This window comes from Seriola dumerili, unplaced genomic scaffold (assembly GCF_002260705.1).
Source record: "Seriola dumerili isolate Sdu_G_001 unplaced genomic scaffold, Sdu_1.0 BDQW01000138.1, whole genome shotgun sequence".
Classification (NCBI taxonomy): domain Eukaryota; kingdom Metazoa; phylum Chordata; class Actinopteri; order Carangiformes; family Carangidae; genus Seriola; species Seriola dumerili.
In genome coordinates, this window is record NW_019174393.1 from 19,654,139 (window position 1) to 19,726,227 (window position 72,089).

At 40.3% G+C, this 72,089-nt stretch overlaps 2 protein-coding genes across 2 annotated transcripts; one reads left to right on the forward strand and one right to left on the reverse strand.

Moving 5' to 3' along the window:
* The first annotated feature begins 13,670 nt into the window (after positions 1–13,670).
* On the forward strand, positions 13,671–41,490 carry mkln1 (muskelin 1). The gene is made up of 18 exons (XM_022748985.1): positions 13,671–13,752; positions 14,770–14,839; positions 17,027–17,169; positions 18,656–18,744; positions 18,851–18,960; positions 23,894–24,086; positions 24,239–24,355; positions 24,595–24,660; positions 26,550–26,662; positions 26,962–27,174; positions 28,298–28,519; positions 28,683–28,812; positions 31,264–31,411; positions 32,038–32,152; positions 33,175–33,314; positions 34,281–34,383; positions 34,590–34,644; positions 36,357–41,490. The coding sequence occupies exons 1-18, from the start codon at positions 13,673–13,675 to the stop codon at positions 36,476–36,478; spliced, it is 2,229 nt and encodes a 742-aa protein (XP_022604706.1). The 5' UTR covers positions 13,671–13,672; the 3' UTR covers positions 36,479–41,490.
* Positions 41,491–43,394: 1,904 nt separating this feature from the next.
* podxl (podocalyxin like) lies at positions 43,395–50,310 on the reverse strand. Its single transcript, XM_022748986.1, has 7 exons — positions 50,022–50,310; positions 48,707–48,912; positions 48,554–48,577; positions 46,088–46,220; positions 45,947–45,990; positions 45,702–45,824; positions 43,395–44,169 (listed from the first exon to the last, which is right to left on the reverse strand). The coding sequence occupies exons 1-7, from the start codon at positions 50,272–50,274 to the stop codon at positions 43,975–43,977; spliced, it is 978 nt and encodes a 325-aa protein (XP_022604707.1). The 5' UTR covers positions 50,275–50,310; the 3' UTR covers positions 43,395–43,974.
* Between the last annotated feature and the right edge of the window lie 21,779 nt (positions 50,311–72,089).

A 72,089-nucleotide genomic window follows, 5' to 3' on the forward strand; every position in this document is an offset into this window, starting at 1 on the left:
ACGTAGACTTTGTCTCTCTTTATACTACGTCACCAGACTTTCCCTTTGCTCCTGTCATCATTACTACGACCACTAGATGTCGCCTAGCAACAAAACCTAACTTTGGGTCATAATAATCTGCTGCACAGACGACCTCCTTCTTTAGAGGAGGACAGTCTCGGCTTGGGGCATGGCTGAGAGTGGTGACTGGTTTGTTGTGACATCACAAAGTTACAGAAGTACTGATAGCTTGTTTTAAAGTTAAATCTTCTTACATTAACAATGGGTGAAATAACTACGTGTAATGTGAACGATATCTCTCGTAAAAACAAACTTAAAAAGTGGTCACATGACTGCAGTTCTCCTCAGCTCTACGGTGAATTTTAGCTTCTTTTAGCTCATTCACAGTGTTGGGCTCGTTACTCAAAATATACAGTATTACTCAGTAGTCGTTACTCTTTTCAAAAGTAAAGTTATTACTTTAGTTATTACTCCCTTCCCATAGTAATTCATTACCCTACTATAAATATAATATTTTTACCGAAATTTTATTAGTAATTTGTTACACTCCTCGTTACAGTTACTGTATGCATTATTAGTAACTAGTTACTGCCCACAGATGAACAGCTAACAGAAGCCACTGTCCATGACCTTCCTACCAGACTCAGTCAGAGAGCAGCTGGTCAACACAGTGGAGTATTTAGCAGCTAAACAGGAGCTGGCGGAAACCAAACACAGAGCTAAAAGAGAGGGACCACTGGACTGAGACTCATCACGGTTCCAGAAACATGACTCCAAATGAATGCTAATGCTGTCAGACAGCTGTTGCTAATGTTCACAATATCAACTTTATGAGGTGATAACGTCAGTGTTGTGTTTGCTGCCCCCAAGCGGCAGAAACAATCTATTTATGTAGGTTAATTAATCTAGTCAGTTAGTGTCTTCAAACGTCTTGTTATGTCCGACCATCTGTCCAAACCACCTGGTGGCCACCTACTGACTTTCAATGTAATAAAACAGAGAGGAGCAGGACAGCTGGAACACGTTTTGCATTTCTGCTTGATAATTGATTTTAAAGACCAAAGTGATTATCAGGATTGTTGCTCTGACAATACTGATTAACTAACTGATTGATTGACTAATAATCTCAATGGTTTAGTGTGGAATGGTAAATGTTTGTGGGTTTTGTAGGTTAAATATTATAAGTGCACATGTATCATCACCTGAGGAAGGATGAACAATAAGATCAGTGTGATTATCACATGATTCATAAGTGCATCAAAAGCAAAAACTCTGTTCTCTTGATTCCTATAAAACTGAAGGTTGATATGAAGGTGATTAAAAGGATGTGTGAATATAAACTGCAGGTAGATGCATTAATAAGGAAAACAATAACAACAAATAGTTGACTACACTTTCCTCATAGTGTCATATTCAATAGCACATGCTGTGAATGGATATCATAAAGAAACTCCGGGTTTAATGACTTTCCTCTACACTACACATCCTTTTCCTCCAGTTCCTCCAGTTGGCCCTGTCTGAGAGTCAGTGTCAGCCTCCACTGCTGCTGAGCGTCTCCGGAAGAGCCGCTTACATTTAACACAGTGAATTATTTCCCCTCACTGCTTCACTGCTAGAGACCGAAACTGCAGCCAAAATTAGCTGTCAAATACACGCACAGATGTGACTGCCCTGTTATGAATCAGCAAAATATTGACTGGTGTGTGTGTGTGTGTGTGTGTGTGTGTGTGTGTGTGTGTGTACAGCCACGGCAGTAGGCAGGTGGGTTTCCAAACATCCCACAGAAAAACTGCTAGTTAAAGACTTCCCAGATAGCAAATTGAAACCTCTTTCCCAACATATGCCTGGGTCCTCGTCCGTGTCTGGCCCATATGAGTCCACAATTGGGCAGAGTCCAGTACTGACTGACAGCCGCAAATTCTTCAGTGTGTGCGTGACAGAACCGGTCCAGATGTGGAGGTAACATCTTAAAATCATGCTATATATGGGCCAGATTTGGGCCATGGAACCAGGTGTATACTGGGCCAAAAGAAAACAAGCATGTGAGCCAAGTATGGGTCAGAACTATTTTGCTATCTGGGTTCAGCCTCATAAATTCTGTTCACAGCCAGAGTTCACCGCCACAGTTCATGAACCTTTAATCCAACATTATTGCCCATGAAGTCAGGGAACTGATTCACAATTTAAATCTATACTTTATTATTAAAAATATTTTTTTGTGATAGGAATCAAATGGAATAAGTGTGTCAGACTTACTCGTCGGGACTGATCCAATGAACTTGCTGTAGATGTCACGTACAATCATAAACAGCTCCGCTTGTTCTTGTGGACGCAGCATCAGGTTGAGCTTGGTAAAGAGGGGCGGGATCTTCCCAGTGAAGGCTGGAGCGCCGCGCTGAACATCAACACACTGTCTGCAAGCTCCACAGCGAGGCCTTATTCTGACTTGTTTACTTCAACTTCAAATTTTGTGTGCGCAACAACACGTGGAATGCGGACACTGTCGAACAGAGCGCAAGAAAACGCACATGGCACATGATGGGAATCTGCCCTGCAGGAATCCTGCGGTCCCTCCGACAAACACACTTTTCCAACAGCGGCGAGACGCGAGTCCTCATTAGAATATAGCACACTACCAAGCGCGCAAACGCACCTGCGGCAGCAACACAGAGCCGATCCCACATCAGCCGAGCTACATGAGAGAGAACTTCTCTCGCGCTGGACGACGCTCCTCTTCTGCTCCGGGACCAGGCGACATCTTCCTCCTCTTTTAAAGTGCGTGTCATAGCTGGCAGGTGCAACTGCGAATAGAGAGGTCCCGTCCGATGAAGCGCAGTGAGTCCGACTCGGCCCGCCCCGGCCAGGATCGGACGGGCTCGGCTCAGCCCCTCTGTTCCTCTCCCCGCAGGGCTGCTGCTTGTTGTTGAATGACTGCGTACGTTTTGGCCCATTCTCCATCCGCCAAGAGCTCCCCGCACTTCGGCTCTCTGCTCCTGCCCTTTCATTATATCATGTCCATGTGACACGCTCAGGCCTCTGTCAGTGGAAACTTAAAGGGACCTCCCACGTGATGGCGCTTCTGCGCGCTCACAGCGGCAAGTGCGCGTCCCGGTGAAATGAGATGCTGCGCCCCTTAATCATCAGGCCGTGAACACAGAGACTGTGCTGCCGTGTTTTTCCCAGAATGATGACGATTTTTAATGGAAGTGGTTATGATGATAGTACGGAGCCCTTAAGGGCCACGGGGGGGGGGGGGGTGCAGGTTACTCATACACAAATGTGCGCAATTTACACTATCCAACATATCTTAACACAGCGTGATATAGGCTGTTTATGTGTTTATGTACTGACTTCTGGATAACATATGCGCTCATTGCGCTGGCACGGAACACTGTGCGCGTGTTTTCTGAGAGTGGGCGCGTATTTTTCAGTGCGCGCATTTATTATAAGACCCAAGGAGCCACCTCAATAAAACCTCAAGCCTCCTCCGAATGGCTGCCTGCCATTTCTACTTCCATGAAGTTTTGACTTTCTCCAAGGAGCTGATGGTCCACTGTGACGCTGCCTATCGGAGTCTACAGGTGGATGTCGCGCATGCGCCATTATGCCAAGCTCCTGAAAACCGTAGAGACAAACTCGTCAAATTCACTGAAATAGAAACCACCGCAACTTCCAGAATAAAATGTAACCTCGTCACCTTTATTTGATGCACTTAACTTCTCTGTCTGCTAATGAAAGCTACTATACTTCGCTTTACAATCTACAAAATGCAATGACTTGCTCACTGACAATATACGACTGACTTCTCTTTGAAATTCAAGACTCATATGAGAATAGGCTACTTGTTTTGAAGAGGTGAAACCGGAAGTAGGTGTTAAAAATTACGGTCCTCACGCGTTTCAGGTGCCTGCCACTGAAACAACTTCCGGGCGCACTGTAAAATACGCCACACCACAGTCAGAAAAAAACACGCACACAGCGCTCCGTGTCATATGTATCCAGAAGTCAGTAGCTACATCAACACACACACAAGCCTGTATCACGCCTTGTTAAGATAGTGGGGTGTGTAAAGTGTGTATATACGTGTTTTTAGTGTGTATGTGAAGTTTTCATTGTGTATGTGGTTAATTTGATGTGTATGTGCACACTTTCATGGTGTTTCACCCAAATCCCTCTCTCATAAATAAGCCTACTTTCTCTCATACGAAAGTTTCTGGTGAGCACGCAAAACTCGCGTGAAAAGGTTTTTTTTCATGTCCCCTTAGGGGCTCCATATGATAGTGATGAAGATGATGATAGTGATGAAGATAATGATAGTTTTAGTTTTACTGGTGTTCTGATAGTGATGAAGATGGTGATGAAGATGAAAATAGTAGTGTGTTATTCATGCTGATGCCTGATGAAGATGATTATAGTGATGAAGATGATGATAGTAATGAAGATGGTGATGAAGATAGTAGTGGTGTTACTGGTGTTGGTGAAAGTGATTAAGATGATTATAGTGATGAGGATGATAACAGAAGTGCAGTTACTGTGTTAATGACTGATGATGATAGTAATGAAGATGATGAGAGTGATGAAAATGTAATGATGGTTTATGATGGTGTAACTGGTGTTGGTGGTAGTGACAAAGATGATAATAGTGATAAAGATGATGACAGTGATATAGTGATGAAGATGATGAGAGTGATGAAGATGAAGATGGTGATAAAGATGACGAGAGTGATGAAGATGATGAAAGTGATGAAGATAATGTTAGTGATGAAGATGAAGATAGTGATAAAGATGATGAGAATGATGAAGGTGATGTTGGTGATGAATGCTGGTAATATAGTGATGAAGATGAGGTTAGTGATGAAGATGAAGATAGTGATAAAGATGATGAGAGTGATGAAGATGATGTTGGTGATGAATGCTGGTAATATAGTGATGAAGATGAGGTTAGTGATGAAAATGATGATAGTAGTGGTGATGTTAGTGATGAAGATGATGTTAGTGATGAAGATGAGGCTGGTAATGCCACTTCTTCCATCATTTATTCCTGTCACAGTGAAGTCAGGCTATATGTGACATCACCACAGGGTGACTAAGACTGTGGAGAACAGCTGATCTCAGATCAGGCAGTTGCTGGCAGGTGGCTTTAAGATCCTCTCACTGTTTATGATGCTATAGACACAACCAAGATTATTCATGGATTCAATTAACAGATACTGCCTGTGTTTATTGCAGTATTACATTTACAGTCACACTTTACTTTAATAAACATGATTTTCTGCCACATAAAAGTATTGCTTTTTGTGCTAAAAACCATTTAATACTTTGAAAACCAGCAAGTGTATATTTATATATATATATACTGTATATTGTATAAAAATTTAAGTACCAGAGTGTTACACTAAGACAAAATGTCAAGAGTCCACTCTAAGTAAACAGCATCACATGCCAGAAAAAAATGGATACTACCATGATTATTAAATGCTATTTAAAGGGGCTTTATTATGCTCAAGTAAATTGTGTTTAATTAGCACTGAATCATAAGAGAAGTTATGTAAAGGCACTTTTCATATAGAGCAGATCTACACACAACATAGAGAATGTCTGTGTCAATTTTGGTAGCATTCAAGTTAAGTCTTGCTGAGATACTGATATAAATTGATTTTGTATATATGACGAACTTCTTAATTGACCATGCAGTGAAGCAAACTTCAGTGGACGTGCTGAAAGGACGTACAGGTCATTTATTTTGACTGTTTGAAATTTGGAAGGTGAAATGCGAAGAAATTAAAATTTTTGTCACTTGTGATTATTTCCAAGACATGCAACACTTCTTGTTTTGAATGGAACCTACAGGAAGTTGCATATATATTGGGTCATCAAAATTCTAACTTTTGATCAGGAGTGAATAGATTCTACTTGCAAAGTTTGGTGCAGATCAAGAGGAGTTCAAAGAAGTAAGTTTCACAGTTTTCGAAAACAAATTATAGTTCAGCTATTTAGCAAATTTAGGAAACACATGTATGTAACGTTTTTAAACATGTGGTGCACAATGTGGCAGGTACCGGCGAAAATGTGTACCATTCTACCCTGAACATTTCACTTACTGGCTTTTGTCAATACAAGAACTAAAAAACAATGTGTACACTAAATTCAAAATGGCCAAGTCCTGTTATGTTTAGTGTATTGCGAGTATTTGTAGATCTAAATATGATATACATGCCTACCAGTTTTCACATATTTAGGTGAAACTAGGGCTACTTCATTGGAATTTTCTAGGGGGCGCCCTGAAACCATATTGCCAAAACCATGCCAAAGACCCACATCAGATATTACATGATGCCAGAGTTTTCGAGCACCCCTAAAATGAAAATTGATGAAATCCAAAATGGCTGACTTCCTGTAGAGCAAAAAAAACCCCAAAAAAACAAAATATGTATTATGTCCAGAATAATGAGTGCAATGATCCCACTGAGTTTCAGTGACTTTATCCCATCATGGCCCTGTTTTGGGGGGCACTATGGAGACCATGGGGAATGCCCAAGCCCAAACAATACAGAACTTTACAATTTTTTCCAGTTATGACATGTGTGCCAAATTTTGAGTTTTTGAGCATCCCAAGCATTTATTCTTTCAGCATATTACTACTACTAATAATAATGATAATGACAGTGTATAAAAATCTTAAGAATAAATACATTAATGAGATCATAAAACATAAGAACTCGAATTAAAAGACATTTTATAAAAATTTGTTTTTAAAAGAGTTTTTAAATAATACAATATAATCTAAAGATCCAAAGGAAATTTTCTACAAGATGCAATTTGATTTGCTCCTGGCTGCAGCAGAGGATGAACCACTACCAGCCAAAAACCCAAGCTCAACTGGGAAGACAACACGTGAGGCGTTTCAGATGGCGTTTCGATGATGAAGTAGCTAAATATCTCAGCACCTGAGTCCCCCGACTCTCCAACAACCCTGACCAAGGTAGTGTGCTTCAATGGTGGAAGTTCATCACAGAGCACCTCCCTGTGCTCTTTAAGCTTGCACAGGCAAGAGAGGGCATTTAGTGTCTGTGGGTGCATCTTGGAAAAGAGATGCACAAGACTTGGACTGCAGTCAGTGAGCAACATTCTTCCTCCACAGCAATATAGGCCAAGTGAGTCATTAGTTTCATTCATTCGTTTCATTTATTTTATGTTATAGTGTTATAAAGGCCATTCATATGTCTCTTTTTGCTGTTTGATAATTACATAAACAGTTACGATGTCTGAGTTGTTGCGCATAGGTTATGTTTGAATTTTTTTCTTTTTAAGAAAACACCCTGAGGCATCTGACTGTTCAGCTAAAATATTCAAAGCAGCAACTCATTATTTGAAACTGGTCACTTTTAATATGGTCATATGACAATGTTACATTACATAAAGGACAAAAAATAAGGACAAGCATAATAGTTTTCAGGTTGTAGCCTTTATGGGTAGTGGTGTGTATTGTGTTTTAGCATGTTAGCTATATTGCTGTGTTAGCTGCAATTTTAAAGTACTAGCAGAAATTTGGTCATTAGGTTTACAGGTAACACGCCATGAACTTGCTTGCCTCTAGTCAATATTTTTATATTAACCTTAATGTTCAAGTGGTGAACAACTTAGGTAGCTCTTCACTTCCTCTCAGCTGTATAAAGCTTTTTGGCTGGAGCCCAACAGTGGGGCCAGCCTTATAAATGCGAATGTCGCTGACTGCCTGAGTGGCTGAGTGATCATATATCCACCATTGGTCAACTGAATACCACATGACTGAGTCAGAATTTCCCTATTGGCCATTGCTCTATTAAAATGAACTGGCACAAACAGTTTCTATTAGGGTGGCGTTTACAGCCTGCAGTGTTGCCAACTTGGCTCATTTGAGGCGAACCACACAGCTAAGTGCCCGTTATTTCCCTCAGGAGTTGGTAGAGACCAAAAAAGGAGCTAAAAGAGAGGAAGCACTTGACAGAAACAGGCATCAGGTGGCACATGACAAGTGAATACTAATGTTGAAAATAAGCCACTGCTGTACAGCGTTGCACTGTCCCCAAGTGGCCAGAAAATAAAATACTGCAGGTTTAAGTGTTGGACAAGCTGACCAAGTTGTGGTGTAAAAATCAAGAAAGTAATTAGGAATCATTCTCAGCTGAAGATCCAATAGCATTAGAAATATTTCACTATGATTCATATAGATTCAATATATGTCAGGTACTAATACAAATTAAATTTATCTGGATCAGAGTTTTGGACTTCATAATGGGATGTAACCCCTTTCGCCTGCGTTACTCAATAGTAAAACCATTCTCACTTAGTGGGTTTAAATTCATACATGAAACTTGACCAGCGTCCTTCAAGTTGCAGTAAGTGGAAATAAGGCTCTGCCAAAACTTGGACGTGTGCTTAGAAAAAAACACCATTATGATTCACTTCACATCATCAAGCCCGGAAGAGGTCCACTTTAATTAATCAAAACCTAACACGTTTACCAAGATTTTACAAAAATATCACATTTAAAATAAGACTTGCTGGGTAGCTACAGGCTATACTTTCAACTTCTTCACTATAATGTCTATTTTTCATTTAGAGTATTGTTGTATCCTGAAACCACAACTGTTCAGTTTCTTGAATCCTATTGCTTCCAAAACAAATCATTTCTCATTTTCTTGAGATTAATATAATAATTTCTTTTAAAATGTCTGAAATAAGAGAAACTGCAATTATCATATTTGTAAAAGACAAATCTAGTTTACAAGCAGAACATATGTTAGACAATAAGGAAAAAGAGCCCACTTCTAATTCAAACCTTGCATGCTGTCACACTGCCATAAGGTTAAAAACACATACATAAAGCAAATAATGGAGCAGTGTGATAGAGAGTCTCAATGGCAGTCAGGATCGTGTGAACATACCAGAGGTTTGGGGGTCTCTGAGGCTCACTGACCCCCTGTGGCTTGAATTAGTGTGGAGTACAACTCTCACCATAAAAGACACCTCTCCTCTCCCTGCCTTAGGTTTTCTGCTATCTGCTCCTCTGAACAAGTGACAGCTAAAAGTGTCTTCTGCAAAAACCCACTGAGAAGGTGTGAAACAGCCATCCATCATCTCGTTGTTTATTATACAAACAGGCTTTAGATTATTAGGCAGAAACACATTTTCATAATCAAGTCAAGTCAGTTTTTATAGGTGTAGCACTAAATCACAACAGAAGTAATCTCAGGGCACTTTTCATACATAGCAGGTCTATACTCTATAATATTAGTTACAGAAAACCCAACAATTCCCACCAGGAGCAGCACATGAGGAAAAACTTCCTTTAAAGAGGCAGAAACCTGGATCAGAACCTGGGTGGGCGGCTTTTAGAAAGTTTACAGTAATCTTGTCGGCAGAACAACATAGACTGCACTACATTTAGTGTGTTTAGCCAGTTCATTGAGGCCATCCGGGTAGAGTGGTAACAGGTACAAAGCCTGAAATAGTAAAAGAATAAGGAGCTAACTGACTGAGGGGTAAAGATGAGTGTTTGAAGCTCTCCATGGAGTCAGACAGTGTGATGTCAGCAGGGAGGTTGTTCCAAAGGAATGGGGTCCATTTGGTATACTGTGGTGAAATTTTCTGTATTTAGTTAAAATTCTTGCTGCAGCATTCTGAACCAATTGATGACTTTTAAATCCAGTATGTGCCAGTGAAATTAACGCGTGAATTAAGATTTGAGCAACTGTAATGGACAGGAAAGAATTTTAGTTTACTTGATCAAACTGGTGTCTATGTTGGGCCGGGCCACTGACCAGCATCTCAGTTTTTATCTGAATTTGGGAGCAGGAAATTTCGAGATATCCAGCTTTTCACTAGCCCTTTTACTTGCATAGAGCTGAGTATCATCTGCGTAGTGAAAATTAATTTTATGACTGTGAATGAAGCCTCTTCAACACTCAAAAAAACCACTAACACCAGCCAACACCTGCTTACATCTTTTGTTGACAATGTAAAAGGGTACAATCGGCATTCACTCACAGGTAAAATGACTCAGCAGTAGTTGGTGGTATTTTCCCTTTTTCTCTTTCAGAGCACAGACACTGTAACACACCTGTCACCTGTCCAGCACAGTGCTGTTAAAGCAGAAATAACATGGCTACACCTTCCTCTGAGAGTGAGCTGCAGCCCTGAAATAAGTTAAAATAAGTAAAAACACACAATCACTGACTGAAGCGCTTCATATGGAGGCTACAACACTTATTGAAGCATCATCCTGGGGATGAGACAGGGCTGATCCATTTTACCAGTCTGCATGGCAGCTAGCAGCTCACTGTTTGAATCTGTGACTGTCTGTGTGTGTGCGCTCTGTAAGTGCATGTGTTGATATTGCTCCCTGCAGTAATGTGTCTCCTCTCAGTTCAAACAAACAGGCAAACTCGTGTGGCAGTGTGAGAGGACTCAATTGCCTTTTTAGCGTGTTTACCTGTGTTGAAAAAGCCTGCTTATTATTACTAATTTTAGTATACAAGGGGTATAATTTGACCAAGAGATGAAATATAATGAGAAACTAGAATCACCTCCTCGTGGTTGTCTGCCTCCTTCACTCAGAGCATTTGTGTGAAATATTGTCATAACTGCTGTGAAGCCTTGAGTTATGGATAAAAAGTGTTTGTGAGGTCACAAAGACCTTAACCTTTGAACAACAAAGTTTAATGTGTTGTTGATCTTGAGTCCAAGTGAATGTTTGAACCTATGGTTTGAACCAAATACGAAGGGATTCCCTTTGAGGAGTTCTGGAGATATTGTGTTCACAAGGCCAAAATCATTCTTTGTGAGGTCACTGTGACCTTTGACCTTTAGCCAACAACATCCAATCAGTTTGTCCTTAAATACAAGTGAATGTTTTTACATAATTTGAAGAAATTCCCTCAAGGCATTATGGAGATATTATGTTCACAAGGCCAAAACTGTATTTTGTGAGGTCACCACAACCATGACCTTTGACCTTTGACCACCAAAATGTAAGCAGTTTGTCATTGAGTCCAAGTGAATGTTTGGACCAAATTTGAAGAAGTTCCGTCAAGGTGTTACTGCGATATCGTGTCCACGAGAATGGGAAGGATGTACATACATATGGATGACAGACAATCCAAAAACAATATGCCTCTGGCTCTGACTGTCGTGGGCGCTGAAGCATAAAAAATCAGAGGGCCCTGAGGTAATTCATATTTCACATCAGAATTAGCTTATATAGTATTATTATAGGAGACACACTGTGTTCTTGATAAGGATAAGTTGGGCTTTAACCAGGTGAGTGCCAAGCCAGACATGATGAGTTTGTTTTCCAATCAGTCTAGGAGAATACAATGATCTGGTATCAAAAGATGCACTGAGGTTCCAGTAAGACAGGCACAGGGGTGGAATCTGAATCCATAGAGATCAGAAGATCATTTATTATGTTAGTACGTGCTGTTACGGAAAAGATTCAAAAAGATTATTGTTTGACAAGGAGCCCAAAGCTGCTGAGACACAACTCTGTCAGGAGCTTTAGAAAAGGTTTGAGTCTGGCTGATAGTTATCTAGTGACCCTGGATCAAGATGTGGTTTCTTAAGTAAAAGTTTAACCACAGCAGTTTTAAAACTAGTTGGAAAGTGCAAGAACTCAGTGATAAATTAACAATATTTAGCAGTGAAGGTCCCAAAACTGGCCAGAGGTCAAGAGATACAATCTCAAAATCAGTTTGTATCTAATCTATTCTAATCTCTATTTTATTGCAGAAAAATTGAAAATACTGTAGATATTGCGGTAAAGAGTGAGCAGCTCAGAAACGCTGCTTCTGAGTGAGGTGTCAAAACAGAAATTCCAGGATTGTGTTTATTGTTACTGATTAACTCAGAGAAATATGCTGCTGTAGCAGTGGAGAGAGCATGCTTGTATTTCAAAACACACTTGTACCACTGGAGGTACAGAGCTTTTCAATTTTATCAGTTCATTTCTATTGATTATTTAATCTTGTTCACAAATGATCATGTATAACCTGCAAAACATTATCAGATGACTACCAGTTAGTTATCAGAGCCCAAAGGTTTATACCAAAAACTCAGTTTCATTTCTAATTGAATTTCTCCACAAGGTCTATTTATTAGCTGTTTTAAAGCTTTCGCTCTTATCACGTGATCTTCCTCATCTAATGGAGATCATGTTATATGATTAAAAGCTCCAGTTTCTACATGGTTGTTGTGATAAAACTGTTGTGTCAACTACTGTATCCAAGGTTAAGAATTAACTTTCCATCTCAACACACACGCACACACACACACACACATCAAAATAAGGGACCTCAGCACACCATTCATAGCACAATTAATAGTGAGCAAACAAGTGCATACCACCCTGTGTACAAATCTACAAATTTAAATACATAAATCTGGTCTTTATTTGTAGGCATCAAATCATTCAATGGTCTTTTTGCCATAAAATGTTTTGTGTCACAGAAGGCTTAATGTCCTTGCTCCTAAAATCATAAAATTCCAGGCCTGACTGTCTTAACGTGCTGTTTGTCTGCTGTTGTTTTCCCAGGGCCCTCAAAACCCCCAAGGTTCACTGTATGGCAACTGTTCATTTGATTATTTGTGACTTTTTATGGAAGTATGGGAAAAGAAATTAAAGAACAATATAAACTAACATGATAACAAGGGCCCAGCAGCCCATTTTGCCCCATTTTTGGCTCATGAAAGCTGATTGATGGTCAATGTCACACAGAGGTCTGTGGGTGCTAAGTACCAGGATATAATTTTTCAAGCTGTAAGCATCACACCAATACAAAACAATGAGAGCGCTAAATAAAACGTGTCTTGTTAAGTATGTAACTTGAGTATTAGGGTCACATTGATCATTTTGAGAATAAGATGATATTTGTATACAATATATCATATCTCATATAATTATGAGAATAAAGTAGTAATTTCAGGTTTCCTGTTGTTTTGGAGGGTAAAATTTCAGAAGCTTCAAAATGAGGAATGTGGTGCATCTTGTGAAGTTCTAGTTTAGCAGAGGTTTCACAATTAAGGAGATACTTCATCTTTTGGCTCATTAGCATCATAATCATCATCATCATCATCATCATGACATTGAAAAGATTGTGAAGAAACTGAGTCTATTCTACTGTTAGACAAACAAACAGCAGCTGCCAGAAGCAGCTCAGGCTGACACTGACTCTCCTTTGACCTGTTTTCATGAAAATTATACTTTTTTTCTCTCGAAATTTTACATTCACTTGTACTATTATGACTTTATTCGTGTAATATTACATTATTCTCGAAATATCATTCGTTTTTTTCTCGTGATATTACAGCTTCTTTTCTCGAAATATTATGACTATTTTTTTCCCGTAAAAATAATGACCTTATTCTCGAAATTTCAGATTTTTTTCCTCCTAATTGTGGCCCTAAAACTCCTTCGTAGAAAGATCTGTGGGTGGTAAGTACCTGGATGTAATCTTTCAAAGCTGTAAGCATCACACCAATACAAAATAACGAGAACACTGGCTTGGTAAGTGCTGTATGTTAACTTGCTATCTGCAGAGATATAATCCTTAGAGAACAGGGTGTACTGTCTCTTTAAGGCCGTCACTGCTCACTCTGTGCTAGCCTCCCGTTGCTTGTTATTTTCTGCAACAAGATGGCTGTCGTTCCTGAGAGCAGAGTCCTGACTTTCAGCGTTTTTAAATGGAGTTCGTACTCCTCTACATATTTACCAGAGTGAGTAGTGCACACAGTAGCTGGCCCAGCGTATGCATTAGGTTATGTGGGTACAGCTGGTCTTTCATCTCTACAGTGCACCAGTGTTTGTTCCAGCCGGCTGACGGGCCTAGCTCGTCTGTGATCCTAGCCAGCTAGCTTTAGCTTCGTCAGGAGCGACAGGGGCGTTTGGTTTGGATACTTAGCCACCCGACAATCATGTTGCTTATAGCTCATTGAAGCGTTTGTGGTAGCTAACAGTAGCTTGTGAATGATTGTATATCCGACTATATAATGTTTTGATATAAATTTAAAACTTGTAGTGAGTCCCCTGTGTCATTTAGATAATGCAATAAATGGAATTTGTTTCTTGTGCGCTGTTCCTCGATTTTAGCTGCTTTGTTTACCTTAATTTTTATTTTCTTCTCTTGTGGATAGTTTGTGTTGGAACATTAATTCTCACTACTTCATACTGAAACTAATTCAGCAAACTGCATGATACTTCAGACTACTGGGTGGTTAAAACAGCAAACAGAATTCGGTTCTGTAATGTGCAGACCGATACCGTAGTGGATTGATAACGAACGTCCACCCAAGCTAACTGGGCTACACAGCTAAAACAGGTAACTAGCTGCTGTTATCTAACCACTGAGCTCAGCTTTAGCAACAGTGGCTAATCAGTTACCTGAAACTGCGTTTGAGAAACCAACTGTCACACTTCATGCTAGGCATACACATGTTGAAACACCGACATGTTATCATTTACAAGCGAAATCGGCCATAGTTTTAGAATATTCCCATGTTGCTAGTTTAATACTAAGATCCGGTTTAGCTATGTTAGTTAGCTAACTACAACAGCCTTCTAGTGTCGTTATTGTAATAATTGAACTGACTCATTGGACCTCATAAACAGCATTATTGTTATATGATTCCTTTATATATACATACACACAGCCCTGTTTATTCTGAACTGTGATGCCTGTATTATGACTAACAGAGATGCTGTAAATAACCTTTTCTCTCTGTGTGTTTTTTTAGGAATATCTTGGTGGACAAACCTAATGATCAGTCTTCCAGGTGGTCTTCTGAGAGCAACTACCCTCCACAGGTATGTCCACTGCTGCACAGATGCACCGTTTCCTCATATGACTTCACTGTGTCAGATGGATCTCCACATGGAACAGCACTCTGACAGGATTGCTGCCTGTGCATTTAGTTATGCAGGCAGTAATGAATGTCAGATACCAGAGATAAAGTTGGAGGACACATGCATTAGGAGATGTAGGAATTATGGACTGAGTGCTCTGTACAGAGAGACAGAGAGGTTGATGGGAGACCAAATTGTGAAGACAGAAGAGTTTGTGTGTTTTATTATTCTACAGGCAATATATAATAGAACTTACTATTAATTCATGAAGTGTTTTTTTTAAAAACTTTTATTAGGAAAAGCAATGCTGATAATATTTTGACAGTTTCCCCATTTTCCTGGTTTCCTCTCAAGATCTTATTGGCCCTTTTTATATCTTAACACCACAAGGACTGTTATAAATTGTGTGCAGAGAAAATTGTACCCGTTTGAGGCTTTCCCTGTTTTCTACTATGAGAGCTAGATCCAGCAGTCAACAGGTCTGAACTCTCTGCGCTCTTTGAACCATGAGAAGAACTTTTCACATTATATCTCTTGAACTCATTAAAATAACAAATCTTAGGGATTTGGACTGTTTGTTGGACAAAATAAGACATTTGAACCTGATTTGTGAAATTGTGATGGACATTTTCACTGTTTTCTGACATTTCATAGACCAAAAGATTAAATGGTTGATCAAATAAAAATAAGTAAATTGAATGAGTGAATTGCAGCCCTAACTGATATCAATTTTGAGTCATTCAAACATTTTCTATGCTAATATGTGGTCGTCTGTCTTAGAGTGTGTTGCTTAAAATGACTGGAGCAAAATTAAAACACAGTACTGGGGGTAGGATGGGGTGGGGTTAGTAGTTTCATCAGTTTTGCAACATCATTCATTTGTGCCGACATACTTAAAGGAACTACATATTATAGTAGAGCTGATGGATAAAACGAGATCGCTGCAAAAAATGTTCAAAGTAAATAGTTATGATCTATAAAAACAGCTCATTAATCTCATTGTTCAGTGTTGAGTGGTTAATTCCCCCTCTGTCATCCAAATAAAACAAGTGTGGGTCAAATTACAGGCAAGGATCTGTAGATGATGTCCTTGAAAGTATGAGTCATTGCAGGAGCATATTGACTCATGACAAACTGGGGCAAGAGAACAAGATCAATGCCTGACAGGAGAGGCAAAAGTCACAGCTGCTTTATTTTTCATTGATTATTAAGGTTGAAAGTGAAATTCCTATGGAAAGACTCATAAATGACATTAGTGTTATTAAAGCTTAATTCCAGATCAATATTGATCAATATTGATAAAGAACATAGTTCACATCCTTTGAGTGGTAAGAAAACATTGGTCCCTGTTGTTTGTTAAATGTCTGCTTTCCAGTGGCACATTAAGGCCCTGTTTAGACCTGGCATTAACATGACTCATCCAATCACAAGTGAACAGCTCTAAGTACGTCAGTTCACACCTGTGTGTCTCGGGTGGTACTTCCTGTCTGTGCCTAGTCTCCCAGATATTAAAAGAGGAAGAAGGAATTGAAATGCTACAGTCTGGGCCTCTTCCTTGGCGTGTTTCAGGTAAACCAAATCACCCAAGATGTTTGATGCACTCGTAATATATATCTGTTGGCTTCTCAAAATTTCCAGACAGTCTGGACAAAGAACGTACACGATGTATGAACCAACTGAATAGGTACATTCTTCTGCTTACACTGTAAACATCAGTTGAGGAGGCGGTCCTTCAATGTAGCCCAGGCCAGCTTCGAATGTGGTCTGAGTGATCGGATCTCTATGCATCCTCAATGTGTCTTGGGTGAATTCACTCCTGTACTTAGTGCTGTCCACTTGTGCCCCAGACACATGTTGATGCCTGGTCTGAACAGGGCCTTAATCAATGTTCAAGCTTGTGGTCTCAACTCGTCCTCATTCTCGGTGCATTGACATGGATGCAGCTCATAGATTGAATGTAATGCCACTTATCTGATACAGTAGATTTACCATGCTATAATTGTTTAGATAATGAGCAAACATTTTCACAGTGGCTGGGATGCAGTAGGTGCAGTCAATTTCTTAAACCCTCCAGACACACTGATAGTGTCATCTCTGTCAGTCTATTTCATGTCTCATCTTTCTTTTTCTGTCTTTTTTTTTCTCCAGTTTTTAATCTTGAAAATGGAGAGGCCAGCAATTGTTCAGAGCATTACCTTTGGGAAGTATGAGAAGACTCATGTCTGCAACCTGAAGAAGTTTAAAGTGTTTGGTGGGATGAGTGAAGAGAACATGACAGAGCTTTTGTCCAGGTGAGATGTCACTGCTTATGAAAAACCGATCCAACTTGTTTTCTGATTATTGCAGTCAGAAATGACTGAATTTGCAGCTACTCAATGCAGTATTTTATGTTAACTTGTGGGAGGAATTGGGATTGTTTGGAGCTCACTGGGGGTGATGTACAACGTAGGGGTAAGTGCTGCCTCAGAGGACATCTTAAGGGCAAGGGAAGGTCCCATAGGCAATAGGGTTGATTGTTGATAGCTAGGGATGGGTACCAAAACCAGCCTAATGGCTCTAATGGAAGAGGGCTAGGTAGTGTTGCCAATACCTAAATTATATTTGTTTTTACACCTTATTTATTAAATATAAAGGTTGTTCTACATAATCCTTTTTCATTAAATAAAGAAGTGAAACTTCAATTTGTCAACGCTGGCTGAAAGAATAAATCCAGTTTACTGTAGTTTGGGTCTTACTTCAAAATAAAGGTGGTAATTTGGTTTTAAGAACCAAAAACCATCTCAGTGTAGCTGTACATCTACTCTCTCAGGCAGCCAATCAGAAGTAGAGGAGGCTATTTTCTGAGTGATCCAATAAAAATATAGCAGATTTCAGGTAAACACTCAGAAAAACCAAATCCTGCAAGGTTGGATGGTGGGTCCAGGTGGGCGGGACTTGGAGGCTGGTGACTGCTTTCTTAAAACAACACAAAGTACCAGAAGTCCTGACAGCTGGTTTTAAGTCTCAGTTTCTGAATACAGGCTGTGTGCATTTCTCTCTGGACTGAGCTTTGATACTTTCACAGTATTAATATAGAAGCTAGACCTGCTTTATAATCAAACAACACATGGACATCTACCTTAATTCTATATGGACCTTTAACTTGGTATTATTATTTGTTAATTGATGTTAAATGTGATTTGCCCTGCTTAAAGCTTCACATCGGCATCCCCTCCATATAACTGATGTTTGCTTGTCACACACACACACACACACACACACACACACACCATCACACACACACCATCACACACACACCATCACACACCATCACACACCATCACACACACACACACTCTCCAATCAACTATCATTGAAGTGCTGTTTGTTGTGTGTAGGCGCTGGGCTGTGATTAAACAGAGCAGAGGAGATCGATAGACTGATGACGTCATTTAGTTCAGTTTATTAGACTTAGTTTTTCCTGGTTGTAAATAGAATTTTTAAAAGAGAGGGAGAACTGCATAGCCATAAATGGCTGTGTCTATGCACCTCCCCCGCCTGATTTTGAGTGAATGTTGTGAATCCTCTGATTGTTAAATGTAAATAATTAATGCTTTGTTTGTTATGACAGTTTTGTTTAGTCTTGATAAAGCTTTAAAATGTAAATGTCATTCTCAGGGTATCTGAGAAAGAGTGAGTGTCGAGCAGAACTGGTGGAGAGATCAGCTCTGCTCGAGTATGGAAGCTGTTGGCATCTGAAACAGCTGCAGTATCTTCATTCTCTCTTTTCCTCTTCAGTGGCCTTAAGAATGACTACAACAAGGAAACGTTCACCTTAAAGCACAAGATCGATGAGCAGATGTTTCCCTGCAGATTTGTCAAAATAGGTGAGAGCTGATACTGTTTATATTGTTGTGTGAGCTTTGTGTTACATGGTGAACATGTCTTTTTACACTGTTCCTCTCTTCCTCCATCTTCTCCTTGTTGTCTCAGTGCCTCTGATGTCTTGGGGTCCTAGTTTTAACTTCAGCATCTGGTACATTGAGCTGCATGGTATTGAAGATCCTGATGTGGTGCAGCCCTGCCTTAACTGGTATAGCAAGGTAAGTACTTGATGTATGCCTGGAGGTAGGGGATGCATGGTTGGTTACAGATTCAGAAAGCATGATTCAGTAATTAGGTCAATTATTGGCTGGCAAGAGAACTAAACTTCTGCAACAAGTACCTCTGAGGTGTCCCTGAACAACACACAGTATATACTCATGCGGGCAGTTTGTCTTCTTTAATCAGATCACTGTGAAAACAATGAACTTGCTTCAATTTTGTTAAGTGTTATTTTAGGTTAATTACAGGCCGACCAGGGATTGGAAATGAAAGCCACATAGACTCAGCAGGATCTCATTAATTGGGCAGTTTCATTAACTTGTCATCCCTCGCTCCCATTCTCAGTTCCTTTTTTAAATTTATCTGATCTGGATGAATTTAATCTTGATACCAGAATTCACTGTATCATTAAAAATTGCAGTTTGACCTCAGTTCATGTTGTGCTACACTTTCCAAGCTTGAAGTAACTTTAGGCAACATCAACGCAAACATCTATCATCAGCCTTTAAAACTTGACATTTTGGGTCTGTTCTTTTGTAACAGGATAGAACTACAGTCCCATACTCAACAAACAGCTTCATGGCTCTAATGGAAGAGGGCTAAGTAGTGTTGTCAATACCTAAATTATATTTGTTTTTACACCTTATTTACTAAATATAAAGGTTGTTCTACATAATCCTTTTTAATTAAATAAAGAAGTGAAACTTCAATTTGTCAACGCTGGCTGAAAGAATAAATCCAGTTTACTGTAGTTTGGGTCTTACTTCAAAGTAAGGGTGGTAATTTGGTTTTAAGAACCAAAAACCATCTCAGTGTAGTTGTACGTCTATTCTCTCAGGCAGCCAATCAGAAGTAGAAGAGGCTCTGAGCCTCTCTTCCGATTGGCTGACTGTTTTTTGAGTGATCCAATAAAAATATAGCAGATTTCAGGTAAACACTCAGAGAAACCAAATCCTGTAAGGTTGGATGGTTGGTAGGGCAGAATAATGAATTGCTTTTGCGATAACGTCGCGATATGATAAAACAAGATTTTCTAACCGCAAAAGCTGCGATTACACTCTGGTCATGTGACATGCAAGCGAGAGTAGAGCAGTCGGCTAATAGAGGGAGCAACAACTTGGCACGCTACACTTTGACCTGTTGTATAATGGCCTCAGGCTCGACAGAACCTGCCACTGCATAAACTTTAGTGTCAAAGAGGAACAGTAGGTCGGTTGTGTGGAACCATTTTGGCTTTAAAAAGATGCTGCTGCACAGCGTCAGGTATTGTGCAGAACCTTCCTTGCTACCGTTGCTACGTCACGGGGCAACACTACTAACCTGTATCAGCACAGTTAGCCATGTACGATAGTTGCAATGCCGAACGCCAGTGTGTCCAGTAAGCCAAATACCACCAGACAAAGATCACTGAGCGAAATGTTTAAAAGCATACCACCATATGAACGGGATTCAAAATGCCATGGGGAAATTACTCAGGCAATAACGAAAGATACAATGCCTCTCAGCACGGTGACCAAGCCTACTGCTTTGATGAATGCACTGGATAAGCGGTACAGCATGCTTTCCCACACATATTTTAGCCAGGTTGTCAAAAATGCAAGCTGAGAGTCACGGCGGAGCTGATAACAGCAGAGTTTTTCGCTACTACAACTGACATGTGATCAGGCCGTACAGCAGAGCCCTATCAGAGTCTTACGGTGCATTTCATTAATGAAGACTTCGAACAGCTGGGACCTTCATGAAGAGAACCATGTCTGCATAACGACTGACAATTGTACATGCTTACAAGGCTGTAAGTTAAACAAATCAGTCAATATACTACTGTGATTGACGTAGTTAAATAAAAATATGTCATTCGTATCAATTCATGCATCAACTAATTTCATCATGACACATAGGCCTGGCCTACAGGAAAGAACAGTTTGTGTTTAATCTATCTAATACTGTGTTAGTAATATATATAATATGAATAATATGAAATTATTTATTGCTTGTGTTCTTTGAATAATACAGAAGATAAGGAAAATAATTGCATATCACAATCGCAATATTGGTTAAAAAAAAAAATCGCAATTAGATTATTTTCCCAAATCGTTCAGCCCTAATGATGGGAGCAGGTGTGCAGGGTTTGGGGCATGGTTGAGAGGGGTGACTGCTCCATTGTGACATCCCAAAGTTCCAGAAGTCCTGACGACTGGCAGGGTTTAAAGTATTCTTGGCACTGTGCCAGATCTCTGGCGTAACGTGAGAGAAAAAATTAAAAATTAAAAGTCAAAACACTTGGGAATTTGTTGTGGATGCAGTTTATCATTTTCGCGGTAATAAAGTTCACCTACCAATGGTGTGAGAGGAACGCAGCTCTCGCTCGTTTGGTAGCCAATCAGAAGCAGAGCAGGGCCAGTCTTGGCAACACTGGCACTGTAGGACCCAGCGGATTGAAGGAGCCGGGCACTTGCTTCTGCATGGTGCGCTCGAGGAAGCTGCTATCTGCCAACAGCGGTAAAAAAGTGATCTCTCGTCATGAATTGGACCCCGGTCATAAAGCTGCTCTCCGCGCACTCCAACATAAAACTGAGTTACCGGTAGCGACAGTTATGGTTGTCATCAATGACTGACTGTGTCTGCGATCTAAGAATACGTTCATTGCTGAAAATGATCTGTCCTTCACAATTTCTTTGTTTACAACCTGAAAAGAATGAAGAAATAAGTGATAGTGGCCTTCTTGATTTCACTTGATTTCACTAAACTACAGTTTACCAGTTCTTTAAGCACTTCAATGTTACTGTATGTTATTTCTATCAATATATTACACTAATTATAAATATTCACAATATTTATTTATTTATTTTCCATTATTACCTGTTTTTCAGAAGGAAACACTTAAACGTTGCTATAGTATTGCAATATTGTTTACAGTTGTCTCTTACATTGCACATACTTTTATAGAGAATTGAGAAAACTGGTCCAAAGCACATATTGTATATGTGCAAATCTTTTTTTCCGAATTGTAATAATCCAGAAGTTTTTCTCTCCAGAAGTTGCTCGCACTTTAGAGCTGTTGCACTGTTACTGTTGACATATAGTATTTTTTAAATAAATGGAGCAAAGCACATGCCATTAAAGAGAAGTGGAATCTGTGCAGCCCCCCAAAACAAAATTTCAGGCTCAGGATTTTTTTTACTTACAGTTATAATTGTAAGATCGTGCTACTTGATCCACCTCCATAGGGGCAGCATTTCACCTCTTCGCCCCTGTCCAGTTAATCATATTGTTGTTTTCCCCTTATAGGTGCATTTATTGTTGATAATTTAAAATTGTTGATAGCACTGACACAGTACTTGTAATACAAACAGTATGTTTTTATTTACATGTAAAAATATGAAGGCATGACACATGGGTGTCAGGCCATGATGACATCATCACAAAGGCAGAATCAGTAATAAGGTTTATTGCCAGGTAGGTTTTTACTTACAAGATATTTGGCTTGGTGTTTGATGCAGTATAACAATAAAATATTAAACAGGAAATAGCAATAAAAAGGTAAAATACTGCAACAGTCAACAAGATAAATATAAATAGATACAATATTAAAAAAAATGAAACAATGAAAAAACTATGTACAAAGTGTTGACAGAACTCTGCTGAAAAGCAGAGATGTGCAAAAGATCACAGTACAGACAATATGTGTTCTGTGCAGGGATAATACTCTGAGGTGTTACTGTAATGTGGTTGTTGATGGTTGACGAGGCCAGACTCAGAAGAAAAGGCAGGTGCTGGTCCATCACTGGGGGGGACTGGACCGGACTTCTGGTCCTGATACAGACAATTGTGTGATAGGACAATTCGTTTAGATCATACAAGCTCTTTATATTCAAACATGTTAGGTCTGTTGTGTGTGTTTAATAAATAGTAAGGATAGATATGAATATGCTAAAATATATACAGTATTAGGCAGAGGATCCTGAACCTGCTGGTTCTGGATCAAACAGTCTCTTGTGTAAAAAAAAAAAAAAAAAAAAAAAAAAAAAGAAGAAAAAAAGTTACTGGTGCATCTGTCTGGACAACAGCCGCAGGAACAGGCTAAATTCTACTACATCACTAAAACATCTGTAGACATCATCAATGATACATTTAGGCCACTTGAGTAGTGTTTGTCATTTGCACTAATGACACTTTTCACTACAGACCGACATGATGTTACTCACTAGTCTAAAAGAGAAGTTACAGCTCCGCATCAAACCGTGTTTCTTTACTCGCCCTGAGCTGTCTCCCGCGGTGGAAAAACACACCAGCATTCACCTGTGTTTTGCTTCTTTGCCGTTGAACGTGGTTTCTTTTCGGAGTGGTCCTTTGGGATGGAGATGAGGATCGTTTTCTAGGCGCTTCAGCCATCTGTGATGATCAGCGTCATCTCTGTGGTGCTCGTCAGCAGCTTTTTTTTTTTTGAAGTCGGAAGCTTTAGCATAACTTCAAGCTCAGACGGAAGCTCTTCTCTGTGGGACTGAGGGCAGACTAGATGCTACACTGACTCACAGCATCTAGTGTGTCTAGTTGGTATTACAACACGGTCCGGGATGCGGCTAGTTGGTTAGCATGCTCATTTCAGTAGATATCTTGAAATACAATAGGTGGTGGTTTTGGCCATGACATCATCACTGTGGCTCCTTCACCTACTATTGATGGTGTTATTATTATTAATTGTTGTTATTTTTTGAACATTTTAAACTAAAATTCTGGCCAGATCTTACACATTGCACCTTTAAGTCCTGGGCTGGTTTTAAGGCTGAGTTTCTGAATGCAGGCTGTGTGCATTTCTCTGTGGACTGAGGCTTTGATACTTTCACAGTATTGATATAGAACCTAGACCTGCTTTATAATCAAACAAGACTATTTTGAACCTGTATCTTTTCCCTCTCCAACGTGCTCTCACAGTACAGAGAACAGGAAGCCATCCGCCTTTGCCTCAAGCACTTCCGGCAGCATAACTACACAGAAGCCTTCGAATCGCTGCAAAAGAAGACTCGGATAGCACTCGAGCACCCCATGCTCACCCACCTGCATGACCGGCTGGTGCTGCAAGGAGACTTCGATGCCTGTGAGGAGCTCATAGACAAAGCTGTGAGAGGTACAGTACTCGGCCTGATGAAACTTCATTACAACATTTGAGGTTAATGCTGAATTGCCCTTTGAATTTTTGAATAATTGCTAGTGAAATCCAGGTTTCTGCTCATGTTAATGGTGTTTTTTTCGTAGTTGATCATCTTCTCTCTTTGTCAGATGGTTTGTTTAACCAGTACATCAGCCAGCAGGAGTACAAGCCCAGGTGGAGTCAGATCATCCCAAAATGCAACAAAGGTACAAGCGGTCAAGAAATCAACCGAGACGACATGAACGGTGAGACCATCTTACTGATCTGTCTATCCAACAGTATAGTTCACTGAAAGCTCTTTGGCCTTGTAGCTGAACCAGTCCTGCCTTCTCTTTTCTTTCTTTGTTGCCTCCCTCCTGCCGTTTTCTCCTCCCATTGCTCCACCCATCATTACATATCTTCTCTTTGGCTTTTCCTCTGCGTCATCTTCTGTTTCCCATGCTCACACACCGCCCTTGACGCCTCCTCTCTTTCCTCTTCACAGGCGACGGCGATGACAACAGGCCAGGGATGAGGGGAGGACATCAAATGGTCATTGACGTCCAGACTGGTGAGACCCACGCAGCCGGCGCTATGAGTTGGCTGTTCAGCGAATCACTAACGCTGTGACTCATATCCTCCTACAGAGACTCACAACCCCAATCTCTATTACTTTTAAATCAAATTAACCCCCCCCCCTTTCCCTCCCCTCCCTCCACCTCCAGCCCTTCCCCTTCAAAAGGAAATGGTCCTGAACACATCTCTCTTCTAACAGCACATAAATCACTGCTTTTGTTTTGACAGAGACACATAACTATTGTTTTTCCTGTATTTGGCCACATTGTTGGGGGTGAACCCGGCCATCTGAAAAACAAAAGCCTGCTGTGTGTGTGTGTGTGTGTGTGTGTGTGTGTGTGTGTCTGTGTGTGTGTGTCTGTCTGTGTGTCTGTGTGTGTGTGTCTGTCTGTGTGTGTCTGTCTGTCTGTGTGTCTGTCTGTGTGTGTCTGTGTGTGTGTCTGTGTCTGTGTGTGTGTCTGTGTGTACGCACGCGAGAGAGAGAGAGATGCAGTGTCTGCCACTGTCTGAGCTGGGGGAACGTATTGCTTGCTTCCAGTGTGTCTCTGGCTGCACACACTGACTTCTTTGCTTTGATGGCAGTAATTGAGAGTAGAAGTTGATACAGTAGGTCCCAAGTGTTTGTCTCCAATCCTGATACCATTTTGAATGTCACTAATTATCCATTTTGATGAAAATGGAGCTTTTAGTTAAACACACAGTCTGTAGCTTCTGCCTCTAGGGGTCTCTCAAAACAATAATAAAAGACGATGTTGGGTGACGTCATGAAATAGTGTGGGATCATGGGAGATGTTGTCTTCACCACCATTACTGTAAGCTCCTCCCGGTTTGGATTCCTTCAGTGTCAGAGGTTCAGGAAATCAAACAGACCCGGTGATTCTAACCGTTGAAAACACTGAATAAAGCAGTTTCACATTTAAAGTCAGAGTTTCAGCGACGCTGAGGACAGAGACTCAGGGAAGAGCTTGAGTTGGAAAACCAGTAGAAACACCCGCACCCCTTTACCTTTTGAAAAATCAGAGATTCACAGACGCTCTTCAGTGACACAGGACAGGACGTCTCCAGCAGCTGGGAGCTGAGCTGTCTAACATTTCCTCAGCTTGTTTCTCTGATAAATTCAGATCCAGCATCTGTCAAACACAACACTGACACATGATGTAATTGACAGGCGACCAATGAAACGTACCTTTACCATAAATTATGAAAATTTATAAAACACAACTGAACAACATACAGAACGTGGGTCTAGTTGTTTTTAGACATTTTAATGTGGAAAAGTTCGATTATAAATTAAAAGAACCAGTGTATGTCTCAACAAAAGACATGGCTTTAAATTAAATCATTAGGCATCTGTGAATTGTTTCTTTGTCACCAGTCCTATTTTATCACTTTTGCTCCTGATCCCTGATCTCCTGATTTCTCATGTCAGTAATTATTTTATGTTTTAATTATTAAAAAAAAAAAAGACGAAACAGTGGATGTCTCAATAAAAACTGGGGTCTTAAATGTTTAGGCTACTGCAAATGATTCCTTCATTGCCAGTCCCTTCCAGTCCCAATCATCATCCCGTTCATGTTTTTCCTGATCATTCTGATTCTCAGTGATAACACTGCTGGAAAATAGCCTGTGTTATACCTGTGGAGCGCTGTCCCTACTGTCATCCCTCTCTGTGTCAATGTACTTGTCTACAGAAACTTACTGATGTCAGTCTATCCTATCTTGAGGAACTGTGAACACTGTTACCTTAAACGGATTATTAACACTAACGGCTGCAGTGTGTGACAGTTTGTAGTGAATGGAGGGATGATCGAATACATCAGCAGCAGTGCCTTCCAGAAAAACGTAACACTTTCTGAACACTGAGCACTCATTTGTCTCCTGCAGAGACCGTGTATCTGTTCGGGGGCTGGGACGGCACACAGGACCTGGCTGATTTCTGGGCTTACAGCGTTCAGGAGAACCAGTGGGCCTGCATCTCCAGAGACACTGAGAAAGAGGTGAGACGGCTCAGGAAAGATTTTGGTGATCTAAAGCTACGTTGAATTGAAAAGTTGAATGAATATTGGCTCAATTTTTCACTAAGTTCCAGTGTTTGGAGCTTGAAGTCTATGTTCATGGTTATATTTAGTTTAGAAAAACAAAATGATTCCTCATCATCATCATCATCATCAGTGCCTGAGATTGTTGATTATTATCTGCTGCAGTGCATGATTCCCCACTCTTCAAGACTGGTTATTGTTTGAGAGTGAGAAACAGCTGAACAGTTACGAATTTCTATCTCGTGTTGACCAATCAGAGCGGTCCAAGTGCTCGCTCCTGCCACAAGATGTGCATCGACTCCCAGCGGCGTCAGATCTACACACTGGGCCGGTACCTGGACTCCAGCGTCAGGAACAGCAAGTCCCTGAAGAGCGACTTCTACCGCTACGACATCGATGCCAACACCTGGACGCTACTCAGCGAGGACACGTCAGCTGATGGAGGCCCTAAGTTGGTGTTTGACCACCAGGTAGATTGAATCTGTGACCTTCTGACACGTTTACACAAACTACACCTTCACATATGACCATAAGGTGAATCAGCACCTCTCTGGAACAGCTCATGTTCTGACCTTCACACACCTGTCCACTGAAAGAAGTGGGTGTGAACGTCTGTTTCTGACACATACAGAGGTTGTATATGAAACAGTTGGTCAATTACTGTGAAGGACCAGAGATGTCACAGGATTTCATATTTTAATTTAAGCATTAAAAATAGGAATTGTAAAAAGAATTTACAAATGAATGTTTAATCCATCAATAAATACTTCAGATTTAAAAATGGATTTACAAAAAGAGCATAAAAAAATCAAATAAACCATTTATAAATATATTATAATTCCTTCAGCCTTCAGTGCTGGTAAAACCAAGCTAAACAATCCCAATTGGCTGGGATGTAACAAGCTCTCTGATTGGCTGGAGAGCTAAGCAGTGTGTTTTACCAGCACTGAAGGCACAGACTGTCACAGAAAGGCTAACAGGAGAAGCTAAATGACTAAGCTAATCGATTAGCTAAAAGGAAAAGCAGCTGGAAAAAGGAAATGGAAATTGAGGAAGGAATCCAGGAATGTTTTCCCATTTTTAAAATGCCTTTTCAAAAAGTTTATACAATTGGATTAATCGTTTGCTTATAAATTATTTTACAATTCCTATTTTTGATTCCTATTAAAATATGAAATAAAGGAAATGTTTTATGACTTATCACTGGTCCTCTATAAATTACTTAATTTGTCAAATGACAGAAATAATTCATTACTGAATTTTTTATGTGATTTTTATTGGCTTTTGATTTATGAATATACATTTTGGTTAAATCAATAAATTATTGAATTAAATAGGGAAAGCAGAACAAGAATTCCTGATATTGAGTAAATCCAAACATTTTTCCAAAAACATGTAAATTGAGGGTAGATGAGTAATAAATCATGACTCCACTGTTGTATAAGGGAAGGCCAAAATAAATGCATCAACACTTTCCCTGAATTCCCCATAAAACACCTACAGTCAGAATCTGTATTCTCTTTGCTTCCTCCTCTAACCCTCTTTGTGAATTCCTCTGCATTTTCACCTCTTTGTCCTCTGCTCTTCCTGCAGATGTGCATGGACTCAGAAAAGCACATGATCTACACGTTTGGCGGTCGGATCCTGACGTGTAACGGCAGCGTGGAGGACAGTCGAACGTCAGAGCCTCAGTTCAGTGGCCTGTATGCCTACCATTGCCAGGCTGGAACATGGAGCCTCCTGCGGGAAGACTCATGTAACGCTGGGCCAGAGGATGTCCAGTCCCGCATCGGACACTGCATGCTCTTCCACACTGTGAGTCCAAACAGCCTGTCTGGAAACACATGTTGGGTTGTTTTCTGTTCCTGTGTGGATAATCCTGTCTGATCGATTTAATTACACACATATTATTTTTTTTTGAATTCTCCATCTTTGTATCTTTGTTTATTGTAACTCATTCTCTCTCTTCTCTCCACAGAGAAACCGCTGTCTGTATGTTTTCGGAGGTCAGAGGTCAAAGACCTACCTCAATGATTTCTTTAGCTACGATGTGGATGGAGACCACGTAGAGATCATATCTGATGGCACCAAGAAGGACTCTGGCATGGGTGAGATGTCAAACCTTTTAACTGACAGGCTTGTGATTATTTTTTCTTTTTTATAGTTCATTTTAAGATGTTTGTCACATTTAATTGAATGAATGTGAGATTATTCCTGTGAATATGATAAGATAAAACCACAAAATCAACTTGTTCTTAATATCATTGGTTATTTTGAACCAGTATAATGGAGCTCTAATATGATAAAGGTTCGGGTGTCTTATTACTGAGTATGGGTGTATTATAATTCTCTAACAATACTTTATCAAATACAATAGCTGTTGATTATAAGGCCGAGTAAGGTTTAAAATTGCAGCGGGAGAAGAATGAACAAAAGTTGAGCAGATTAACTCGACTGTTGGAGAACTTGAATTCGTTATATATTTACTCTATTCATGAGTTGTTTGTTTGATGCACTGCTACCTTGGTTTTTGGAGCTGAACATTATTTATTGCATTTTTATGTTTAGTCATATTTCTGCTACTCTTTGTGTTTGCCATTTGGTCGAGGTCTGCTGTGCATAATCACTATTATGTTTTCGCTGCTGCTGACACTTCAGAAACTTAAAGAGCAATTCAGGGCAGGTAGTGGCTGGAGAGGTCTTCCGATCATGTTGTGAACACTGTTGTTGTTCATATTGGAATTTGTGGATAATCTTTTTTGGAATACACAGAAATAGACAGAATTTCATGTTAAAGTATTTTTTGTGTGCCACATTTATTTTTGTTTAAGGGAAAGTGGATTACTGAACCCTTTTTGCTTTCCTCTACAATGGGAGAGGAAACTTGTCTGCTTGAGGCTTGCACTCTGCACCAAGTGCAGGACCAAACAGCAGGTGTTATAGGGTTTATTGTAAAATGAAAACGGAGGGTTCAGTCAGTCCTCTGGTATTTTGACATGAGATCTTGGACTTCTGTGTCACAATTTCGCTCTCAGTTTCAGAACCGTTATGAAATCACATAATATACCTGGTATTTAAAAGATATAGGAAAATAAGCAGAAATTGAGAACTGTTGTGTCATTGTGAGCACTTAAACCTTTTTCTAAGCCATCACTTGACAGTTTTTGGGAAAGTTGACATCTCTGTTGTTGAATTCAGAGTTTAAAGCACTCTCTGTTTGTTGCACTCTGTTTGTTGCCTTCTCTGTTTCCATCAAAGGAGATGTGACAGATTGTCTGCTTAAAAAGCTCCGGCAGCAGTCAGGCACTTGCTGCCCCGACAGGCAGATTTAAGGAAATCTGTGCCGCACTCTCAACTCTGCATCAAACACAGGATAAGTGGAGCTCTGGGAGCCAGCCTCTCACCTCTGTTTTACCCTGCCAGAGCAGGACGAGAGACCTCTGAACGTTGTGATGATGCGGGAGAGAGGAGGAGAAATAGAGTGCAAGAGAACAAGAAAGAACAGTATGTCTTTTTTAAGGAAGGAAGTAGCAAGTCCAAACAGAGCTCTCTTTCTCCCTGCTTCATAAACAGTCTCACACGTTGATGTGTGCTGCGGCTCAGCCTGAGCTTAGCACTGAAGCAGCAGCATCTGATCCTCTTAGTCTTCATAGGCTGTTGTTTGTCGCTCTGTCTGATGTCTGTTGCTCTGCTTGTCACTCTGCATGATGTCTGTTGTTCTGTCGCTCTGTCTGATGACTCTCTGTGGCTTCGTCGCTTTGTTGGTCATCTTGTTATCTTAAGGTATCACAATGACACAAAGTGTCCATGTTAAAAATAACATCTTGTCTACCATAAAGTGAATATTGTTTGTCACTGATCACATGATTCTTTGAAAAATGATGCAAGTCACAACACAAATCTTCAGCAGAAACCCTCAAGCACACTCGGCATACTGCTGTCTGTCGCTCTGTTTGTCTGAGTCTGATTTTGATTAATTATTTTACAGCTCACTCATTGATTATTAATTAATTAAAGCAGAACCAGTTATTTGAACAAACATCAATAGAAAATCCGATTGTTGGCGGCGATCGGAGGAGGCCAGTTTTCACCGTGATCAATATTTACATTCATGTGCAACATTAGATTAAGTTTCTAATGAACAGAACAGCTGAGCTTACATGCCCTCACATATATAGTTACATTCTGATGACCTGAGCAGGGAATTGAACCTTTGCCCTGGCAGTTAGTGTGCCTTGCTCTGTCTGCAGCAGGTGGCAGGCCTGCTGTAATCACAGGAGAACAACACTGTGTCGGTGTTTCTCCATTTGCATGCTGTTCACTCTCTGCTGGGCCTTGTTGCCATGGCGGCGTGTTGCTATGTCATCAAGTAGTTTTCTTTGGTAGCCTCTAATACTGCTGCTTTACTTTTTCTTTTCATTTCAGTGAGAAGGAAGTTTTATTATGAACGGAGTTTGTTTTACATCTAAACATTATCAGTCTCCAGTCTGCCTCGGTGAATGTTTTCATTTCCAAGTTGATCTCCCTGCTCATTTGTTACTGTTGTTTTTCCCTCCCAGTGCCAATGACGGGCTTTACCCAGAGAGCCACCATTGACCCCGAGCTCAATGAGATCCATGTGCTGTCGGGCCTCAGCAAAGACAAGGACAAACGGGAGGAGAACGTCCGCAACTCCTTCTGGATCTACGACATCGCCCGCAACAACTGGTAAGAGGCGGACCAAAGAAAGAGAAACTAACATACACACACAGGTTTCTGTGATCATCACCGCAGCAACAAGAAAGAGTGCACACACACACCTGCAGGAAGTACTTTCACACACACCAGCCTCACCACAGATAGCAGAGAGCAAACATGAAAACAACACACACACACACACACACACACACACACTTTTACACAAATCTAAACACATTTCAGAGCAACACCTGACCTCTCCACTCACAGCTGGTTATCCTTGTGTGTGTGTGTGTGTGTGTGTGTGTGTCCTCCTTGATGTAGGGATCAGTGGTTGTGAAAGAACAAGTTGCAGCCTTGACTGTTTCACTACACTGATTTCAGTATCTGTTCTTGTACTTGGTGTCCAGTGAATAAGACACGTGCATCCTTATGTCAACCTATGCTTGCTCCTCTCTACAAAGTGTGGTTGTGTGTGTGTGTGCGCGCACGTAAACAGTTTTTCTTTGAAGGTTTTAGGAAATGTTTATATGTTTTGTCATAAATCTAAATTTCCTTCCCCCCCTTTTCGTGTGTGTGTGTGTGTGTGTGTGTGTGTGTGTGTGTGTGTGTGTGTGTGTGTGTGTGTGTGTGTGTGTGTGTGTGTTCCTGCTCAGGTCATGTGTGTATAAGAACGATCAGGCACTGAAAGAAAACCCGAGTAAGGCTTTGCAGGAGGAGGAGCCATGTCCACGCTTTGCACACCAGCTGGTGTACGATGAAATGCACAAGGTAACACACACAACTCGCACACACACTTTTAGAAACTATCGCTCAAATTTCACCCAAACACTCAAATAGTGACATTTCAAACCTCCTGATATCGTTCTACAGCAGTATCAAAAGATGGACTTCAGAGTCAGGCTTGTTGCTCCTCACAAAACAAGGACAACAGCTAAGAGTCAAACTTCTGGACAAAAACCATTTGATTCTCTAAGATAGAGCTTTAGATGATAAGAACACAGTTCATTGTTTGCAGGATGTTGCAGTTTTGTTACATGCAAATTTCCTCCAAAAATGATCCAATCTTAAGAATACTTGCAAATTTAACCAGTACTTTTTACATGAAATAATCCATTTCAAACCAGCATTTTTTCAGCTCAAGTCAAACAAATCACACCAACAGTGACAAGTAGTTATTTTAGGAAAACATTAAACATTTTAGTGAGTAGAAAAACAATTCTCATATTACCACTGTTGTTTTTTTTGTAAATTAACACAATAACTATGGCTGTTAGTATTTGGCTGCATTATTCACATTAAAACCGGGTCAGATAACTGACTTGTTTGTGTGTTATGTGTTTTCTTTTTTTAGTTAATAAATAGTTCAACATGGATTTACTTATTTATTTTCTTGCTAGGATTTAAATGAGACTGGTGAAATGAAATTAGTAGGGAAAAGGTATCACTAGGTTTCTAACTGTAAAGTAATTTTTCACATACACATCAAATATACTTGGTAAGTAATGACAGTGAAATACTTTATATGTTATCTTTAGATATCTATTTTTTTTTACTGTCCATCTTTCTGCTTAATAAAAACATAAATGAACAAAAGATACTGTCCTCACTAATCAATGTGTGTTTGTATTTGTATAGTTGTCCTCATTCAATAAAAACCCATCTCCAGTCTTCTGGTGTTTGATCTCATCATGCTTCCCTTCAATGGTTTAAAAAAAAAAAAAAAAAAAGCATTAAAATTTCACACTAAAGTCAAAATGGCTGACATCTGGTTGCTTTGTGTGTATCTCCAGGTGCATTACCTGTTTGGTGGAAACCCTGGGAAGTCTTGTTCTCCGAAGATGCGACTGGACGACTTCTGGTCCCTCAAACTGTGTCGGCCCTCGAAGGAGTACCTGCTCCGTCACTGCAGATACCTCATCAGGAAATACAGGTGTGCTGCCTCTTCAGCTCCAGCTGCCACTGCCAACACTCCCTCCCACCACTGCATCATGTGTTATATCTTATATACTGTTATTAATGATTATACTGAACTTGTTAAACACATGGGGCATTGTCCAGTAGTGACCAGTTCACATAGAATTCTTAAAAATCTTGGATATATGAACATTTCATGAAAAATTGATCCTAACATGATGTTAACAATGGAATTTAGTTCAATGAAAATAACTGGTATCTGAGTATCAACAAGTTTTATTTTTCGGCTACCTCTGTTTTATTTTATTTATATGTATCATTTATTGCTATTACTTATAACTGTCCTTTGTTGCGTCTGGTAAAACGGAAGGACACGGACAGTCGAGGCTTATTATAACTACATTATTTGTATGTTGCCTTGATATCTGATGAATTTCAGACAAAGAGAAGAACTAGCATCAAATCAGTAATTGGATTTTGCCAAAGACCAGGAGAGAAAAAGTGGGATCACTTGATCTTGATCTTTTATAGTGAAGCTGAATACCTGTCTGACTCACCCTTTCATGTTCTCTTAACGTGTATTTACAGATCAGGGCAGAAATGTCATGGATTAAAAGAAGCTGGTTAAAATGAAAAAAGTAAAAACAAATGTTAGATGGTTAGTTTTCATGCACGTGTTGGATATGTCATCATGTTTTTCACATTTTGTCCATTTAATGTTACCACTAGATGTCGATTCTCTTTGGTGCCTTTGTTCACAGCAATGAGTTGATCTTTATATAAGATGGGAAAATAACAAACATCAACTTAGTTAATGAAGCTCATGGAATCTTCCATCAGGATCATGTTGTGTTTGCTTTGGCTCTGTTGTCCTCTAGTGGTTAGTTGCTGTAACTGCAACCCCAGTGTGTCTGTGTGTGTCTGTGTGTGTCTGTGTGTGTCTGTGTGTGTCTGTGCGTGCGTGCATGATGTTCTACATCAGGTTTGAGGAGAAAGCCCAGTCAGAGCCACTGAGTGCACTGAAGTACCTTCAGAACGATCTGTCTCTCACTGTGGACCACACAGACCCTGATGAGACCAAAGAGGTATGGTACTGTCTTTGAATTTTAATAAAATGTCTGTACTAGTTATGTTTTAGTTTCAGTGTGGGTGTAGTTTAGTTTATAGGCTCAGAAGATACAGACGAGGTGATGAAGATGAACTGGTTTGCAGTCACAGTGTCTCATCTGTTCAGTTATTCTTCAGCACTGTACAAAGTTGAAGTGACTCAGACGTGTGTGTTGTGTTTCAGTTTCAGCTCCTGCCCTCGGCTCTGTTCAAGTCCAGCTCCGACTTCATCCCTCTGGGTAAAAACCTGATATATGTTCATACAACCACCACATGTCCTGTATGTCCACAGAGAATAAAATACAAGAACAAAACAATACAAAACAGAATAAAATAATGTCTGCGTTTCAGGCTGGAGAACAATGAATTAGAGTCAGTCAAACTGTTTGAAAATTGATAAAATGTGGCTTTTATTTTTCAAGCAAAAGTGGAAACTACATCCTGGTTCCAGCTTCTTCCTCTGAGGATTTGTTTCCGTACATTGGAAAGAAATCTCCAAATATCATAAATATTGGACTTGGTGAATAAATCATGACGTACATGAATCATGTGACCAACGTCCACTGAGGAGACGAGTCATTGTTGATGTAAAATGTGGAGTGATGATGGAAGGCTGGAACCTTTCTCACGTGAACACATGAAACAAACAGAAATGTCAGATTTCCATCATGATTTCCATGGTTTGAACTGAAACTCGTTTTGTTTTTCTCTTATTGGTGAAGTAGTGTCACAAAAATAACAAACACTTAAAAGATGACATAGTAAACAAATGCTAACATAGAACATATTGGTGAAATAGTGTGACAAGCCAAAAAAAAAAATCACAAGACACAGAAAACAAAAGCTAGAATATAAGATCAGTAATAGACGACACTCTTCATTCATCACCACATACATCATTATAACAGCTTCATAGTATTGTCTGTATGTTTGTCCCAGTGTCTTATGTGTGTTTGTTGTAGCAATAGTATCAGTAAAGTAATTAGTACATAATATAGTAGTAATATAACTATAATAATAATCACTATGTCATTTAAATATAGTATGATATAATTTAACGTGATGTAACGTAATATAATATATTGATGACTACTCTAGTTTCCCCCATCCGGCCCCCAGCTATGTGAGAGGGGCCCCATTGGGAGACAGTCACCTAAAGACTGCCCCTCCCTCCATCTTCCTTGTTGTTATAATTATTATTATACAGTAAAGCCTTGATGGAATTTCTTTAAATTTCAATTTGGTACAAACGTTCACCTGGACTCAAGGATGAACTGATTAGATTTTGGTGGCTACAGGTCAAAGGTCAAGGTCAGTGTGACCTCCCTAAACACTTTTTTTAGCCATTACTCAAGACGTCACAGCAATTATGACAAGATTTCACACAAATGGTTCATATTTTCTGTGACTCTGGATAAACAGGGATGTAACCTGAAACTAGTCTGAGTGGAGGAGGCAGAGGACCACCAGGAGGTGATTCTAGTTTAATACATTTTTATTTTTTGTTTGAGTTTTTAGTCTGAAGAGGATCTTGCTTTGATCCTGAGGAGGGCGCTGGCTCTTTGCAGGACTTGTCCTGCCCTGCATCACCCCCAGACTGTTTAGCAGGGAGTCTGTCCTTTGTTTCTGTTTGTTGTTTATTAAGAGAGAGGGAGGGAGGTCCCGCCTAACCCAACCATGTCGCCCACTCTTGCCCCGCCAGAGAGCCAGGCGGGAAAACACAGCCAGCTCAGATCAGCCCCACAATCCATTGCTATTGTACTAACAACGTCATTGTTGTAATAACAACTGCAGTGGTTTAATGTCACTGTTCCACCACTGACTTTTCCTCGTGTTGAATTCGTGGAAGTGGAAGATCACAGCTGATGACTGTTTTGTGTTGACGCTCTCTGTCTGTAGCTCTGCACTGATCACCTCTGTCTTCTGTTGTGTGTTTCTTCCTCTCCGTCAGGCTTCTCAGACGTAGACCAGACGTACGCTCAGCGGACACAGCTCTTCGACACGCTTGTCAATTTCTTCCCCGACAGTATGACCCCGCCCAAGGGCAACCTGGTGGACCTCATCACCCTCTAGCCCCTCCCACCGCTCATACACCTGTCCCTGCCCCCCCATCGCCTCAGCCACTGGACTGACTGAACACCACCCATGCACCTGATGGGACGGAGGAGACAGAGACCAGTTATTTTTCTATTGGTGAACCCTGCTGGTGGGAGTACACTTCATCTGGAACAGCTCCGCCTCCGTCGCACTGACCTGCTGCTGTCATAGGCTGCGTTACCCGATGGTGACAGTCATGAACACACACGCATCAACATCACTGTATTTCAGCAAAATTCCATGACAGCCTGAGGTTTGTGTGTGTGCGTGTGTGTGTGTGTGTTTGCCTTTTTTCCCTGAACCTCCCTTCCATTTTTTCTTGCTGATGAAGATTTCTTGGAACACACTAAGCCCCTCTTAAGTCTGCCAAACAACTTTTTTTTTTGTATTTTTTTTTATCTTAACTTGATTTTTCTTCCCAGAAAAGTTTAGGCCAAAAAAAAAAAAAAAGAGGACTCGCATACATTTGTTTGAGATCTCTTTTCAGTGAGTTTTCCTTTTTTTAAGTGTTAGACTTGTGCTTTGTACCCACACAGTCGATCAGGCGTGTTTGAGGCAGAACACATGGCGAGGTGATGTCCATTCAGGCCAGTTGCAGTGAAAGTTAAGTTGAAATTGACTGGTATTTATTTCATTTGAGGGCGGGACGGTTTGACCATGAATGAGAAACCGTGTCACTGTTCTCTACAAACTCTCCTGATTTTGTGTTCTGCAAAATTTTAGGACAAATGCGGCTTAATGTCAGCTTTCATTCTGATTGGTTCACTTGTTCTTCTGTAACACATGCCCCTGTTTATGACTGAGAAAAGAAGTCAACATTTTAAATATAGGCACAATAGAGGACTGATTCTACTAGATAAAGTTTAATATATATCTAAATATACATTTATATTGGTTTTGGTTGTTATCCATTTAAAATTAGTCTTCAGTCACTCATGGTCTGAAGCTTAATTCTGTAGTGTACAGAATGTGTAAATATACATATAGGATTTTTTAAATGACTCTTTGATTGAACAGATTCTTTGCGCTTCCTCTTTCATCTCTATCAGAAAGTCGAAGGACACACACAGTAACGTTCTGGCCCTCCATGTAAAACTCATCATTACTTGTTGGAGAGAAATTAAAATAAGCAGAGTGAGTGTGAGAATTAAGTGCTGGTACCAGTAAACCCAGTTTGATGACGTGAGTGGGAGAAGGTGTTTTAGGTCTGTTTGGTGTGTTGATAAATAACTGGGTGAAATTTTCCTTTTCTCTCCTTCAGATCTCAGATGTCTGAATAGTTGGATGAGTAGAAGTTACATTACAGTCTTTGTCCCACTTATACCATGGCCACAAATTCCATGTCATGAAATGAAAAACACAAGTTGTTGTTGTTACTTCTGTTTTAAATAATGTGGAATGTAGGGCTCAGACTATTATTTTCATTATTGATTAAGCTGCTGTTTAACTTCTTAATTAATCGATAAGTTGTTTGATGTATAAAATGGCAAAAAATTCCCGCCAGTTTCCCAGAGCTCAAACAAAATAGTTCAAACAATTAATGTGTTATCAATATAGTTGCATATTTATTTTATTCGATCGACAAAATAATTAAATATTTTTGCTTGTGTTCCCCCTTCTACCATTCATACCATGACTCCAATATCCACATTCACACATTTATCAAACGTGTTTGAATTTAAATCCACGTGGTTCCCAATGAACAGCTGTTTATCTATAATTTTCTTATTGGTTGCATAAATAACTCCAAGTCATGTAGCCTCACTAGAGTGAGTTCATTACACAGTAATTTAAAATGGAAAAGAAAACATCTGCGTCACATGCGTCCAGTTACTCCTCACCTTCCAGCCAATCAGAACCAAGGATTCTCAGTGGCCATAGTATAAGTTCATTTTACAGACAGAGAGCTGGTTGCTGTTGTTGGACTCCTTCAGTACAAGTAGAGCAGACACAGAAGCAGACTGAGCTCTGTCCGTGTTAGTGGATCATTGCTTTGCTCCTCTGTGCAGAGATGGGAGGGTTTCTGCTCATTATTCAAAGGCTTAATTAGTATTTCTGATTATACCATGATATTTGATTGATCCCAAGCTGCTCATTTGTCGTTCTGTCTGTGGTAAATGAGGAAGGGGGATGCAGCAGATGAATGCTGTCTAGATGAGAGTTGAGTTTCCTGTGTATGAATGAAAAGATGGTAGAAAGGTCGAGATTGAGTTTACCAGCCGGCAGGTGAGTTAATGTCAGACAGAAGTAATGTCTTCCAATCAACAGGTCAAAGGTCAGCTTCAGCTTTAGGAGAGAAAACCTGTCACATTAATGGCAGATCTGGTGTATGTGTTTTAGTTGAAGTGGAGATGTTTACCTGTTTACCTGCTACCACTAAATCAAAGTCCTACCGTTCAGTTCTTTAGCTGTCTTCCATGAGCGTCAGTCAGACGCTAACAGATCGATCTCTAACATCCCTGATGCATCACAACACTGCGACCGTTCGTCCCTGACACTCTTGCTATGGCTGTTGATAATCTGAGTGTAACGTACAGGATCAGTTTCTGTCCTGAAACCCTGAGGACGGATGAACTTTAACTCCGGGACAGAACTGAGTAAAAAATATAACAGCAATTAAGAATATCATCTTTAACACTCAACTTTATTTTGACTCAAGGGTCTCAGAGATTTTAAGATCAAACGTGAAATAGTAACTTATAAATACCTTTTTAATAGACACCTAATGCACTTATTTTGAAATGAAAGGACGATGCTGGTTTAAGCCCATCAAGTACTAAAACAACAGCCACTGTCACCAGTGTGTGTCTCGTGTTCATGTTGGTTCCCTGAAAGATAAATCCCCAGTGATCTTTGAAAACCACAGAAGGTTGTTAAACGAGGCTTACGTCTATTTTGACTTATTTTTAAAGTTGTGACTCCATTTCCTGAAGCAGACAGGCAGAAACAACAACACAAAAAAATATAAACACACTAAGTCTATGAATATGTGCACAAATATAAAAATAACACAAAAACACACATTTTGATCATTGCAATGTGGTTTAAATCAAGCAATGAAATATTCTTCTGCTCCAGCTCGTGTCTTTATCTACATTAGATGGTCAACAACAGCAAAGATTGTCTGTCTGATTTATTTTTAAAATAGTGAAACACTGATCTCAGTGATTTTGATGTAATGATACATGAAAGGCAAGAACTGAGGCTCGGTGAAAAAAAACAACGTAACATTAGAACTGGAAGCAAAGATTCATCATGTCTGTTTTAAAGCAGCAACATTTGCAGAACTAACAGAGGCTGACATGAGCTGCTGGTCAGACCAGACCGAGTGAGGCTGCTGCAGCCAAACTACTGAGTGAATCACAGTCAGCAGTTTGTTTATGAATTCATGTTTACCTCTTTCAGTTTTTACCACTGACTGTGGGTTTTCACTGTGTGTGCTGTTTTGCAGTGATGTCACTTGAATGAAATCAAAACATGAGATGAGTTACATCATTACAGTGTGCATTAGTCAAAATATGTTATGTGGGTGCTGAAGTGAACTGAAACCAATTGAGACTTTGGACAGTGGCTGGTGCTAGTGCTGGAGTAGTTCAGTACTTTTGCTTTTTTGCTGAAAAGATTGCCACCACTCTGATGCCTGAATGATGAATATGAAGTTAGATCCAGCAGCTAGTTAGCCTAGCTTAGCATGAAGACTGGAAGCACCTTTAAATCTCACTAACTAACACACGCTGGCTGCAGAAGGAGGAGTCACTGGGCCTGGTCAACATGTACACCTGTAAAACCACAAGTTGTTTAATCTGTGCAAAAACCTCATGTAAAACTGAGAAGATACGACATGTTAAGCAGTGAGTTTTACAGATGCTGGTAGGTGGATATGGATTAACTCTAGACATAGCCAGGCTAGCCGTTTCCCTCTGTTATTTATGCTAAGCTAACTACCTACACGCTGTAGTTTCATATTTAGCATAGAGTGCTATCAATCCTCTCATTTAACTCTGCAAATATGTCTATTCCTTTAAAGATTTGGAAGATTTGAAACGGGAGGAACAAAAATCAGTGGTTTGGTCCTTAAAGTGTCAGACTTATTTCCCACAAATGCCTCACATTCACTGCACTTGATGTGGAATATTTATCCTTCAACAAAAAAAACAACCTTACATGAAGTGAACCATTGTATAAAGTACCATTGTATAAAATGATGTTTACTGTGACTGCGGGTGCTCTGCTGGACCCATCATCACTGTCACTGTGTTGACACTGGAGATGAGTAGTTTCCATCACTTTACACTGAGCTTCAGGGTTTTTTTTTTTTTTTTTTTTAATTTATTTAATGTTTGTTTGTTTGTTTGTTCCCAGACAGTTTAGCATCTGAAGGGAGTGACGGACAAACAGCCTTTAATTCCCTGAATTCATCAGTGGCAGAAAAATATAACCTGTAATAATTTACCAGTGTTTTGTTGGAGGAGGATGGTGTGTGTGTTATACGTCTGTTCATGTGTGTTTTACCTATGATTTTTCTGCCCTTACACCAACTAAAATGGAAACAGATGTGATATTAAAAAGACAACTAAGGATGGTCCAATTATAGAAAGTAAAAGTTATGAAGGTGTTTGGAGGACATGTAGGGCTCGTCACGCTCGCTGTAGCGTTTATTTGTTTTGTGCCAGAGGAAAAAACTGTTTAAAAAGACTAATTGAAAGCACCTTTGTAAAAGACACAATGCCAAATACTATTCTTTTTGCTATTTTAGGGTAAGGCTCATTTTACATAACAAAGTTTTCTGTATGGATTATCATTTTGTATGTTTTGTTTTTCCATCTTACCCTCCTCCCAGCCCCTGGGTGGGACTCAGGAGTTGTATGGCTGGTACTCTCAGATCAGTAAGCACTACTCTGTGGATACAGTGAATGTGTAGAAAGCCTTGTAGTATTGCATTGTACGTAATGTATATAATGAATAAAGACTGTATTTTGTTCAGGTTTTCTTAACTGCTGCCTCAGTGGTGTTTCTGCCCCCTAGTGGCTTTGTCTGGGTGTCACTGACAGAAAACTGCACAACCAACGTGGAAAAACAATTCCTTTATTTGCAAATCTGAATATAATCGCCACAACGATCAACAGTTTACAGCTTCCAGTGTGTCAGACCCCTGCTGTTTGCCTTCAGCAGAAAACAAACCATAAATACATCAAATACTTGTACTTACATGTACTTTGGTGAAAATGGCACAACTACAATAAAAGTGAAAGTGTAGACACAAAAAAAACACACGCACAACGAAAACAGTTGGATTGGAGTGCTCCAGGTGATGGACCCACTTGTATATAGTTAGAAGTGGAAGTAAATATATATAAACTTACTTGGTTTAAAGGGAAGTTACATTATTAAACTGAACAAAACATAATTCAAAATAAAAGTTTAAAAAAAGTGCTCAGGTGAGGGTTTTATTTTAAGGCATCTTCCAGTGTCGGATAACCCAACCCTTCCAGCATCAGCAACAGTGAAAAAAACATTTACACACTATTTACAGCATTTTCATCAGAGTCAGTGTCTGAATCGGCCAAAATCAGCTTCAGTCCAGTTTTAATCTTGTTACTGAGGAGGTGGTGTTTTTTTGTGTGGAAGCCATACTCGCAAATATTTTTTTATCCTGTTATCTCAAGATAACAAAGCTCGTTATCCCAAGATAATGAGATATTATCAAGAGAAAACAATTTTTTGAATAAAGTTCATAATAAATGACAGAAAAAACCCAGAATGTAGTAAACTGGAATTATCTTTAATTTTCAAAGTAAGGCATTTAAATAATGTGATATTATTTTTTGATTAAAGAAAGTAAAGCTTCACAAAACATCTGATCAGTTTATTTTTTTTTATAAACAAATACTGGGAGAGTTCCTCCACTGTCGAAGACCAGAGAGGACAAAAGTAAAGTTTCATTTTTGATTGCTGTCAATTATTTTCTCAGTGAATTGTTCTGATCATAATGAGGTATTCTCAGTACTCAAATGTCTTGCAGCCAAACATATGTGGTTTAATATAATAAATGACCAAGAAAACCAGCAGTTATTCACATTTGAAGCTGGAGTCTGTGACTTTCTGCTTAAAAAATGATTTAAACAATTAATTGATTATCATGTTTGCAATTAATTTCCTGTTGATTGATTAATCGACTACTTGTTTCATCTCTACTAAAGACTTGTTTTTTCAAATGATGAGATGGAAGCTGATTGATTGTTGTGTTATCATTTTGTAATGAAAACAGCCTCAGATCAAGACAAAATATGTTTGTGAAATGTCCCTTTTGGACTTCCGTACAGCCTAAAGTCAATATGTGGCCATCTGGATTAAAGCCCTATATTTGTCTTATGTCTATACACCCAGTGTCTTTATGGGCAAGTTGCATGTTTGATGAATGAGGTTAGTGCTCAGTTGTACCAGTGCAGCTCCTACAGCCACTGGTAGTTTCATCGTAGTCCACACACACTGGTGGAAAATCACCAGGATTCTTTCAGGTATCCTGAGGTCATCTACCTAAATTAGTTAGTGTGGATGTTGTTCTTCCTCCCCGGAGCCAAATGATAACACAAAGTGTGGCTCCTCCACATATGCAGAAGCTTATATAAAAATACTGTACATACAGGAGCTTGGGTTTAAATCTGCAAAAGAGAAGGCACAATCCTCTTGGGGTCTGGGACTCTTTTGACTTTTTACAATAACAACTGTGAATTACATTCTACTAACATCTTTGAATTGTGCTCTGAAGGAAGTCACACTTATATTAAAGGTCCATATAGTATAAAGGTAGATGTCCATGTGTTGTTTGATTATAAAGCAGGTCTAGGTTCTATATTAATACTGAGTAAGTATCAAAGCGCTCAGTCCACAGAGCCAATCAGAAGAGAGGCTCAGAGCCTCCTCTCTTCTGATTGGCTCACCGACCTGTTGTTACCAAAGCTCCAGAGTGAAGCCTGAGAGAGCAGATGCAAAACTATATTGAGATGGTTTTTGGTTCTTAAAACCACAAATATATGGATCAACACTTCAAATAAAACAGTAAAACAGTAAAAGTGTAAAACAGGGAACTAGTCTACTGTACAGACACTGTTGCCTATTGAGCCTATACACTTTGTGGATTTCAAACATTACATTTTCAAGGCCACTGTGTCTGATTTTATTGGTTCTTCATCCTCACAGTGATTGACTTTTGATCTTTATTTCTGTTTCATGCCAAGATGCAGCAGAAATGCATCAAACAGAGCAGGTCAACAGCATTAAAGTGGTGGCTTAGTTGCTCTACAGGATGCATTTCTATGTAAGAAAGTCTACAGGGACATGATCCCAGGGTCAGGTGTGTGGCATGGAGCAAGAAGTGTGGATTCTTTTGTTTGTTTGGGCTTGAACTTGCCAGGTCCTGTCGCTGTCTCCTCCTTCTTCTTGTTCTTCTTTTCCTTTGTCCCTGGTTCTGTCTACAGGTGAGTGTCCTCCTCATCAGGTATGTCTTCCTTCAGCAGGTTGTCAATGGGAACTATCCAGCTGTCGTTGAACTCTCCATTCAGCGCCATTTTCTTCTCTTGCATCTCCGGCTGCACCTCCATCACCTCCAGAGTGGGGTTGTCATGGTAGCCATTCTCCACCGTGTGCAGCTCCTCTGTGAGGTGTTGCTGTAGAGATTCAGAGGACAAACTTAGAAAAACTGTGTAGTCATATTTAATCTGTACCTCCAACATGATTTTAAAAAGAGATATGCTGATATTTCTAATGTTGTGGTTTTATCTAAAAGACAAAATAACTGAACTGGTGAATGTGATTGGTTGAAGATTAAATGCCGTAATGTGATGTAACAGGATATGGAGGGAGAGATGGGACATTATTCTAAACTGCAAACCAAGGTCATATCAGTTTTGAGAGCATTTTTGTTTGCTTGTGTAAGATGAGGTCACGATTAAAGATTCACTGTTCTCCATTTCAATGCTTCTTTAAACGCACCACTCTCTGAAGGTGAGGGTGTGGTTAATGTTTTAAAGTCATATGTTTAATCTCCACATACAAACATTATGAAAAAAAATTACTGCAGAATTTCACCCTTTAGTTTCACACTTTAAATCCTATTTTAATCTGTTTTGAAACTTTGAAACCTTTGAAACTGTTTTAATTTCATGAACTGTGAAAATGATATGCAATATGTATCTCTTTATATTTCAGTCAAACTTGACTGATTCTCATCATCAGTTTCTACTGTTCAACTTTTATAAAGTTCATAGTTCAAATGACACATGTGATTCCAGCAGGTAAGAATTAGTAAAGTGTAACTTTCTGTAACAGCTCCGAGGCTCATTGTATAGAAAACTACATGTTCAGGTCAGAAGTTTGTTTTTTGGTCCTTTAGCATGATATTTGACATGCTGATGTTTAGCAGGTTCAACATGTTCACCATCTTAGTTTAGCATGCCAGCATGCTATTTTTTAAAGGAGCTATTGGTAAGTTTTGCTATTGCTACATAGCTAACGTTAGCATAACCAGCTGTTTACTTACCAGTCTAGAAGAAACGTTGTGAGTTCAGCATCAAACTTCATTCCTTTACTCACCAACAGCTGTCTCCTGAGGTGGAAAACAAACCTTTTGTTTTGCTTCTATTGTCTGTCACGTCTTTTCTTCTACTGAAGTTAGCATGCTAACCAGCTAGCTCCAGCCCTTCCCATCACTTTCCAGTACTGAGTCACTGTAGCCTCCAATCTGCCCTGAAGAAGTAGTGCTGCTCAGAGGACATATAATAACCTCTTGTATTGTAAACACAACAATGGCTGAAGCTCTTGGCAAGACTGGTAAGTAGTTAACAGCTGTTAATGCTAACGTTAGCTATGTAGCAATAGCAAAACTTACAAATAGCTCCTTTAATATTTTCTAATTAGATATTTGCTCATAAACCAAAGTATTGGACAAAATTCAAATCTTGACCTGACGGTGACTGGCATAAAGATTTATCTCGTAGGGAACCTGTTGAGACATTTCAGTCTGGTCCAAAGTGGTGGATCAGCTGACTGACCAACGCAGCCATCCATGGAGCTACACCATGAATATGAACCAACCCCTGGATGGTACAGAAAACACTTCATCTCCACAGGCCAAAAAGAAAAAGACCTGCAAACACTCTGACTCCAGCCCTGGTAGAACACTTTGTGTCTGAGCACCGACCTGGTTCTCGTGGTACGGCTTACGGTGGTGGGAGGCACAGACGGCAAGGATGACGATCATGATGAGCAGAGCTCCACAGGAGGCCAGGATGGCGATCAGGGTTTTATTATCTGTTGCTTTCTTCTAGTGGAAAACACAACAAAAGAGTTCACACTGTCACTTTCATACTATAGTGCTCTTTAGTGTCCTGCTGCACCTTTTAAAGTTCACAGGAATTTGAGGCTCTAATATCCATGAGCTCTTACCTTGGAGATTTCTTCATAATACTGGGTTGCAAGGTTGTTTTTCACTGTAAGAGAAATTTGAAATGATTTGTTTGCAGCAGTTTTTAGAAATTTGTCTAAACTGATGAATAAGATTTTAATAAAGGGAGGCGGGCGCTTTACTTTTGCCATTTATCTCCACAGAGTAAATGTGTACTTTGTCGTTCTGCTGCCACCAGATCAGGGTGCAGTTTCCATCTTGCACATTCACCATGAACCGTTTGCACACCTCCACCAGTTCTTTGTCATGATCTTCCTGAAGGTAAAATATCATGAATGTAAAAAAAGGTGCAAGAAATTACATGAAAAGTTCATCAATGCCACATCACATATCTTACTTCTCCATAAATAATGAGCTGATAAGTCTGTGACAAGCCTCGACTGTACTGTCAGGAAGTGTGGACAGGAATATCAGAGGTGACAGTTTAGGTCATATCTTCCTGTGCTCTGATGTCAGGATTATTTCTGTGTATGGACAACACAGCTGTGTATAGGCTCTCAGAGAGAGAGGGTGAGTATATGAAAGAGGTGTGGGAACGAAGGAAACTAGTGAAAGGCAGGAAGGGTTCACACTAATACACTTTTTCCACCCAGTGACTGGAATCCTTTTTTTTTTTTTATAATAGCAAACTTCACTGCTTCCTGTGCTGTTGGAAACAGAGAGATCCACCCACAGCCGCCGCCTGTGGGGAGAGAGGGGATGACACACAGCAAAGGACTGGGCCTAAATGGTACGCACTTTACCAGGTTAACCACCAAGACAGCTATAAGGTGATAAAAATGATGTACAGTGATTTCATACTTCACTGTAGTACACAAATATAAACAATTCATTTTTTATTTAATCTTAGAAAGTCAACTGGGAAATAATTGAAAGGAAATGTCAGTGGGTGTTTTTTTACAGCCCATGTTTTCAAGGTAAATGTTTGGGTAATAACAATCACCTTCACTGGTTCAGATAAACTAGATTAGCGGCGGATCAATCCACATTTGATGCTCTAGTCTTAAACTTTTTCACATCAAGGACCCTAAACTGACACAAATTAGACCACAGACCTCCATCTGATGAGATTAAACACAGGTCTTAGTCATAGTCATACATTCTGTCATTGTGTTACTTATGGATTGAATTATAGTTGAAATAAATGAGCCCACTTTTTGCTGGGGACCCCCGCAACTCCCTCAAGGACTCCTGGGGGTCCCTGGACACCCCTTTGAGAACCACTGTTCTAGTGAGTATTTGTGGCAGCAGGACGGTGTGTGGGTGCATGTGTGTGTGTACGTGTGTGTCTGTGTGTCTGTGCGTGTGTGTGTGTGTGTGTGTCTGCCAACCTTCAAGACACTGTTAAATGTGCCTACTTAGATACTTACACGTTTCTGCCTTTAATATGAAACTCGGTATTAGTTTACATTTGAACTTTTTCTCACTTAAAGTTAATATTAATATTTTATTTAAACAGGTGTTTTTCACACATAAAAACTGGGTCTGAAGCTCATCTCCTCTTACTTCCTGCTTGCTCCAGGTGGACAGGTGAAAGAGCAGAGAGCATCAAGATGGTTAGAGGAGGAAACATCAGAGAGACTCAGCCACATGTTTGAGCCTCAGTCAGACCCAGACTCAGAGGAGGAGTCTGTTGAGACGAGAACCAGAGACTAGCAGACGGATCAGAACCGTTAGCGTAGTTAGCATCTTTTATTTGTTCATGTTGTTTGTTAGCTTGTAACTGGCAATGGCTGACACAGTGTTAGTGGTTGTGCTAATGCTAACTCTGTCTCTCTGTACTGACAAGGTAACAGGTTTATTTAGCCCGGCCCCTCTCCCCACAAGTTGACAGGATTGGTTCCTTAGGTTTGTGACGTATGAATCTCTGGCAAGGTGAAAACACTCAGTCATGGTGTTGATGATTATTTCACTCATCATATGTCTGGTATGATATAAAAACATCATATGGATGTTAACAAGGTGAAACACTTGATTTTCATCATAGGGGGGCTTTAAGTCAAAGTTCAACACAAGTAAGTACAAGCACTGATAACTGATGTAAAATTTGTTGCACCCTACAAGAATATAATGGTGCAATATTATGAAACCAACACATCTTATTGTTCTTCTTCTTCCTCCTGAATGTTGGTTTTATAGGACATATTTACACAGAAGAAACCTTTGGGAATAATTGTCAGTGAAGAAAGGAGCGGAAAGGTGTGGGCCTGCCTCCTATTGTCCTGCCCATGGACAGGACAATAGTAGAAGCTTCATGAGAGTCTGAGAAGAAATTGTTTTAACTATTACATGTGTTGTATGGTGACCCTGAGAGCTCAACACACTGCAACTTAAGAAAACACATGCAAATATACAAAACACAAACAAATTCAGAAAACATCGTCATCAATTTGAAAACACATGTGCTGCAAATACTCTCAACACAACAGAAGTGTTTCCAAGGGACACTAAAAAGTGATGAACCTGGCTTTTCTGAACTTGCAGTGCTTTGAGCTCTCAGGGCCACCACAATATTGTATATGTGAATGTATCTGAATATGTCTAAATACTATTTAAAGATACTAACTCAAAATAAAGCAAACTCTTACCTCGTGTTGGCTGTTTAGAGAATACTGTAGGAAAAAGTCAGAAAATAAGTGTCAGTCAAAAGCATCAACAACCCCAGAGTCATGTAAAATGCATGAGTCATTTCTACAAAACTAAAAGTAAAAGCAAACACACTTGCTCATTGTGTGTCTCACCTGCAACCTCTTTCGCTGAGTGCCTGTGATGGTGGTGGGGCTGGTAGGTTTCAGGGATGTGGTTCCAGTCTGGTTCTCAGGTACAGGAGAACTTGTTTTGGTCAGGATGGTGGGGTTGCTGGTGGTCCCTGTGCTCCTGCTTTGCTCTAGGGCCCCTGATGCCGTCTGCCCACTTCTTGTAACTGTCACAGTGGTTTTCTCTATATCTTCAACCAGAAATAACACAGCAGCGTTAAACATTATATCTGCAGATAATGAAGTAGTACCTTCTGAGCCCACTACTGACCGCTTGGGTCAATTCAGTGTAATTTAGCTTGAAAGCAATAATGAAATGTTTTGATCTCCCTGGAAATCCTTTTGTAGCCCTGGTTTAACAAGACAATAGCTGTTTTCATTCCACTCTGTATGAAGCAGTTAAAGGTCCATATAGTATAAAGCTAGATATCCATGTGTTTTCATTCCTCCGCGCCGGCGACAGTCAGAACCGGAGGTTTTTGTTTCCGTCCATATGTCTCATTCTCGTGGACACAATATCTCAGTAATGCCTTGACGGAACTTCTTCAAATTTAGCACAAACATTCACCTGGTCCAAGGATGAACTGATTAGATTTTGGTGACTAAAGATCAAAGGTCAAGGTCAGTGTACTCTTTAGCCATTACTCAAGACTTCACACAGCAGTAATGACAAAATTTCACACAAATGGTTCATATTTTATATGACTCTGGATAAACAGGGATGTAATTTGAATCTAGTCTGAGAAGAGGATGCAGACAACCACAAGGAGGGGATTCTAGTTTGATTATAAAGCAGGTCTAGGTTCTATATTAATACTGTGAAAGTATCAAAGTGCTCAGTCCGCAGGGAAATACACACAGCCTGTATTCAGAAACTGAGCCTTAAAACCAGCCATCAGGACTTCTGGAACTTTGTGATGTCACAACAAAGCAGTAACCGCTCTCAGCCATGCCCAAAACCCCGCCTACCTGGACCCACCATCCAACCTTGTAGGATTTGGTTTCTATGAGTGCTTACCTGAAATCTGCTATATTTTTATTGGATCCCTCAGAAAACAGTCAGCCAATCAGAAGAGAGGCTCAGAGCCATCTTTTCCTAACCTAACCAAGCCATGACCGTTATTATAGTAACCATAGCAACGAAGGTAGGTACGCCACTCTTGATCAGCATGTTTATTATTGTAAGGGCAGGGGAGCTATGTAGAGGAGCTATTTCAGGAGACACTCCTCTGAGTCGTATCAGAGGGTTGAAGAAAACGACCTGTGTGGTTGTTCAGGTTGGAGGACTGGTTGAACTTACCTCCTTCATTCATCTTGGTGGTGACGCTGGTGTGAGTCGTGGGCTGTTGTCCTGCTGTGACATCAGTTGAGCCCTTTGTGATTTTGGTTGTCTTGGTGTGGTGAGGATTTACATCTGTCAGTGTTGGTGGTTCAGTCCCGGGGGTTTTACTGGGCACGGAGGGTTCAGGTGTCTGTGCGTTGGCAGAATTGGAGGATATCACTGAGTTGTCGCTGATGCCTGCTGTTGTAGCTGTTGTAGCTGTTGTAGCCATAGTAGCTGCTGTAGCTGCTGTAGCTGCTGTAGCTGCTGTAGGTGTTGTAGCTGTTGTAGCTGTTGTAGCTATTGCAGATGTTGTAGCTATTGTAGTTGTAGCTATTGTAGTTGTAGCTATTGTAGTTGTAGCTATTTTAGTTGTAGGTGTTATAGCTGTTGTAACTATTGCAGATGTTGTAGCTGGTGTAGTTGGTGCAGATGCTGTAACTGTTGTAGCTTTTGTAACTGGTACAGTTGTTCTGTCTGCTGTAACGGCTGCAGATTTTGTAGCTGTTGTAACTTGAACAAGTGTTGTGGCTGTTGTAGGGGATGTATCTGTTGTATCTGGTGTAACTGTTGTAGCTGTGCTGATCTCCACTAGTGCACTGGTATCTGGACGGACGCTGTGGAGTAGGAAGCCTAAAGAGAAAAAACATGAAAGATTACATAGAGCACAGGGATAAATGTTGCATGAAAACAAACCATGCTGTGGCAAAGACCATCTTATTTAATTAAATCTACATTAACCAGTTTTTTACTGGTCACTTGGGGGCAGTGCGAGAAGTTGAACACACAAAATCAACAATTATCATACAGGGAACAGCTACATATTTCCACATCCAGCAGGTACATAACAACATGATGATTCACGTGGAGTCACATTTCCGTCCATCGTATGAATCTCAGTCCAGTCTTCCCTCTCTTTTAGCTCTGTGTTTGGTCTCCACCAGCTCCTCTTTAGCTGCTAAATGCTCCACTGTGTTGACCAGCTGCTCTCTGACTGAGTCTGTCTGCTGTTTACTGCTGAGCAGGTCGAGGACAGTGAGTCTATCAGAGCTTTTCTTTTGCTGAAAACAGCTGCTTCAGGAAACAAAACTGATGAGTAAACTAGAAAAGTTGTTGGCTGTAAAACCAAAGCAAAAGCTGAAAGAAGCTAAAACTGAAGTTGCTGAGTGGAGGTGTTGATATTTCTGTGTGTTTGTCACTATGAATGACACTTTGAATAATGAAGAATATATGGGTGAGGTAAAGTCAGCCTTGGTACTGATAGCAGCAGGATCAGTGGCTGGTGTCGCCCGCTAAGAAACAAATGTGTCAGTGACAGCTCAGGTCAGCAGGGTTGTGTGTGTGTGTGTGTGTGTGTGTGTGTGTTAGATCACTCTGACCATTCACTGTATCTTGTATCTTTCAAAAATACACTGAACTCCAACCTTTTAATTCAGCTAAATTTGCCTCATATCTTTACAGCACCATAGATAAGGGGAGATCTCAGATTTCTGTGGAGGATAACCCAGAATTCAATGCAGCGTTGATATGCGTTATATGAAATACTTTTACTTGTTTTACTTGACTTAAAGTATCTCAATGCAACATCTGGATCTCTGCAGGGGTTTCCAGAAGTCATTCTGGCAAACTCAGGAGCTCTAAAGAAGTAGAGGATGTAGGTACAAAACATGGGGACATATGTGTTCATATCTGCTGTCTGCATGTGATTCTGGAGTGACAGATTTCACAAGCAGCACATATCCTGTTGATGTGAACACTCAGCTCAATCAAAGGGAGAACAGTCAGTCTTCCTCACTTAGTCACAGTGTTCAGGGCAGCAGGCCCAGGACTGATAAGAGATGTGTCTGTGCCAAACAGAGACAGGACAGGCTCAACTCTATCAGCCTCCACTTGACCAGAACAGACCCCTATCTGATAACTCCTAGCACCATCCTAGTACTGCATTCACATGCTGTGGAAATTGCTGTGAAAATAGAGAAAAAGAGAACTGGAAGGGAAACTGATAAAAGTTCAAAGGACATTTCTGTCTGTTATTCAAAATGTGTAAAATTATATCTTTTCTATTCAAAATTACATGCAGAAGATTTGATTGAACTGCAGCTAGCCCACGGACAACTGATGTCTGTGATATCCAATCAACACTGTTGTGGCTGTTGAGATTTCTCTTTCTCTTGCTGATCACAGAATTTTCTGTCATGTCTGTAGGCTTTCATAGTCTAGTTTAAATGTATAAGCCTCTCAGTCCTTCCGTCCAGCCCACATGACCTGAACACATCACACTAGTTACCTTGATGACCTACAGTTTTTACATTTGGAATTGTTTTTGAAATACATGTGGTCCATGAATTAGTGTGTTGCTGCTGTTTTTCAGTGTTTGGACCTATCAGTATCCCAGATAGCACACTGAAACTTCTGGCCCAACATACGCCTGGGTCCTCGGCCCGAGTCTGGCCCATGTATTGCCACATCTGGGCAGAGTTTGGCTGTTATCCATCAGTATTGACTGACAGCTGGAAGATTTTCAGTGTGTGCATGTGAGAACTGGTCCAGATGGGGAGGTAGCATCTTAAAATCATGTTGTATATGGGCCTGATTTGGGCCGTGGAGCCAGGCGTATACTGGGCCAGAAGAAAACAAGCAACACCTCTGGAGACAGCTGTTGTTGAATAAGGAATGAAGTTTGATGCTGAACTCACAACGTTTCTTCTAGACTGGTAAGTAAACAGTTGCTAATGCTAACGTTAGCTATGTAGCGAAACTTATAAATAGCCCCTTTAAGCAACAGTTGATCTGTCAAAGTGAACAGTATGTCTGTCTATCTATGTCTGTGCCTTTTGTTTAGTACAGTCACATATTAAGTCATAATTATCTATCAAAATAATAGATATGATGGATTCTTTCTCTCGTGTAAGTTTAAGGTCAAACTGAGTTTTATTATCTTTGGTTGCCGAGAAATTAGAAGAAAAAAAACAACTCTTCTCTCTCTCACAAACATTCAGGATATCGCTAAGAGTCTATATAAAGCTGACAATAAAGTATATGTTAATAGTAATATATTAGCTCCAACATGCTAAAACACCATTATGGTCATGTGAGGAACTGTTACATAACGTAATTGTTTTAATTTGTTACCAGGCGTGTATGCTGAAAGGAGCTGTGTGTGGATGTAATTGCCAGTGTGTGGGGGTCAGGGGTAAGGCCATTGTTCTCTGGCCGTGGAGTCAGGCGAGGATTGTTCACACAGCACTGGAAACAGGCTGTAGCTGTGGGTGTGGTGCTTCCAAGTTTATTGTGTGCAGCATCCTGCCATGCTCACTATAAATAGAGACAGAGAAGAAGAAGCGCTGTGGCCGAGGCTTACATCAAGACATCCAGGTCCAGGTCAATGTAGTTCTGACTCCATGGTGCTCTATCTGCCTGAATCTGACTATACAATAAAGACAATTATTGAATATTAAAGCTGTACTAATCAATACTGTTAATACTTTATATTAACAGTGGATGATATAACAATGTGTACTGTGAAAATGGGTTATCACATGAGTTGTTTTGTTTTTATGACCTGCACCTTTTGTTTTTTTTTCCATTGCTCTAATAGAGTTGTTTTCTGTTTTCAGCAAAAAAAAAGAAAAAAAAGAAAAAGAAAGAAAAAGCTGTTAAAATCCATGGTGCACTACCTGTGCAGCAGCAACCAGCAGCTGGTGAACATAGTGGAGTATTTAGCAGCTAAAGAGCCAGATGTTTCCCTCAGGAGCTGGTGGAGACCAAACACAGAACTAAAAGAGAGGGAACACTGGACAGAAAGCCGACTCCATGAGTGTTGGGTTTATAGCTTGTTATACTGCCCCCAAAGGGCCAAAAGAATCAGTTAATGTTTACATAAAATTTTGATTAAGTTTGAATTAATTGAAATTTTAATCCTTGTAATCCTTATTATTATTATTATTTTTTCCTCAGAACAGTGCAATATATACTTATAGATAGTTTGGGGGAGGAGGGGGGTGTTAGCTTGGCATTTCTTCTACTTACTAAAATCCTGAAGCAATCTTTTAAAGAACTAATCTCAAATATTTAAATCTCATTCTAGTTAAATCACAAAACTTGTAAAACAAGTAGACAAGTGAGAAGTTAAACAAGTAATTAAAGAATTTCCAACTCATTGCTGCCAGCTGACTAGACACTGTAACATGTTGTTATGCTGTTTGCCTCGTGATGTGATCTGCTGCTGGAGGGTCAGACAGCAGAAGGTGTGAGAATCTACCTTCTGTCCTTTCCCTGGCCTTCTTTCTTTCTTGGCTCAATGCAGCGACAGGAAACAGCTCTGTTGATTTGGGCCTGTGTATGCATTTGCACTTCATTAACACCACATTAACACTGGGTAGTTCCTCCCTTTGCTCTCAAACAGCCTCAGTTCTTCATGGATCCACCAGATGTTGAAACTTTCCTCTGAGACTCTGTTTCATGTTGACATGATGCAGCACATCATCTCTGCAGATTTGTCTGCTGCACATTCATGCTGCCAATCTCCTGTTCTACCACATCCCACAGGTGTTCTACTGGATTCAGGTCTGGAGACTGGGAAGCTCACTGAAGTTCACTGAACTCACTGTCATGTTGATGAAACCTCTGTTTGTTTGTGACATGGAGCGTGATCCTGCTGGAAGGAGCCATTAGAAGATGGTGAACTGAGGCCATGAAGGGATGAACATGATCAGCAACAATCCTCAGATACACTGAGACATTCAGACCATGATTGATGGTATTAAGAAGAAAACATTCCCCACACCACCACACCTCCACCACCAGTCTGGACTGTGAACACAAGACAGGTCTGTCCATGGATTCAGACTTCGACCCTACCATCTGCTGCCTCAGCACAAATCCAGATCCATCAGACCAGGTCTCAAACTGTCCAGTGTTGGTGTGTCTGTGTCCACTGCAGCCTCAGGTTTCTGGTCTTGGTGACAGAAAGTGGAAACTGACGTGGTCTTCTGCTGTTGTAGGTTGGACATGTTGTTCACTCTGAAGTGGTTATCTGAGTGACCGTAGCCTTTCTGTCCGGTCCAACCAGTCTGTCCATTCACCTCTGACCTCTGACCTCTCTCATCAACACAGAGCTGCTGCTCACTGGATTATTTTGTTGTTGCTCCATTCTGAGTAAAATCTCTAGAGACTGTTGAGTGTGAAAATCCAGGAGATCAGCAGCTTGAGAAACACTCAAACCAATGTCTGACACTAGCACTCACGTTACAGTCAAAGTCACTGAGTCACATAATTTCCCTGAAACTGAATGTCCTGACCTGGATCTGCAGGATTTCATATCATGCTGCCTCACGATTGGCTGATTGGATAATTGCATCAATAAGCAGGTGTACAGGTGTTCCTAATAAAGTGCTTGGTGAGTGTAACTTGGTATTCTGCCAGTTTTTTTGTATTGTTGTCACTTTAGGTTTAGATATACATCATTACTGATGCAATAGTGAAGGTTGTCCTCTGTGTTTGATCCCATTTCTGTCAGTTCTGAGACCAGCACCATGTTTACATAGAGCAGGTCCTTTACTCCATCAAATAAAAATGTCAGCTAATTGTCTCCCTGAATATTAATGTTCATTATTATTTTGTTTATAATTATGATTATTATTCTCACTTCTGTGAGGTGAGATGAGAAAAGCAGCGTAGGTTGCTAGGTAACAGACATAAAAGTAGATAACCGATGTTGGATTGAGTATTTAGGATTTCCCAACCTGAGATAAGACAGGATTCATAAAGTTAGTCAGGCTTTGATTCTGTAATATAACATTGAAAATCTTACACTCCTCTTATCTTAACTTCACACTTAAGATAGGAAATTTCTGTAATACAACCCAGATCTATGAAGCTGCTCCTTTTGAGAGCACATGGAGCGTGACAGTGTTTAGCTTAGATTCAAGGAGACTAAAGCGGCTGGTGGGGGGCAGGAATTGTCAGGAAGAGAAGACAATTCAACCAATCTCCGCCCTCTGACCAGCGAAGGTCAGAGGCAGCTTTCTGTCTCCATGGGGGTCCCACTGTTTGGCTCCAGCAGGCTCCCAGTCCTGTTTAGAGTGAACACCACCACCCGTACACATTAAAGGAGAATGACACCGTGGCCAGAGGGTGGAAATTGGTTGAATTGTCTTCCCTTCCTGACTGCTATGTTGTAAATAAATGCCCCAAGGAACAAGGCCCCACACACACCGAGACATGGAGAGGAAGAGAGGATAAGCCAACTGTTAACGCTGTAGCCATCCACACACACTTCTGACCAGTGACTGTGCTCTCTGTATCCAGCTGTAATACCCTACAAAGCCAAAACCACCAACACCGGAGAAAATTTAGTCAAGAGTCTGGCATGTTTTACCATAGGCTACAAAAATATTATGCCGACAGAGATACTGAACTAAACTGAAATCTGCGTTGTTAAGGTTAGCTGGGGTGTAGTTGGATAACCCATCCCTGTTTTCCCAGGATTGTTCTCTTTTTTGAGTGACCCATGCCTATACTTTAATTTGATTGGCAGCAGAAATATGAAAGTTTAGATTGAGGCGGATCCTAGTGTAAGGTTTAGATGTTATGTCATGCTGTATATTTGAGTTATCTTATTAAAAATATATGTACAATGTTTATACAGTTACATATTTATGTTTACAGAATTATTATTTACATATTAACAAGTTTAAATATTCACATGTGCATCTTTAAAAACAGTTACTGTAGCCTCCTGGTTAAATCTCTCTAGTTTTTCTCTTATTTACCTCAGTCTCCCTCGCCTCTGATTAGCAGCATGTGACTTAGAAACAGGAAGTGTTGTTGTTGTGAAGCGGACGAAGTGTGGAGAGAAGTAAAACTGCTGTTTGAAAAGTTAAGCCACATATCAAACTCTCACATTACACTAATGGGCGAGGAGGATGTCTGGGTGGCAACCCTGGGTGTAATCACTTCTAAAGTAAACTAATTACAAACTTCTTTCTGTTCTGATGCTCCTTGGTAACTGAGTTTTTTTATACCATTTAAATAAGACACTAGTTTAAGCTTTTCCTAATGAGGAAAAAAAAATGTAACTCAAGAAAAATTAGTCATACTAAATGCTAACTAGCCTAACTCACATGCCCTGTTGGATTGTCTAAATACCGACCTTCCAATAACAAGGCATGGGGGTGACAGTAATTGTACTTCTATAGCTCTTACACACTTTGTCAAACTCCACTGTGTTGTATTCTAAAGAAAGAAAGTCTAAGCAACAGAGAACTCCAGGTACCAGCACAAGTTTGTTGTTTTTACTTGTCTGTTACAATTTAACCAAAGACGATATAACATAATTAACAACTTTGCTAAGCTAAGCTAACTGTCTCCTGGTTCTAGCTTCATACTTAACACACAGACATAAGAGTGGTATAAATTTTTGTAGACTGTAAACTCGTATTGGAAGAAAGTGAAAAAGTGTAATTCCCAAAATGTTGCACCTTGAGATTTTTCTCAACTGATACTAAAAGAGTCATAGCCCAAACATTGACCAAAGTGTCCACAAAACACGTACAGGTGTTTTACTCTTTTGCTTTCAAACTTACATATATGCATTTACAAACTTTCACAGCACAGTGTGTGTGTGTGTGTGTGTGTGTGTGTGTGTGTGTGTGTGTGTGTCCAGGTACTCTGACTGGAACCCCTGACTGATGTACATCTGATGGTGAACATGCACTGTGCACACTAAGGAGTAGACACTGGAGTAGAGTAAATAAATGAATGTAGCTGTCGCTCCAAAGCAGCAGCAGGACAAAGCAGCCCCGTTAGTTTGGTGACAGCCCACACAAAGGCCCCCCCCTGGCTGCAGGTGCGGCCATGCGGGCGTGGGCTTCTCCCAGACCCCTGCTACAGCCAGGAGCCTTTCAGGGGTACAGCTGCCCCCCCCCCCCATCCCACTGAGAACGTTAATTCAGCTCTCAGTGGGACTGAGGCTGGTTGTTGGGGGCAGGAGGGTGAAGAGGCGGGAGGTAGGGGCTTTGCTTTACATTGTGCGCTCTAGTGAAGGAAGGCGAATGTTTGAATGGAATAAAAGAGAGACAAGTGAAAGGGAGGAGAGAGGGGAGGGAGGGGTGAGAGGAGAAAAAGTGAAGAGGGGTCTGAGACGTGGTAAATCTAATGGCCACATGGAAATTACTCACCAAACACACGCACACACCCTTACACTCAAAATGACACTCACACACATCATCCAAAAATAACACAATCCCTGTCCTGGGAAACCAGATTGGTATGTGTCTTTGTACGAGCTGCGAGGTATGTTAATGGTAAATACACACACACACACACACACACACACACACACACAGACACACACACACACACACACACACACACACACACACACACACATCCTCATGAACTGAGGAAGCAGGGAAGCAGAGTAGCAGGAATTTAACGTCCACCGTCACTGGAACCTCTGTTTAGTTAGTGAAGATTTTAATGTTTGTTTTTTATATTTAGCACAGTAAAAAAAAAAGTAAGAAACATTTGCATTTCGGACAAATGACCTGCTTCCTGCTGTGATCAGTGCACACTGTTGTAATACATCTTACACACTCATCAGTCTCTCCCCTGCGGCTTTAGACTACGTCACTGAGCTTTTCCCTTTGCTCCTGTCATCATTACTACGACCACTAGATGTCGACTAGCAACAAAATGACACTATGGGTCACAGAGCCCTGCTGCACAGATGACCTGTGGGCTCGTTTTTTACAGGGGGACTGTCTCTATAAAACATTTAACAGGGCAAATCAAACCAGAACTATCTGTACAGCTCGACACCATAAAGGTTTAGTGAGAAAATGTTTTTTTGTACTTTGTGCGAACACACCCTTTAAGAGGAGTAGGCTTAGTGTGTACAAATTAATTATCTCTCTCTCTCACACACACACACACGCACACATGCACACACACACACACACACATGTACACACGCACACACTTTGGTGTTTTCCTAAAAGCTGAAGTGTGAGGGGAGTTTACACAAAGTGATGAGGCAGAGGAAAAGATTGCTGAGAAAATAAGGAGGAGAAGATGAAGGGAGAAGAGGAATGAGGAGGCCCTGTATGAAGAGGTGGAGGAGGAGGTACGTGAAGGTTCGCGATGGTACCAGCCACAGGCCTGATTAATGGACACCTGGGTGTGCAGCAGCGTGGCATGCTGGGTAGAGGGAGGGAGGGAGAGGTTACTGCAGAGATGAAGGCGAGCGGCTCTTTATCTGCAGCATCAGACAGTGATGAAATGCTGGGATTTTTTTACACTGAGGTTCCTCCCTGAAAGAAATCTGTGTCCACATGCCAACCATGCCTGGCCTTCAAGAACCAGATCCACTTCATCTGGACATGATGCAGGTCCTGAGTCTGCCTCAGACCTGCAGGAGTCCTTCCAGGGAGGCTGGAAATCTTAGCCGCACAGTGATTTCATTCCCAAGGTGTTGAAGAGGAGGATGAATAAATGACTGAGAACTCGTGTTTTACATGTTTTCATGTTTTACTTATTAAACTACAGACCAGACTTCCTTTGAAAATGCTGAAGCTTTCACAGACGCATGGACATTAACATTATCAGTACTTGATAATTATACTGAACCCAGAACACCAAACATAAATATGACATTACATTTGTATATTATACATAATATTTTTTGGTGGGTTAGGGTTAGTTTTCCAGTCACTTGTGGTTAATCTTCTCTAATCAAGAGTATCTGTTCTAGTCCTGTAATCAATAATAAACTAGCATAGGATATCATTAGAGGCTGAAATCCTCTGAATCAGAGAAGAACTCTTGTAATCCTCTGAAGGTTAATATAATATAATGTAAAATAACCAAATGTTCTCTGTGATAGAATATCTACCTCCAGCAAAACTCAAATCTTTGCAGGTTTTCAGATAGAACAACACTGATAGGAAATCAGTCAAAATTCTTATTTGTACTGTAATTAAACAGCTAAAACATGCAGAGCTATATCAGAATGGTCAGGAAGAATCTCCTCAATGTGTCAACCTCTATGAGGTTAGAAAGCTCTATTTTGTTTCCATGCATCACTCTTACCCACACTTTCTCCACCATCCAGCTAGATGGAAAGCCTCCCTTTGTCTTACTGTGGAGGGGTGTGTGTGTGTGTGTGTGTGGGGGTGGTGGTGGTGGTGGTGGGGTGGGGGGTGGTTAAGGCTGTCTACTGCCACCACACCCTCCCTGGGAACTGGGATGTTGATAAAGTTTTTTCCCATCAACTGCAGTCAGTGCAAACAGCAGACTGGTGTGCCAAGCAGGCAGTGTCTCCCCGGCTGCTGGTGTCCGGACAGGCCAGGAACCCCAACCGACTGTTATCTTGTAGGAAACAGAAAGTCTCGAACCCGCAAGTGCACGAGACAGATGGACTGTGCAGGGGTTGGGAAGTCCTGGAGAGGACTGATAACTCATCATGCTGCCGTCTTCCTATACTCCCAATTCCAAAGACTTTATTTAATCTCTGACACCTCCCTCAGATATTTAACGGAACAGTTCAACAGTTCAGATTGAGTATGTTGACTATATTTTAACCACTGTATCTTTACTAAACTCAGTGAATGGCAAACAGCTCACCTGTAATCTGTCAGGTGCCTCTACCTTCCAGAGGAAGAAGTTCAAGTGGAAAAGTCAAATAGCATTTTCAACACTTTCAGTGTTGACTCTGAAACTGAGTCCAGTTTGTTTCATTGTCTGTGACACAATGGCCACTGTGCAGAGAGAAGTAGCACCACTACCACAACAAACATCCAGTTTGAACAACCTTGTCCCCAGAACACTGAGGCAACAAGCACAAAACTTTGTCCTGAGCAGAATCATTTTAAAATCAATGCAAAGTTTGGTCGAAGGAATCAGCAAAATTCAATCTGACTCAGAGGAACACAGATCAGATACAAGTGTAAAGGACTTGGCTACACAACAATATGTCAGCTCTACCATTGATTCTGAAATATGTTTTGTGTGCACAGTTATGAGTTTAGAATAGAAGTTCCTTGTGACATTGTTGAAATGTGTAAAGTCCTCCTCTGTGATGGGAGGCTCAGGGTTCTGTTCTTCTGGATCACAAGAAGCCAAGTGTTATTTAAATGCTGTAAAAACAGTAGTTTGACGCTTTGTGAAATAGGCCTGTGCTTTTTCACTTTCTTTCTGAGATTACTGATTTCTGTAAAATAAATATGAAGCAACACTTAGCCTAGCTTAGCTTCAAGACCAGAAACACGGGAGAAACAGGAAGTCTGGCTCCGTCCAAAGTTCCCAAAATCCACTTATCAGCACCTCTAAAGCTCACTGATTAACATGTTATCCTGTTTGCTAAATCTGTATAAAAACATGTGTAAAAACAAGTTTTAGTTCAGTTGAAAATATCTGAAAAACTGCTGCTTACACCAGACTGCTGACTGCACTGGAGTTCTGCCTTTTCAAATGTAGTCAAACTCAGCACAGAGAAATCTTACTCACTAGTAACTTATTTTAAGTATTAAAGCTGTACTAAAGTAAGAACAAAAGGGCCACACAATTGCAATCACACAGCTACTTTAAATGGCAAAATACAGTGTCGACAACCAGGTTTTCAACTGTACTGTGATAACGGCGTTAAACACACAAACACAGATGCACATTCACACGCACAGAAGTGCTGATGGCCTTCAGACCGAGTTTTGGGGCTGACACATGTTTTTTCACGCATTCAGAAATTAACAGCCTCCCATCAGAATCCACCAACTGTGGTGGAGAGAGAGGTGCGTAATTAAAGAAAAACTCTCAGCCAGGGAGGGAGGTCAGGGGTGCACTTCATTATTCAGCTTCCTTCTCTCTGTGGATGAAGCTCTTGGAAGGACTCTCTCTCTCTCTGTGTGTGTGTGTGTGTGTGTGTGTGTATGTTTTTGTGTATTTTGAGGGAGGGGGGGCATTAGGGAGGCTTTAACTGTGAGATGGTGGGGGATGGAGGGGGATGGAGGGGCAGATGCTTCAGCTCTGAGTCCTACTGTGTCATTAGACATGATTATGACCGCTATCCTACAGATTTCATACTGATTCAGCAACAGTGAGACTGGAACAAAACCAGGGGAGGCGTCCAGTGAATGTTCATAAGTGAAATACATAGGAGACAGAAGGACGTTTGAAATGTTATGCTCTTTAACCAGCAGCATCCACTGATACTTTTTGTCCTTTTTTCGTCTTGGACTCTTAACACTGTTTACCATTTTACAATAAGACTACGCTTATAAAGGATTTATAAATGGTTTATGATTAGGTTATTAATTTGGTTGTTAACACTTTATAAATCATAAATAAACAATTATAACACAGTTTTCATACATTGATGCAGGCTCACTATTTGGCAAGATACTACTCAATAATCTTACTAATGAGTCACTACCATTTATAACTGATAAAAGGAGCCTTATAGTAATTCATTAATAAATGATGATGTGTTTTACACTTCATGATGAGGCTCCCTTTTGCGGCTGCTGAGAGCATGTAGAGGTCAACAACACTGCCAAGGCCTCAGAGGATGAATCTGGTCATGTGATATGATCATTTGATCTGCCATAATTTGATCTGCCAGATGAAACTTTCTGAGCATTAAGATGCTGACGATAGTAACTGAACAAACGTGATGAAGCAGCAGGTACAGCTTATAAACAGCTTATAAATGATTTATAAAATGTTAACAAGCTAATTAATAAACTAATTAGATGTTATATGTGGTATTAGATGCTAACATGAGTAAACTACACACACACACTGCATGTTCATGTCTCATACTGTAGCCTACATTGTGACGAGGTTCCTACAAACAGCTGGTGAAATCAGGTCAATATGAACAACGCAGTCAGTAAGATAGTGATGTTAAAACCACTGACACATTAAACTAGTTCCTCGTGATTTTAGTAAAACATTACTTGATTTTTTTTTTCTTAAAAACCACTTCAAGAACTTTGATCATCTAAACAGTGTCATTATTAGAGATGAAAGAAAAGTAAATTAATACGCTGATAAGAAAATGGATTTAAATAAATGAATGTGGATTCACACCCAACTACATCCAGTGGAGGAAGGTGAGTAAAGTGCTATATTTCACCAAACAAGTGCTTTTAATCTAATATTTGAGTATCCTACTTTTCTTTGTTTAGATAATATTCTGTATTACAGAATATTGTATATCTGTATTACTTAAGTAGGATTTTGAATGAAGGGCTTTTTACATTATTGTATTGTATTGTATTGATACAATTTAATAACTCAAGTAAAGGATTTCAATACTTCTTCCACCAATGCATAATAGTCAGAAAAGTCACTACATTGAACTGCTGTAAGACTTTCACTTAAGTAAAATTTAAAATACAGAACGTTCACGTTTTACATGAAGGGGTTTCTACTTTTACTTCAGTGAAACATCAGCAAACATCTGTGATTTAAAAAGTCTTCTGTGTGCACCTCTTGCAGCATCACACTGCTGATGCTCACATCGTCTTTTTACAGCTCATCTCAAGATTTAAACTTCATCATTTGTGCCCTGCAGCTTTAAACCAATGCTGCTGCATGGAAACACAATCTATAATATACTGTAGATGTATACAGGTAAACAGTTCAAACATCAGAGATTAAACTTAAACTTCAAGCAGAAAAAATACAAATACCAACATAAACCCATGGACGCTCACCAGAGTCCTCATGAGAAACATCACAGGTGTGTATATTTGTGAAAATAAACTGGACTCACTTAGTGAAAGTAGCAGCCACGCGATCCTCATTGTTGCTCTCGTCCTGTTTCTACTTGTTGCTTCTCCCAGATGCATTTATCATTCATGCAGCACTGCGCTCCAATCCTTTACTTTGTATTGGGACCTGTTGTACAGATCATAAACCGTCCTGTCACGCCTTTCTCCTTGAATTTGTATCTTAAGCAAATGATCTTGCCCAACTTATTGTTATTTTTTTCTTCTTCTGTTAAACTGAAAGCCAAGAATGCTTTTGTCTGTCTCTGCTGCTTCTTTCTCTCCTCTCTCGCAGAGTTGGGGATTTGTGTGGAAGAGTGTTTCTGTGGTTTCCTTGGCTGCACCGTTGTCGCTCAGTGTCTCTCTACCCCCCTCTCTCTCTTCTCCCACAGTGGCTTGCCGCTGTATTGTGCTCAGTCAGTCCTCTCTCCTGCAGTGTGTTCAGCTGTTAGCAGCCAGTGTAGCAGACCAGGAGTATACTGATCATTCACCCAGACTGTCCCTGCCTCCCTTATCATGAGAAAGCAGGGGCAGACCCACTATGATCCAATCCTACAGCTCTGGACTCTCCGCTGCTCCGACATTTTCAATAACAAAGGAAGCTGTGAGACAATGTATTCCCCTGGTTTTGATTCTTTCCTAAAATGGTCCATGACTCAAGGACGTGGGGTGAAGTCACATCAGCACTGATGTTGTTTGATCACGGGAAAGACCTGTTTAGATTCATACAGTCAGCATGTCTTCATGCTAACAACAGTTTTTCTCAAATACAGGCTAAAGTGTAGCCATGGGTCTGGTGGGTGTCTGCAGAGACTTAGACCTGAGACCTGTGACCTGGACTTCAGTCAAAGAAATGAGGGTTTATTTTTCATGGACCTGACTGCTGTGTTTTATCTCCTTAGTGTTTTTCAAATGTCATTTTATTGGTCACCATTCTATCTGCTTCCTTCAGTCAGTATTATCAGGAAACACAACATTAACTTCCATTATTATGCAGAGGATATCCAATTGTACCTGTCGGTGAAACCTGATGAAACCAATCAGTTGGCGTAACTTCAAGTTTGTCCTTTGGCCCCAAACACCTCAGAAACACATTATCCAATGATATAGTTATTTTTGATGGCATTGCCCTGGCACCTCAGAGTTATCTTTGATCAGGATAAATCCTTTAACATACAACACATTTCCATTTTTGATGGCATTGCCCTGGCACCTCAGAGTTATCTTTGATCAGGATAAATCCTTTAACATACAACACATTTCCATTTTTTCAGGTACATAACATTGCAACATGACTGGTAATCCTAACATGCCTTGTCCTTTCTTCGACCAATGGTGTAACTTCATCATTCAGCTCTACCACTCAGTCAATCAGTTATTGTTACAAGACATATCCCATTTCTAAAGGACGCAGAAAACCAGTCCATGCTTTTGTAATTTATAGGCTGGATTACCTCACCTACAAAGCCCTTAATGGTCAAGCACCATCATATATTAAAGATCCTTATAATATACAGGTAGATGTGTGTTGTTTGATTATAAAGCAGGTCTAGGTTCTATATTAATACTGTGAAAGTATCAAAGCGCTCAGTCCACAGACAAATGCACAAAGCCTCAGAAACTGGGCATTGAAACCAGCCGTCAGGACTTCTGGAACTTTGTGATGTCACAATAAAACACTGACAACAGGTGATTCGGTTTCTTCAAGTATCTGCCTGAAATCTGCTACATTTTGTTTGTGTTTGTTGTTTAGTGTTTTGTTGGACTTGTCCAACAATCTTTCCAGCTTTTGATCTTTTTAACTCTTTTCTCCTACTGATCATTGGTTTACTTTTCGTGTTTTTTTATGAAAACCAGTTGTTATTATTGCTGCGGCAGAAGGCCGCCCACCCTCAGTCTGCCTCTGTTGGAGGTTTCTTCCTGTTAAAAGTCTTTTTGTCACCAAGTGTTTGCTCATTGTGAGAGCAATTGGGTTTCTCTTTATATTATTGTAAGGTCTTGATCTTACTCTGTGAAGTGCTGTGAGATAATGTTTTTCTTTGAATTCAGCATCAGACACGATCATTGAACAGAAACAAGCCTTTAAAAATATCCACCCATGGAATTTTACTTTCTTCCTCTGAGAGAATTTCATAGCATTTTCCTGCTTTTGCAACATGACATAGATGGGTCACAAGACAGCACAAAACCTTCAGTTTACAACTGGGAACGCTGGTCCAGCTGGTGCTGTGTTTGACTTTTGGATTAAAGTCAGGCAGTTTGGTCCCTGCAGGAACCACTGAATTGTTGCCAGTCATTTGTAGCCATGACGACAGATATTCACAAACATCCCAGCAATTGCTGTCAGGGCACTTTCTCTCTGCCTTAATTCACTTAGTTCCAAATCTGTCTTGACCAACGAGTCACAACTGGATTTAATCAGATCCTTCATTGAATGCAAAATGAAACAACAATAAACAAGCCTATTTTTTAAAAAGAGTTTGTGATCATATAACTGCCATTGTGATGCATGTTCTTCTGGCTGCTGATGGGAAGTTTGGGAAAAAACAGTAGAGATAAGATCAGGGGTGTGGAGGTTTTCCTGGGTGTTTCCTGCTACTGGAACAGTTAAGAGTCATTAATAAAAGGCTGTAGAGACTGAGCTTCAAAGACCTGATCCCGACATCAGGAGCCACATCTGCAAAAGCTACATTAAAGTCCCTTTTTCACCGGAGAGAAAACCCGCTAACATCCGCTAACATCCGCTAACATCTGGCTGTTGTCATCAGTGTGAGAGGATACAATCAGCATTCACTGATGTCAGGATTGCTGTGTAATGGTGTGCGTACAGGATCATATGTACTACAGTAGTGGAGTGAGTGTGTACACACAGTAGGGGTCTGCCCCACCATTAGTTCACTAATAGGACCATTAGGCTAAAGAAAAAGTAATATCCTGGAATAGTGACAGCCTTTACCACTTAACTTAAAGTAGCTATGATTAATATTTCTCTATTAATAGTGGATCTACAGTGGAACTATGTGTATGTGAAAATCGTTGCTTGTAGTGACACACAGAATTACCCCATACCTACATGTCTGTGACACTGGTGTTTCTCTCAGCTAATTGTTTCGGTTTTGGAGTATGGATTACTGAAACTAAAAAAATCTAAAAATAAATACATAAATTACACATTAAATAATTAATATGTCATTAAATGCATCAAATGCACCAATATTAAAAATAAATACAGGCGTTAATTAAGTAATAAAATGTGACATAAACTGATATTGCTGTTTGAATTTGCTTCTGCATTTATTTACTTTTGTGTTAATTCCACTACTTATTGACTTTCCCATTTAAATTTCCATTTTATTTATTTATCATTTTTTATTATTTATCATTTATCTATCATTTTAATATTCCCTCTTTGCATTCCCCCTATTTATTTCTGTATTTCCTTTACGTTTCTTTATGCATTTTTGCCTCATTATGCAAAGGAGGGGGCTGTCATTCAAAATTTGTCATGGTGTGAACTTTTCACCTATGGGTTGATCAACATCAGAGTGCATGGATCAACTATATACGCCTTACTCTGACCTGTGGCCAGCAGTGGATACCTCCCAGCTGAACATACTGTCAGTCAGGACTATTCAGTTCTCCATGTGGACGCTCTAAGTGATGGTGTGTTTCAGTCAGCAGTATACACAGACACAGCTACAGACCTTCCCTCTGGCCAGGTGTGATAAGGTGGTGATAAGGTTTGACTCTGGTAGAGACAAACACCCAAATGAAACACACTTGGCTTTCTTTATTGAAATGTAATATATGACATACAGTATTTGTCTCTATATTAAGAGTGATGTTGCTATATGTCACCTATAAGGACATATATTATTATCACATAGGACTATATAGATCCTCTGGATTTATGAATACGTCAATGTAAACATATGATATACCCATAGTAAAATCTGAATATCTACATATATAGAAAATATAATATATTATTTTTGAAATCATTGTCTATAAGTGTGAGATTACTTTCCCATCTACTGTATATTTACAATATGTATTTAATTTATATATACAAGTTTATTAAAACAACATACTTATAAAACTTGTAAATGCTTATATATGTTTTTCTTATTCATTTTAAACATACATGTCTATCTTTTATATTTACATATATACTATCAACATATACCCTCACAAACAGTATACTGTACGCAATATGTCTACAATATGAGCATATACAAAAACATACCTCAACACATTACATTGCTCCAATTTCTAACATGTTTCATGGATCATTTTTACATATATTCTTTTACTTCATAGATTTCATATATGGAAATTTAATACATTATTAAGGTTTGCATAAGGGTTGGCCGACATTTTCAATTCTGATTCATAAAGCAGAAGGAAGAGTGAAAGTGGAACAGATAAAATCTATATGGAGTCTGATGTCTGGTGCCTTCATCAGTCACTCACCCTGTGTCTTGTGGGTTTTGTTGTTAAGGCACAATTACTTTTAAAGAGTGGACACGTTAGCTGATGTAGTTTGATTTTGAAGGCAGTGTTAGCACGCTCTCTATGTGCTCCTGTGGAAGACGTGGTCGGGCAAGGTCAGGAAGTTATGTCAGTGGTGTTTACACTGTCACTCAGTCTGATTAGCACAGATGAATATCTGAGTGTGTGCCTACATGCATGACTGCCAGCAGCCTTTTTAATTCCTGCAGCTGGTCACAGGAATGCCATGTTAGCTTTAGCACTTTACAGAGTGGCTTGATCCTGGACCGCCTTGTAGCTCACCCTCCATTACATGGCCTGAATGATGCATTGCGTCAGACCATGTATGTACCATAGAAGAAGTCCAATTATAGAAGTCTGTGAGAAAATGACTCTACTTCTCATTTGATTCTAGTTAACTTTTCACCAAAACATTTACTAATGATTTCATGGTCTCAATGTATTTACAGCATGATGTTCATTTTGTAAATTTATGGGTAAAATAGACAATAAAGCGGGGTATGCTTGGGGGCGTGGACCCTGTGATCCAATGAGAATAGAGCAATGCATTTCAGGACTTTGACCTTTCATTGACTGTGTCCCAATTCAGGGTCCACATCGTTCAGAGGGTGTGGTCTATGAAGGTGTGGCCCATCGTAGGCTGCAAAGGTTGAACAGAAATGAGCAGTTTAAAGGGGCCTTGGTTTTACCAGTTGTACTGTTAGCTGTTGAACTGAGCTGAAACCAATACATTTAACAGAGTAATCCTCAGGCTCTCTGTCGGTGTTGTTTGCTTTCATTACTGGTGTGCAATGAATCTTGGGATATGTTGGGCCATGAAGGACCCACCCTTCTTGCCCAGGAAAAGAAGGACACATTTGAAATGGAACAGTGGCACAGTCAGTCTTCAAATGCAGCTTCTGAAGGATAAAGCCCCTGAATTGGGATCAAGTATAATAAATGACATTACTTTGATGAGAGAATTAAAAAATGTGCATTACTTATCTTATTTTAACAGCATAATTAGTGATCTGTAACCCATTATGTCTCAAAGGTAACCTTCCCAACACTATGGTCAGTTCTAGTTTCAAGAAACCAATATGGCGACGGCCAAGTTGCCAGACTCAAGGCTTTCAAAACAGTACTCCACAAACCACTGGGTGACATCGCGGTGGGTTGCTATTAGGTGTGTACACATGAGTAGTTCAGTGAAGTGAGATCACTGACAAAATGACAGATGGAGAGAGGGGGGAGAGGGGGAGAGGAGAGGATATGTCACAGAGCTTCCTGAATGTGACTGACTTTGTTTCTCTCGCCACTGCCCTGTTTGTCAGCTGTGTGTCACGAGTGGGAAGGATGTTTTTCATCCACTCTGATGTTATCTTTAGCCACTCACAGACTGCTGATTACAACTGCTCTGTGTCTGAGGTCGCTCTCTGGCTTTTACCATCGAGGGATGGACAAATGATTTGGAGGCAGACAACAATATATATGATATTCAGTAGTTTAGACGTAATTCAATTCAATTCTGTTTAAAGCACTGTATTATACTTCTAGGTGTAATAATGTAATATTCGGGGGACTGGGGATGGTTGAATCATTTTTGACATTTCTGTCTGTATCTTTTAAGCCAGTGTGTTCAAAGTTTAAAACAAAGTAGTGTTATTAAATGGTATAGGTGTTATCTCTGCAACACAAAAAGAAAATGTCTGGCTTAGTCTCAAACACAAGGAGTGAATTTTTTCAATTCACCTCATAGTCCAAGTTTGTTAGCTAACAGCTAAAACATTAGCTCTGACAACTAGCATGAAAAATATCTACATAGACTCACAATAAACATGACATAAGTTTGAAGTTTAACTACAGAGCAGACAGCTACTATTACAAAAATAAATTAAGTAAAAAAAAAAACAAAACACAAAAGACAAAAACCCGGACTGAGAGGCAGCGGGACCAGCAGGCCCCAGGCTGGACTCCTCTCCCTTCTGCTGCTGGCAAGTACTTCTTTTCCAGGCCTGGTGAACCTCATGGAGGAGTGATCAGGAAGCACCTGAGCGAGCTACGGAGGAGACAGGAGAGGAAAAGGGACTTACAGAACACCAGGAACACACACAGTCGTAACAGTGTGTGTTATGTTTAAAAACAGGTTACGTTTACAAGCATTTAACACAAGTACAACACCTCCTGTGCAGATCCTGTGTAGATCTTTCTAATCCTTCTAATTCCTAACTTTTATTTCTTTTAGAGTGGAAGAACGTCTGAAGCATAATTTGGATCCTCAGCTGACTCTAAACTTTTCCATTTACATGAAGGAATGAAACAGGTTCACCCTCAGGGAGATCAGGGAGGAGTCTCCATCATGTCAGGTGTAGATTTATCTGAATTGGCTGATGTCTGACTTTTTCATAGCAGCCCAGCTTTGGTCACCCTGGTGTAAATGGTGTGTGTGGGTGTGTGTGTGTGTGTGTGTGTGTGTGTATGTGGTGTGTATGTGCAGTTGGAAAAGTGGCGGCAGCGAGCCAAGCCCTCTCATGTCCGGCGTTTGGAATTCCTCAGCCGTGAGCTCAGCCGCTCGGTGCCGGCTGACGCTCCCGTCGTTTTGTGCGCTCTGTGGGCCCGGGGCGGCACTCGCTCCCTCCCACGCCTCATTAGCCCGCTACAATCACACGGGCATGTCAGGAATGTGAGAGTGCATTCTTCCTTGTGCCCCCCAACTCCCCACCAGTAACCTCCTCAGCACCTTCTGGGTCTCCTTTAAACACTCACTGCTCTCACCACCACCGTCCTCCTTCACTTCTAACATAGCACATCTCCTCTCCCACTGATGCCCCCCCCCCCCAGGACCCACCCACCACCAGATTCAAACCTCCAAGCTTCTCTCCCTGTAACAGAAATTCTCCTGAGACGTGGTACCAATCACAGGCAGATAACGTTCTAATCCTCCCCACGATTTACTGCAGTTTTAGTATTGGCTCTGAGCAGATTTATTGTGGGTACCTTTAACATCTGTGTGTCCCAGAGTGAAAGTTTTCTCCATGTACAGATTCAACTGATATTAGTTATGTAACTGACACTCATTTCATCATTCAGGATTTAGTACTACTTTAGTTCTCTACAGCCCCTTTTCCACTTGTCAGAAAAACTGTTAAGACGAGTTAACCTCAGGCTTTTGTTGGCAATGGAAAAAGGAACAATCAGCATTCTCTCCCGGGTCACATGTCTGGTGTTTATCGGCTCCGATCAGCATTGATGTAAACACAACACCCGGTAACGTCTTTGAGAGACAAACACTGTAGACAGACCTGTCAACTCTCCAGCACTGTGCAGTTCAAACAGAGACACTGCAGCTACAGCTTCCTCTGAGAGTGAAGCTGCAGCCCTGAGATAAGTTTTAAAGACAGTTCGAACCGACTCACACGGAGGCTCCGACACTTTTACAGGAGCGGCAACCTGAGGATGAGAGGTGACAGATCTGTTTTACCAGTTTACACAGCGTTCTTTGTGAACTGGCAAAGGGCTCAATTGGCTTTTATTAGCGCATTTACCCACGTTTAAAAAAACCTGCCTCTTTTTCAACCAAAATATAGCTTGTTCACCACGTGTTGTGTTTATATCAGTGCCGATCAGAGTCGGGGCCGATGCCTGCTTCTACTGCAGTGTCATATGGTGTGAATGCTGATTGTTCCCTTTTCCATTACTGACTAAAGTAACGCTAGTGGGTTTTCTGACCAGTAGAAAAGGGGCTTAACTAACAGTCACTCATTCTTCTTCTTTTAGGGAGGAA

What these genes read in the sequence shown, in the direction of transcription:
- podxl (XM_022748986.1), bottom strand. Translation starts at nt 50,274, where the DNA reads ATGGCTACAACAGCTACAACAGCTACAACAGCAGGCATCAGCGACAAC. An exon ending in CACCAAGATGAATGAAGGAG is followed by an intron (nt 48,913 to 50,021) that starts GTAAGTTCAACC and finishes TTCTGGTTGAAG; the next exon opens with ATATAGAGAAAACCACTGTG. An exon ending in CTCTAAACAGCCAACACGAG is followed by an intron (nt 46,221 to 48,553) that starts GTAAGAGTTTGC and finishes TTTTACCTTCAG; the next exon opens with GAAGATCATGACAAAGAACT.
- mkln1 (XM_022748985.1), top strand. Translation starts at nt 13,673, where the DNA reads ATGGCTGTCGTTCCTGAGAGCAGAGTCCTGACTTTCAGCGTTTTTAAA. An exon ending in TCCTCTACATATTTACCAGA is followed by an intron (nt 13,753 to 14,769) that starts GTGAGTAGTGCA and finishes GTGTTTTTTTAG; the next exon opens with GAATATCTTGGTGGACAAAC. An exon ending in ACTGCATGCTCTTCCACACT is followed by an intron (nt 28,520 to 28,682) that starts GTGAGTCCAAAC and finishes TTCTCTCCACAG; the next exon opens with AGAAACCGCTGTCTGTATGT.